The 52,816-nt window shown below is 41.7% G+C and overlaps 4 protein-coding genes across 4 annotated transcripts; 1 reads left to right on the forward strand and 3 right to left on the reverse strand.

Moving 5' to 3' along the window:
• Positions 1-2,050: 2,050 nt before the first annotated feature.
• On the reverse strand, positions 2,051-12,171 carry eno1a (enolase 1a, (alpha)). Its single transcript, XM_080533920.1, has 12 exons — positions 12,153-12,171; positions 10,079-10,173; positions 7,346-7,441; positions 6,718-6,776; positions 6,299-6,368; positions 6,057-6,190; positions 5,739-5,961; positions 4,724-4,921; positions 3,853-4,054; positions 3,653-3,761; positions 3,078-3,136; positions 2,051-2,625 (listed from the first exon to the last, which is right to left on the reverse strand). The coding sequence occupies exons 2-12, from the start codon at positions 10,161-10,163 to the stop codon at positions 2,562-2,564; spliced, it is 1,299 nt and encodes a 432-aa protein (XP_080390046.1). The 5' UTR covers positions 10,164-10,173; positions 12,153-12,171; the 3' UTR covers positions 2,051-2,561.
• Positions 12,172-15,020: 2,849 nt separating this feature from the next.
• Positions 15,021-21,444, forward strand: ca6 (carbonic anhydrase VI). The gene is made up of 10 exons (XM_080534547.1): positions 15,021-15,158; positions 15,782-15,961; positions 17,370-17,518; positions 17,700-17,795; positions 18,460-18,526; positions 18,657-18,814; positions 19,976-20,102; positions 20,286-20,369; positions 20,491-20,523; positions 20,701-21,444. Exons 1-10 carry the CDS (start codon positions 15,074-15,076, stop codon positions 21,318-21,320), a joined length of 1,599 nt encoding a protein of 532 aa, XP_080390673.1. The 5' UTR covers positions 15,021-15,073; the 3' UTR covers positions 21,321-21,444.
• Positions 21,445-21,915: 471 nt separating this feature from the next.
• slc2a5 (solute carrier family 2 member 5) lies at positions 21,916-25,639 on the reverse strand (the record flags this gene model as incomplete). The annotated part of the gene is made up of 12 exons (XM_080534548.1): positions 21,916-22,104; positions 22,494-22,621; positions 22,849-22,924; positions 23,173-23,274; positions 23,447-23,557; positions 23,755-23,942; positions 24,112-24,237; positions 24,403-24,555; positions 24,663-24,787; positions 24,912-25,072; positions 25,173-25,271; positions 25,595-25,639. 12 exons carry the CDS (start codon positions 25,637-25,639, stop codon positions 21,916-21,918), a joined length of 1,503 nt encoding a protein of 500 aa, XP_080390674.1.
• Positions 25,640-32,033: 6,394 nt separating this feature from the next.
• gpr157 (G protein-coupled receptor 157) lies at positions 32,034-35,919 on the reverse strand (the record flags this gene model as incomplete). Its single annotated transcript, XM_080534549.1, has 4 exons — positions 32,034-32,237; positions 32,392-32,586; positions 32,713-32,926; positions 35,555-35,919. The coding sequence occupies 4 exons, from the start codon at positions 35,917-35,919 to the stop codon at positions 32,034-32,036; spliced, it is 978 nt and encodes a 325-aa protein (XP_080390675.1).
• Between the last annotated feature and the right edge of the window lie 16,897 nt (positions 35,920-52,816).

Raw genomic sequence — 52,816 nt, forward strand, 5'->3', positions numbered from 1 at the left:
GACACAGTTCATCAGGGAGGCCAGAGAGAACAACCTGTCAGTGTTGTGGCTTGACCTGGCCAACGCACACAAGCTGGTGCAGCTCACATTGATCAAACATCATATCCCCAGCAGAATCGCTGATTACTACAGCAACTTCAGGATGAGGGTCTCTTCAGGAGCAACAACATCAAGCTGGCACAAGGTGGAGATCGGCATCATTACAGGGTGCACAATCTCTGTGACACTGTTTTCCGTAGCCATGAACATGCTCACTAAGTCTGCTGAACCGGAGTGCAGGGGGCCCAGAACGAAGTCCGCCCAAGGGCAACCATCCATCAGGGCATTCATGGATGACCTCACAGTCACCACAGAATCAGTCCCAGGCTGCCGGTGGATTCTACAAGGGCTCGAAAAGCTGGTGGAGTGGGCCCAGATGTGTTTCAAACCAGCTAAATCAAGATCTATGGTGCTGAGGAGAGGGAAGGTGGAGAACGTTCCGGTTTAACATCGCAGGCACAGCCATCCTAACCATCACAGAGAAGCCAGTCAAGAGCTTAGGCAAGGTTTTTGACAGCTATCTGAGGGACACAATATCCATCCAGTCGACATTGAAAGGAAGCTCTCCAAGTATGCAGGACTGGTCAGGTCGCAGCCCATTCTTTAATCAGAGCCTTCAGTAATTTGGGCATCGAGGGAGAGAGGAAGAGGAGAGCTATCCGCAGTAGTACCATCGATGAGGCAGAGATAGCCTCAAGATGGCTGTGGCTCAAAAGAGGAGAGCCATGGAGTCATAGGTAGTTAGCCAACTGGACACAAGCTGGGGTCTGATCAGCCCCGGCTGGGTGATGTTGAAAGACCAGAAACATCCGATGATTTATTTTTACTCTCTTACACTTGTGTAATGTGACGTAACAATAAACTTGAAACTTGATTCCAGGAACATCACTGAAGATGTTTTCAGAGGCATCAGCAGATATACACAGTTTCCTAATAAAGTGTTGTGACTGTACGTGTGAGTGTAAAGTGAGTGTATGTGTGTAGTACTCAATCAAGGGAGGGGTTACTTATAGATTTGTACGATTTCTAACGATAAAGATAATTTAGATATTCCACACCTCACTTTTTTGTCTCTGAATCAAATCTTATTAAAAAAGAAACTTTATGAAAGACATGAATTACTGCTACTACATGACTATGATAATTGTGTAATAGGCTTACTATACTTTATTTTATTATCAGTACAATACAGAATTTTATTGTTGACTGTGTGGGTTTACCTTTAGATTTACATATCAATAACTTACAACAAAGAATAATTGAGAAGAACTAAACAATGGAGGCTGGTCAAAACAGCCAACATTGCACAGAATCAGCTGGCAAACCTGTTAGGCTGGTGATTGGTGAACACATCCATCTTAGCAAGCCTCAGTACAGCAAAACTCACATGCTCATTCAGGCAGGGCTGGATCCTTTTACCTTGGGGGTCAGAAATGGCATCCCCTCTCCACAGCTCATGTTACTGCCTCCCAGTGGCACTCACATACTTCAGACCCAAGTAGTTTATGTGTAGGTCTATCCTGCAGTCATTATTCTGTCAGTCTGTACCCCTCCTTTCCTCAATAAGATCTCACTGAATTCCATAAATAATAAAACTGCATTTCGTTGTCTAGTACTTGTACTCTGCAATGACAATAAAGTTGAATCTAATCTAATCAAATCTAATAAGGAGATTCGCTGTAATGAGATGTCACAACATGTGTGATTAGTGCTAAGCATAAAGACTGTGATTTATTATGAAGAGTTTGACTGTAGTACATTTATGCTTACATTATTCTTCTAGCTATTAAAGTACCTTTAATGAGTAAGATGATGATATTTATGACAGACTTCTAGTAATTGCTATTCATTCAATCAGAAGTGTTTGCTTCACAGGAAGTTATTTGGTTACCTGCACTGTTAAAGTGCTGTATGCCCTGTAGCAAAATCAGTGGTCATTGTTGGCTGCCACTAGATGGGAAGTGATTTTCTCACTAATGAAAACCATTATTATTTAGAAAGTTCAGGATAATACCTATACAAAAACTAGATTAAATGACAATCATGAGAGGGAAAGCACAACTGAGAGAATGATAAGTCTTGTCCATTTCAAAGGAGATTGTTTATTTCTTATTCTGCCAACGCTTACAGCAACACTAGAACTTGTCAGAGGCGACACATTGCACATATAGTACTCTAGTCACTGCCCAATGCAGCCCAGTACTTAACTTACAGTAGCTCTTCACTAAAATACTCAGGAGATGGCCAGAATCACTACAACTCACAAGAAGCAAAACAAAGATCTCTCAACACAGTACACAGACACAAAGAACCAACATTATTTGGGAGCCAAAGCGTAGTAGGTGATTGGTGCACTGTGGTGCTCGTGTAGACAGGTTTCCGTGCCATAGACCATAGACGTCAATTGAGCCTTGGATTTCAATGCTGTTCCATCTTCCCTCTGGACAGGGCAAGTGACCTAGTGTGGCTTATGTGTGGGGATTTATGCACGATGAGAAATAGGCCCAAAGAGAGCAACCACTTCAGATTGGGTGCCGGAAGTTCTGGCCTGCAAAGCGAGCCTTGTCTCCAAGCTCTTCTTCAATCCTGGGGAGGAATGTCAAACAGTTAGTTTGTCTGGATTTTTCAAAAGTTAGAACTAAAAATACAAATTAAATTATATACATTGTGTACATGAAGACTATTTACAATATATTTATTTGGGTCTCATGTTGTAAAGAGCATTTTAATACATGCAGATATATGCAGTAAGAAGCTCGGAAAATCATCAGCTAATTAATATTGTACACATGATATTACTAGAGACGTAATTTTACAGTACATTACCGGTCAAAAGTTTTAGAACACCTAATTTTTTCCATTGAATTTATTGCTTTTGGTAACCATAACTTTTTCTTTAAGCTCTGGCAATTTGTTCTGCTTACCCTTGTTCCATTTCAGGTCATTCACTGAGCTGCTTACATTACAATAAAAACTGGAAAAATAGAGGTGTTCTAAAACTTTTGACCGGTAGTGTAAGTGTTTAAGACTCGGCTTACCTAAGCAGCTGGTTATATTTGGCCAGTCGCTCAGATCGGCAAGGTGCACCAGTCTTAATCTGGAGAGAGAAACACAAAACATACAAGAGCATATCAATCATCATAACACTCAATTAATCAATATCTCAGTTTCAGTGAGGCTGAGGTTGTAACACATAAACAAGGAATACTGATAGAAACAATTCTGATAAGTGCTCTTATTACAGGGCTCTTATTACATTGTCAGCTATGGCAAGTATGTATAATAATAATAATAATATATATTTTTAAATAATAATAGCAATAATAATAGATTTGATTTAAAAGCGACTTTCTCAAACTCAAGGACACTGTACAGAAAAAAAAGGAAAAAAAGAAAATAATATATGCGTCTACTGGGCACTACTGCTACATCCTGTTTCCTCTATCACTGATGCTAGCCAGGAGATGCTAAACATTGCTAAACAACTACCCAATGTATATGTCTGGAAGAACTGATAATGGAAAAGTCACGAAGTAGGATGCAACCCTCTCCTTACAGTAAGTGTTTGGCAACACCAGTAGTACTATCTACTTAATTAACTGAAAAGGTTTACCTGTCCAGTGCAGAGCCCAACCACCAGGTCAGCAATGAAGGTGTCCTCTGTCTCCCCAGAGCGATGGCTGACCATCACTCCCCAGCCATTAGACTGGGCCATCTTGCAGCTGAAGAAGTTCAAATTAATTAACTATTCTAACACATACATACAGAGTATGGTCATAGCATTGACGGCAAAATAGCTGTCTGGACACTCACGCCTGAAGGGACTCTGTGACGGTGCCGATCTGGTTGACCTTGAGCAACAGACAGTTGCAGGCCTTGTCGTCCACGGCCTTGGAGATGCGCTTGGGGTTGGTCACTGTCAGGTCGTCACCCACTACCTGGATGCTGGTGCTGGCTGTGAAGTTGGACCATGCCGCCCAGTCATCCTGGTCGAAGGGGTCCTCTATGGAGACCACTGTGGAGGGACAGAAGAGCAAGGGGAGAGATGATGATCATGGTGAACAGCTTTGAGCTCCTGTGAATCCCACACTGACTTGACTGTGGGGTGTGAGGAAGAGGAACACCATGCATTCACATTGGATAGCTTTCGTGTGAGTTAGCCTGGATTAGCAGATCTCAGATGAGGGGCTTCAGAGGGTTAATTTGTGAAAGCATTCATTCGCCTCTGTGCTGGGCTGTACCCCGACCATGACCACACATGAAGACACTGTGTTCTTGCACCACAATATTTCTGTGACAGATGTTTCAATATATTGCATGGTTTTGTAAATGTGTTATTAATCATTCATTACTGGAATCATAATCCATTACTGTTCAAGAGCCATTTAATTAAATCTGAATCAGCCTAATTGATTAGCAATCAATGCTAGTCAATCCTAGTTGAAATAAGCATCTGATGACAAAGATGCAGTGTAAATGCAAGGTGTGTATTGTGTAATTAATCTAAAAAAAGCTCCCATACATCAGATCCAAAGCCTCTTAAACACCCTTGCTTGCGGATGGACATGCAGCTCCACTTAGAGATCCCCAAGGTATCTTAGAGGATTTGCAGTCGGAAAAGTCGGCCTAACAGAAACAAACTCTCAAAACAGTGATGAGGATGAGTGGGAGCTGTGAATCAGACCTGGGTAATCCTTGACAAAGCCCTTGTAGAGGTCGGCCAGCTGGTCTGGGCTGATGTAACGGCTGGGGTCGTCAGGTGACTTGAAGTCCAGGTCGTACTTTCCACCCTTGTAGAACTCGGAGGCAGCCACGTCCATACCGATCACTATCTTGTCGGTGTAGCCAGCTTTAGCAATGGCGGTCTTCAGCAGCTCCAGAGCTGAGGAGAGTACAGAAATGAAGTTATGTTATGCTAATGTATTGTTTACTAATGTATTATATCTGCTGCAAATCATGCTAACTTTTATTATAGATCTTCAAAGACATAACATTTCGAATAATACTGCATTTTGTATGCTATAACATTTCATTCGAGTGAGTCAAGTGACTCAGTGCAATATACAAACCATGACAACATACTGTATTGATGCAGGATAGGGTGTTTTATGTGGTATTTACATGGCAACAATACTGGCTAGAAAATCAATCATCATAACTTGCTGACAATTTGGGCGACCTTATTCATCCTCGGCACTAAATGAGTTAAAGAGGGTTCGAGTGAAGCTTGCTCAAAAAAACAAATGCTTGAGCCATTACACAAGCAGTTAACTTTTAACTGTTAACTGTACATGGACTATCCCACTGGAGCATTTGCCATATCAGCACCCTGACCTGCAACTGAGCCCAGTGCAGTGGATTCAGTGGCTGTGAGTCAATGTTCTATTCAGTATTGGGCTGAGGCCTTCATTTGGAAACCATCTGTCTCCACAGGAGCAACATTCCTGGGCAGGGGGCTCCACCAGCAGGCCTAGGCCAATGGCACTGGGGTCTTAGGTGAGAACACAGGGGGGTTTAACTCAGTCGACTGTCCCACTCTGCTATAAGCAGTCCTTGTGTAGGAACCCCTCCTTCATCACCCAACTTTTTAAGTTAAAGAGGCCAAGTATGGCCAAGTCATCACTCAGCCATCAAGCCTTAAATTCAGCACAACCTGTGCCATACAGATTCTGTAATAATTGTCCTCTCTCTGTCCCCACCTTCCTTGTTCTCCAGGATGTTGGGGGCGAAGCCGCCCTCGTCTCCCACGTTGGTGGCGTCCTGGCCGTACTTCTGCTTGATGACGTTCTTCAAGTTGTGGTAGACCTCTGCACCGATTTGCATGGCCTCCTTGAAGGTGCTGGCGCCCACGGGCAGGATCATGAATTCCTGCATGGCCAGCTTGTTGCCAGCATGGGAGCCGCCATTGATGACATTGAAAGCCTTGAGGTAGACAAGACGTTTCCCAATCAAACCAAAATGAAGATGACTATAGGATCTGACTAGGTCTGCATGTTGATACGCGAACACAGGCTTACAGGGACTGGGAGGATGACTTCTGGGTTTCCGGCAAGGTCAGCAATGTGACGGTAGAGGGGGACGCCCTTCTCTGCTGCACCAGCCTTGCACACAGCCAGGGAGACTCCCAGGATGGCATTGGCACCAAACTTAGCTGTGGGAGAATTTCAATAGCATTACTACATTCATAAGTTCTCAACTGAAATCAGATTAGAATCACTACTGATGCAAACGATTAAACCAATTTAAAGAAGCAGCCTACACTTGTTCTCTGTGCCGTCCATGTCCAGCATGAGCTGGTCAACTTTTTCCTGCTCCACGACGCTCACACTCTGAATGGGAAATAGAGGACAACCATTTCAGTTGAAAACATGACAACAAACCCAGCCATTAGTTCAAAGAGGTTAGTGAAAAACACCATGCTCAAATTAGATCGAAGTGCATCCTAAAAGCTCCTAGACTAGTATGGTGATAGACCTCTCTTATCAAACATAACATTCCTGGCAAAGTCAATATGATAGAAAGTCACAGAGAATAAACACTGTATAAACACTGCTGGCATACGTAGATAACTGGGTGTCTTACCCTTTGACTTAACTGTCCCATGAGAGGATTGTGCTTAACAATCGACCACAAGATTGGCACACATTGACATGTTAGTCAAACAATAAATGTTCCTACCTGCTTAACCAGTGCAGGTGCAATTGTTTTATTGATATGCTCAACAGCTTTTGAGACACCTGCAAGGACAAGTATACCATCACTGACCCAGGGAAAAGAAGACCATGCAGAGCAAGCACTACCAGACGATCACAGAGCAAGTGGCAAGCAGCCACTTGGCAATTGAACTGTTTGATTATCTACTATCGGAATTGGAGAAATAACTGATTAGGAATCTGTGATCATCTGGTAATGCCTGCATAGGTTAGGTTAGTTGTCAAAGCAAACTCACTCTTCATGCTGTTTAAAACTCCAGTTTGTTTCTGTGTTGTTCTGTTTCACCTGTTATTCCACACTCGTAATTACCTGATTACACAAAGCTGGAGCCAAGAACTCATTAACATATTTAACAGCTCTTTTCACCCCTGACAGAGGAGGAGAAAAATTAAGTGTCACGGAGGAGGAATGATTGAATGTCTTGCAAAGAATGGAAAGTGTTTGGAACACTTTAGAACATAGTACAGTAAAGGCTAGAGGGTGTTACATGGACATTGGAAATAGTCAGCATAATATTATACCACTTGTATGGTGCTAATGCATTCATAATATCATTTGGCTGGTGACTTGCTAGCCAATCAGGTGGTCGTACCTTTGCCAAGGTAGCGTGTCTTGTCATTGTCACGGAGCTCTAGAGCCTCATAGATGCCAGTAGAGGCACCGCTGGGCACTGCAGCTCTGAAGAGACCTGAGGGGGAAGGAAATCACAATGACTACGCCTTTCCTGACACACTGCACGATACTGACTGCTACCAATGAACGGGTCATACAGAATCTGAATCTCATTTTTCATTGCAGCACGGAGAATACTGGTTGGTATTCATTCCAGTAGAGAACGCAAGTGAACACAACAGAAAATAATCTAATCAATGACAATTGCTATGCATTTCCTGATACACTGCAGGATACTGATTTTTACCAATGAATGAGTCATTCAGTATCTGAATCAATTTTTTCATTGCAGCACAGAGAATACTGGTTGGTATTCATAACAGTAGAGAACGCAAGTGAACACAACAGAAAATCATCTAATTAATGACAAATGACAATTGCTATGCATTTCCTGACACACTGCAGGATACTGACTACTACCAATGAACGGGCCATACAATCTAAATCTAATTTGTCATTACAGCACAGTGAATACTAGTATTCATTCCAGTGGAAAAAGCAAGTGAACGCAACAGATAAATCATCCATTTGGAGAGAGAGAGGTATCCCCTCAAGACTGTATTACTTTTGTACCTTAATGTATTACCCTAATCATTATTCACTTTTTTCATTTAGAGAACGAGGGTCACCCATGCTAAGCACTGCAGACTGCTGTGCTGTGTGACGTAACAGGGATAGAGAATCTGTTGACTGAGCATGTGCAGAATTTCTTAGTTTCAAAGTCAACCATTTTGGATGAGGAAGAAAAATCAGGATGAGCCCATTTGATTCAGAGTGCTCGTTGGACTGAAAACTATGGTAAACCCGATTTTAGCCATGAGTGCAGGCTTACCAAATCATCTGCACTAAGAAATCAGATAGTTGCACTGGGATGCTTGCCTATCAATGGTTTTCAAGTAACTATAACATTACAATGCAACAAATGTCAAGCATGCCAATAATATCAGTACATATTGGATATTTGTATGATACACATTTTTCTGAACTTGGCCACCAATAGTACAAAACACATTTTTCTGAACTTGGCCACCAATAGTACAAAATAAAATCACACTATCACATTTGATATTACCTCACACCAAATATTTCAGCAGACTACAATGTATAATTCCTCTACCTAAAATTCACCATTCAAATTGTGTCAGTCACTCTAGTTTCACAGGATTACTACTGGATCTGAAAATAGACATGGCAAAAACGATCCATCTTGCTCTTGTAGTACCGAATGTGAGGCAAGTATGTAATGTCTGTGAGACATTCTGGGTGATCTGCCACTGGATGCTCACCTCTAACAATTCCTTTTTATGTCACATAAAACAATGCCAAAATAGACTTGGCAGACTGCGAAACTGTGAAGCTGCTATTAACAGTAACTCCAGTACCTAGCAACATCTCCACAACTAGCTAAAAGGTAGCACAACAAATGAATAATGCACTCCCTTTCTTGAGCTAAGTCAAGGTCGATTGACCATGTTAGATTCAATATGGCTTCTTCAACAACCCAGTTTTATTCAGTGTGCTTCATTAACATTCTGGGCATCCATTAAGTTTGACTACTGCTTTGTTTTAGCTCAGGGAGCGTCAAAGAGAACGAGGAACCAGGGCAGCCAAACCCTGATTACATTGTCGACATTCACAGTTAGTTTGTTGCATGACTAAATCTTAGTGCGGCCCTTACGAATCAACAAGTGACATGGGTGAAACCTTCTGTGCCTGCCAGATTGTCCGTAGTAGGCCTACTGTATATCAAATGGCTTCTTCAAGATCTCCTACTATACAGTATCATGGCAACAAACCCATGACTTCACCCTCTTCTACTGTCTATGTGGGAACTGTGTTACATAGTAGGAACCATTACAGTAACACAACACTGTTCAAGCAGTGTACAATTACAGGAGCTATTTTCATTTATCCACCATCTGATATCCTGTCTCCAATCAACAGTACTGTGGATCAGACACAAGCAGAGGGGAACAGACAGACCTAGCCATGTTTGAGGAGAACCGCAACTGGTTTTCACTATCTGGGCTTTGTAAAGTGTTTAACAGTAAATGTTTTGTTCACGACAAGCTTGTAGAAACCCTAAACCTAAACATGATTAGGCCTAGCAGCTCTGAGAACTAAAATGTAGGCTACATTAAAAAGTACAAAATCAAAATGGATTTTAGTTGTTTTAAGTATTAAACAAGTGAAGTGGAATAAGGAACTCCACCTTAGTATTGAATTACATTATGCCGTTTTTTGTTGCAGCAATTACAGCGTTACTATACAATAGGTATAAGAACATAACATTTTACCAGAATGTTATCTCTAACATTTAACCTCTGGAAATGAGCTAAATAACCACCCCGCACCACCACCCCACTCCCTCACAGTGAGCTCTCACTTTCATTCATGTTTGATCGGCTGAAGGCGGGCTTGGCAGGAGTCTTGTTTTGTTTAATGTACTGAAAGAGTGTAATCATTCTTCAGTGAACCATTAATTAACCCGTTATGTAATCCTAAACATTATTTATTCTTTACAAAGTCTGCAATAATAAGCTCATACAATGATGTCTTCATAAATAGCTAAATGATGATTTTTGCATTGTCTATGCTATGCTGACTGTCTGCATTCCATAATAAACAGCTGATAGTCCTGCTGAAGCCATACCTTTTTTGGTGTACAGGTCAACCTCCACTGTGGGGTTCCCACGGGAGTCAAAGATCTCACGAGCGTGTATCTTCAGGATGGACATGGTGCTGGATCTACAGAGGATAGAACAAGGGAACTGTTAATAAATCAGCATCGATCGCATTGACAATTCACACTTCCCTAGCTACTTCATTATTCAATGTTGCTTTGCACTAGGCCTGTGGCAACTGGCAAGGACAATGACTTGGCATTCTCAAAGACAGGCTGCAATAATCAACAAATGTGTGTAGTATCTGGTGGGAAAGGTCAAGAATATCCAATAATAATAGAATGCCCTCAAACATGCACTGTATATAAGGCTTTATGAAATGGATGCAGTCTTCAGACTGCAGTATTGATGCAGTCTGGATGGCAAAGGTGTGTCACACAGCTAGTAGGGTGTGGCTCATCATGCATCTTAGACATTGAGTAAAATAGCTAACTAGTTAAAACATGTAATATAGTATATACAATTCAAATTACACAATCACATTCGCAATTAGGCTACTGTTTCAGTCCGACCACTAGTAGTTATTCAAATGATATAGGCAAGATACTGTATAGCCAAAGATATCATAAGATGTTTGGTTCATAGTTTTGTCTCGCTTTTTTGCTTGCCTAAGCATTATTCTATTCAGTCTATGTTATCTCTTCAAATTCCAAGCATGAGTTAAGGAAAGATTTTGAGCCAGACTGGATAGGGCCCTGGCCTGCACACTTAGGCTAACTTTGTTCCCCAGGATAGGAAACCTGTGATGGATTTTCCTACTGTTTAATCTGTTTTATCTGATTTGCCTCAAGTTGCCTGTCTCCCCACTACCCCCCATACACAACGCATGAATAAACTCAGGCCCATCCAGTCACCAAAGCCAGGCACTGCGACTGCATTAACTAGCTGGACCAATGGAAAATCCTGTGGCCTTAAATGTCCGTGTGGAAAAGTGCCTCTGGCTCCAAAGCAGAGGGGCCAGACTAGTGCACCCGACATGGCCTTTCAAAACACTGTTCATGGATTGTTGCATTCAGTTGTATCACAGCATTTGTCAATACCACCAATAGTGATCTATGCCTTTATAAAAAAAACATGAGGTCTTCTAAATGTATAATAAATGCTATAGCATGTTATTCTGTCTTTGCTGTTAATAAACTAAGGACAGAGCAAAACACTCAGATAACCTGCTGATACATAGCATTAAAATGGCTACCGCAAAATGAAATAAATAATCCAGGCCTGACATAGTATTCAGTTGTAGAGAATATAAAATACGTGTAGTTTTTGTCGTTATTATTAAGTTGCTGCTGTTTATTTCCCCTATGTTAATGATGATTCAAAATAAATAGATAGATTTTAGGGTTAGGGTTAGCTCAATTTAGCTCAGTAAGTCTGGCAATAGGGTTTAGTTTTGTGTTTGTTTGTTTGTATGTGCATTTTATTTTAAACTATTAAATCGAATTGTTTTCTGAACAATACTGAATAGCACGGAAAAAAACACAGCATCTGCAACAGCTGGCTAGATTAACTATTCTGAACACATCCCCACATTCTCTACTGGTAAGCAACTGGTAGTTAAACACTGCAATGTCCGGGAAAAGCAACAGTGCACATTAATACTCTAATTTAAAAGATAAGGATAGATGAACAGGATATTTTAGTTTGATTTCAACCATGGGAAAGGCACTCTTTTCTATCTGGCTTGCAACTTGACGCCCCTTTCCTCTGCACTGGACACACTGCCGTCCTAAATGGAGAGACATCTCGCCAGCTGACATGGGTGTTAAAAATAGACTAACCAAGCAAGCCTCCACCATCATGAATTGCATTCCCAAAAATACAAGCTTCAAATCGAAAGAATACAAAGAGGATAACGATTGAGAGCTCAGGGTATGTCAAGGATGCTAAAGAAGGGACATCATTTACAATTCCACCTGACCAAATAGTGCAACAATGAGAGACTGATTTTTTTTATTATTATATTTTTTTTTAAATAATGACATATAGAGATATTAATTCGAAAAACAATGCAGCAAATACAAATAGAAAGCTTGAGCTTACCTGATCTGGCCTAACTGTGTGCAAGGGGTAGTGTGTCTCTCTCTGTGTGCAAGCAAGCAGAGAAGGCGTTCGTGACAGTTCGCTTCAGGAAGAAGTAGGAGCGAGGCTTTCCTTGCAATGTGATTGGTTAGAATACTCAGGAGCGAGGCTTTCCTTGCAATGTGATTGGTTAGAATACTCAGGAGCGAGGCTTTCTTTGCAATGTGATTGGTTAGAATACTCACGCGGCAGCAGAGTGCGAGGAAGACTGCACGTCCACCAGCATCACGACTACGCCTAAAGGAAGGATACAGACAGCAGCATCACTTTGAAACATAAGGGTTTTAATGAAAATTCAACAAACCTACATTATCCATCATACACTTTGTCCAAAAGTTATTGAATTTGTTCATTTTATTGCAAGCTTGGCAATGAATGGGCAAGCATCATCATGACGCTGCGGAAATTGACGCATAATTGAGTACGTGCAGAATGTCACGTAGGGGTCGATCTTGTAGACTGCGTGTGATTAGTCATGTAACCACGTTTTGAATAAAAAATAATGTACGTTTATAGAGCTACTTGCATTTATAGAGCTGCTTGCATTCATGAACACACTTAGTCTAACTACTGCTTCATAAATGTGTTATTATTCTCTCAGAAACAGAACACATCTCTCAGAAATGTACAATGTTGTACCAGAATACACCTAGGAATTAAATGATGTGGCCTCAAGTACTAGATCATCTTCAATGGGCCAATTTAGGCGCAACATTTCTTAGACATGTCTTTAGATAGTTACTGTTTGCATGTCGGGGGGCCATAGGAAATGCTACGTAATGTATTAAAGGCTTTTGGGAATAGTGTGTTTGTGTTTCCCCTGGGACATTTCTCACTCAATTATGTATTTCATGCAGCTGCGCAGAGTAGGCCGCTAGTGCATCCATCGGCCATGACTTCTTTGGCGCAGTGACCTTGAGACACAGAGATCCAACTGCGCCATCTGCTGGTGTATCCTTGCTAGTGAAAATGGCAACAAGTATTTCTGATTGAGTTGTCTAAATTCACCACTGCTGTACTTTGTTTAGCCTATTGTAAGATAACCATAAATGAGTTAATCACATGGTGAAAACATTTATGTTGTAATCTTAATATCTGTTAAAGGCATACTCTGGGCTTCTTCAGAATTGCACACAGTTTTCAAATAATGCAAGGGCGGTTAAAAGAGTTTATGGACCACATTGTGGCAGCATCTGTATGTATGACGTAGAGACAATGTAACACTTTTTGTTAGTTAATGTTTAAATTACTAGATGGCTGTTGGCTGGTTTGGTGACATCATTCATCCCTCAAATACCTTAAAGACCACTGTCTCAGTCTAGAGTATAGTAAACTTTGTTATTTCATCTGGAGGGAAACACAGCTGTTATACGGTGCAGAGAGCTGGACTTGTATTTGTAAATTTAAACCCAGGGGGATTACAAATTACACAAAACCACCCTCTTGAATTGCTCAGACATTACGCGCTGACAAAACATCACCTCATCACTTCAACCATCCAACTCTAGACTATGTAAACAAACGGGCTTGTTTAAATTACAGAGCTGTATCGTAGGCAGTGGTACATATTATAAGAAAACACAATTATGTATTTGTACTATGTATTACACCGACTACTAAGTAATAGATGGTTACTCACAAGTGACTAAATTAATTAATTCATAAAGTCAAATATTAAGAATTAAAAATGTCAAACCACACACACACATACACACACACACACACACACACACACACACACACACACACACACACACACACACACACACACACACACACATAAACACAGACAGCGTTGTGGTTCTGGTATGTCCCTTTGAAGTAGGGAATGGGACGTGTTCTAACAGGTGCTGAATATGCAGGTGATACCTGTTATCCCAGTCTGACTCTGTATTCCTTCCCATCTAAAGTTTGTTTTAATTCAATCATGTGTGATGGGTTCATCCTAACACCTCTGTTGCTTGAGACTCCTTTTACAGGGCAACTTCCCCTCTAGCACATGTATAGTGACAGATGACAAGACTGCACTTGCAACAGGTTTCTATGAAAGGAAAGAGAAGTTGCTTGGAATTCATGATCGCCAGTAAATTATAATTTCCTTTTCAATTTGGGGAAGTTGATGAATGCATTATGGCTTCATGAACATGCCCCAAGATACTTGTGAAGGTCAGGTAAGTCTCACAGTTCTTGGTGAGACTGATTCCATGGGTGAATGACTTGGGCGAAATATTCAACATCACGCTGTGTCTACAAAGCTGAAATGAAAGGATTGTTTCATAGGAACAACATTCATGAATGATGTAGCCTGTTAACGCACCAAACCAAAACGTTTTGCACCCTTTTAAACAGCTTCTTACAGTTTTCATTTTTAACAGTAACACTGTCATGAATTAATATTTGATTAAAAACGGATATACTCTTAATACCAACACTTAATCAATAACCTACACGTAATAAATAAACTGGCCTGTTTGGAATCAGGATAAAATGTTGATGACATGTGCTTACACAATCACTCGGTGAAGATACACCATGACGCATAACTAGCCTATCCCTTAATCCTAACTCTAAACAAACCGAACTATATTATTTACACAATAAGTGGCCCTAAAACCAACAAGAATACCCAATTGGACAAGAGCGTCGAATATTTAACGCTGAAATTTCCACTGCAATGGCCATTGTCATTTCGCGCGTTTTAAAAGCATTTGATACTTAAGCTCAAGTAATGAATACTTAATTAGAGGTCTTGTTTTACATATTGGGCAACAGGGGAGAGCTTGGCCCGAGGGCGTTTCACAGCTTCAATACCTCCTTTCACTTACAGTTGGTGTTATAGCCTGTGAGAGGTGTGAGCCGTGCGCGCGAGGACTTCCATTGAAATGGAGTGTTTCTGTGTTCTTATCCTTTTCGCTTTAATCTGTGTTTCCTATGCTGGAATAGATGGAATACATTGGACATACACAGGTAAGTACATATTCATAACCGCACGTATGTACATTTAGTCAGCTATAAAAGACCCCCAAAGTATCTTAACAATTATTGGTCAGATTAAAAAGTAGAAAGTAGAAAGGTGATTAGAAAGGTGTTCGTTTATTTTACTTGTTTAAAGTGTAGTTTATAAATATGAAATGAAAAAAAAGAATTATTTTTTAAAATAATGACACATAACGAAAGTTTGTTTTTTGGTATGGTAATTATCTGTGCGCGCACACCGCACACCAGTGATAGACGCAGATCATGATTTCATCACTATTGTTATGGTTAGGGAAGATGATTTGTGTTCATTATCGTGGTTTAGTGTCTATTCAGCCATTCAATTCCAGACAAATGTAGGGTTTACATAGTTCAGACAACCACTGGTCAGACCATGGTTACATCAAGGTGTTGTGAAGCTACATGGAGAACAGTAGAACATTATTAGAGTGCAGAATAAGTTTATTTTTGGTTCTCTCTTCCTGAACAAACTAAATAATCGCCTCTATGAGAATATCTGCTAGCGTAGAGACGTGGGCAGTAAGGTTTTACACCAAGTTTGCATTGTTCATCATCTTTGTTTATCCTCTGGTCATTTCGTTCCCCGGCGTAAGAGGGGGCCCTGGACCAGGTGCACTGGCCGGAGAAGTACCCCGCGTGCGGCGGCCGCAGACAGTCCCCCATTGACATCCAGCGGCGGAGTGTGCGACACAACCCCCGCATGTTGCAGTTGGAGCTCAGCGGATATGATTCGCAGAGAGGGAATTTTCTAATGACTAACAACGGGCACACAGGTAATAATGTGTAAAGGTACTAGTCACCAGAACGACATAATGTTATATTATGTCTATAAATATTAATATAACTGCATATTCTCATAATTTCAACAATAGGGCCTAAAATGTCCATCTGGGCAATAGTACTGTAACAAACCTGTATGTGGCCCGTTAGCAGCTCCACCGAGGGAGTTAACTCTCTTGGGGTTGCCGGTTGGTATGCGGGAGATCGGGATCGGTTCGAGACCCGCATGGGGCGAGTTACTCTCCCAGTCCCTTTCGCTACTTTGGTGTCAGGAGCGGGATGGGACAAGGCCATCGCACAGCCGTGTCCACGTGAGGGACTTGGTATAGGGAAGTGTGAGGGCACGCTCTCCTGAATGGTGGGGATAGTGTAACGAACCTGTATGTGGCAGCAGCTCCACCAAGGCGGTTAACTCTCTTGGGGTTGTGGTTAGTGCAGCTGGTTGGTATGCGGGAGATCGGGGTTCGAGACCCGCATGGGGCTAGTTACTCTCCCAGTCCCATTCGTTAAAGTACTGTGTCTCTACAGTTTCCACCTAGGTGCCTACTTCCCACTGGGGAGATATCCTGAGAGCAATCACTATCACAATTCAGATGGTAATACACACCGGTTCAGTCCATCTCTGGACCTAGGCCTTATTCAATAGAATATAAACATGCCACTCCAGTCAATGGAACACCCATCAACTCACCATAGGTGAAGACGAGTTATCAGATTATTTGAGGCATGCATGGGGCCACATACTGTACATATATGTCTAGTTACTCTCCCAGTCCCGTTCGCTACATTGGTGTCAGAAGTGGGATGGGACAAGGCCATCGCAGAGCCGTGTCCACGTGAGGGACTTGGTATAGTGAAGCGTGAGGGCACGCTCTCCTGAACTGTGGGGATAGTGTAACGAACCTGGATGTGGCCTCATGCATGCCTAAACGTGTATGTGGCCTCATGCTAATGTCTCAACACCCGGGCAGTTGGCCTGAGACAACAATGAATGGTAAACATGGTCACATGACTAAAAGTGTGTCGAAGGTAACACCAACAGCGTTCATTAGAGCCCCATTGTGCTGGTGCTTATGGTGTGTCTACATGATCCATGCTCTGCTGCTGCTTTTACATCAAATAAAGATTGCTTATTTTATCAAGATCAGACATGGACTATTTTCCTTATGTGAAAGCAATGGAGCCTCAATTGGCCTACCTGTTGATTTCCTTTGAAAAAGTTAAACAATCAAATAAAACATGTTATTGACTTTGTTTCATCAAGGCCAAATTAATTCCTAACAATACCAACTGTGTATCTTTCTATAGTTGTTGTACTGGTCCTTTGGGAAGACTTGGTTACATCAGTATGAACTGTATACAATAAAGATACTTCAAATGAGTATCCCCCCTTTTGGGCAGTTCAAATCGACCTGCCCCCGAGCATGGTGATAATCAAGGGGCTCCCTGGCCGCTACACAGCTGTCCAGATGCACCTGCACTGGGGAGGCTGGGACCTGGAGGCCAGCGGGGCGGAGCATACATTGGATGGCATCCGTTACATGGCAGAGGTATGTAAAAAATAAACGCAAAGACAGCACTTTCCTGTGGACTGTCCACTGTGTTTGGATGCTTACTTTTTTGTAAATGTTACTATTCCTAAATAGTAGGGACTAGTCCAGCAGAGAATATTTCAGCAACTCACTTTTGATAATGAACATGACTTTTTTTGTCCTAATGCATCCGTTTCAGCTCCATGTTGTCCATTACAATTCCGACAAGTACAAGAGCTTTTCTGAGGCCAAAGATAAACCAGATGGACTTGCAGTTCTTGCCTTTTTCTATGAGGTGAGATAATAAACCCTAGGGTGTTCTGTTTCAAAAATATATATATTTTAAATCATTCTTCCTGCATGAACTGGTGTGATATTTGGCTTGTCTGTTCAACTTTAACTAGGGAGAAGGAAGGCCTGTTTCTTCAATTCCACCATTTATACGTGTCCAATAACTGTTCATGAGTGTATGTGGTGCATAGCATTGTATGAAATGACAGCTGACACAAGAAGATTTGTGGGGAAACTGGACCATTCACGAAATGACCCAATGCCCTTTCTCATATATTTGATAGTGTAATCGTCTCTGGCATCCTGTAAATGGGTAAATGGATCTATTGATTGGACGATTGCGTGTTGGCACATTGAGTGAGAGTTTGGTTCTAGAGGAATGCCTTAAGGTCATGGGCACTCAGTGGCACTTCCTGATTTCTGAGGTCATCGCTGTAGCAACGCTGCCACAGGCATCCATCTCAGCTGCCTAATGTGCTGTAGCTGGATATCTGCTGGTGTACTACTGCCCTGGTGTTTACTGAGCCAGTGTTTCTGGGTCACTATGACAACATCTGAAGATTTCTCTTGTCCAATACTTTCATCTAGTTCATTTGCCACTATTAGTTTAGCCAGTGTTGTTTGATCTGTTTTTTTCCTTCTTAAAAAAAACCCAAACATGATTGTAGGATGGACATTTTGAGAACACCTACTACAGCGATTTCATCTCCAACTTGGGAAAAGTCAAGTATGCAGGTGATTTTTTATATATTTTTGTTAAATTGTCAAAATATTTTGATTGTTACTTATTTTTCAGTCACCTTGATAGCAACACCCACTTTAACTCAGTGTCCCTTTACTCTATTGTATTATCTTTTTTTTACAGGGCAGTCCATGAACATATCCACCCTTGATGTGCGCTCTATGCTGCCAGAGAACTTGAACCACTTCTTCAGATATCAGGGCTCACTGACTACTCCCCCTTGCTATGAGAGCATCCTGTGGACTGTGTTTGACACACCAATTACTCTCTCTCATAATCAGGTATGCTGCTCCCAAGCCTGCTGTTGAAATGATTATGATTCAATTATGAACCACAAGTCATCAACATAGGTGTTTTCATGCTGCATCACATTTCTTACTTGTGTACAGTCTGGCCCTTAGCCTTCATAAGAAGTTGGAGTAGTCATGTGATAGATTATTTCATCATTGAATTATGTAACATGACCATTCAAGTCATTCAAACGTTTTCTTTAAAATACATAATGCAGAACAATCAAGTACTGGTTGTTTCCCTCAACACCACTTGGAAGAGAATATTTAGGGCATGGTAACACATAACACTAACTGAGTCTAGTAGATCAAATATAAGTTTGATAATAATATTGCAACTAACTACTTGGGTAAGAGCATTGCCGTAACAAGGAAATGTTCTAAGTATGTAACATCAAACACTCTGAACCAAGTGATTCAAGCTTTAGTTGTGTCACACCTTGAGTACTGTCCAGTCATTTGGTCATCTGCAGCTAAGAAAGATCTGAGAAAACTCAAAATCGCTCAAACCAAAGCTGCTAGATTAGCTCTCCACTGTACAATGTGCACAAATGTTTTGGAAATGCGTAGAAATCGTGCATGGCTTCCTGTAGAAAATATTTACAATCCAGTCTTCTGATCTTCTTCAGGAATGTCATAAATTACAAGTAACCACTTTTCTGACCAAGTAGTGTACATCTGATATCTAAAAAAATAAAAAATAAAAATAATATCAGAAATTAAAAGAACTATCTGACCAGACAGGCCATTTCAGGATATCTCTTACCACCTAGACCTAGGACAAATCTACTCAAATCTACTGTAATTTACAGAGCCATTAGAGGATGGAATTCCTTACCCAAGCATGTTAGAAAAACTAATTCTAGAGGCACTTTCAAGAAAACAATAAAAGAGCACTTAATACAATTAACTCAGAATGAACAGTAGATGATTTATCTTGTTTGCTGATCTGCTATTTCATAAAAATAAAAAGTGTATTCCTTTTTTTTATTATTATGATGTATGTATGTATGTATACAATGTTTACAATTGTCCAAATATGATTTTATGTCGGACCCCAGGAAGACTAGCTAATGTCATGGCATTAGCTATTGGGGATCCTAATAAACAAACAAACAAAATATAAGTTAATGCTTCTCTCTCCCCATTCAGATCAGAAAGTTGGAGAGCACACTGATGGATCTTGAAAATAAGACGCTGTGGAATGACTACCGCATGGCCCAGCCTCTGAACGACCGTGTGGTGGAGTCCTCCTTCCTGCCGCGTCTGGGAAAAGGCTGTATGTAGCTCTGGAATTAATCAACTGGAAAATACTGTAGACTGAATTCTATAGCTATATTGCCTGTGCATCCATTAAAGTAGATGTCAAATAATCCATAATATATTTGTCAATCATATCCATGTGAGAGGAATTTAAGTCAATGCCTTTCTTTGACCATCTTCCTTCTTTCTCTTTATTCAGCATTTTGTCGCCAGGAAGAAATTGAATCTAAGCTCCTGAAGATCGAGGGTCTGATTACGTCTCTTGGAAAACACATATATTCAAGTAAGCTACATGACATTGACATCTATTTCCGTTACCTTTAACAGTGTAGCAATAAGTATCGGTGATCTAGCAGTTGTTGTTGGTTTTCATTCTGTTTGTGTTAACTCTTCATTCTACTTAGGTGCAATTGGGGATTTAAGACCTTCTAAAAAAGGTGAGTATTTAGTTGTTTGCTACTTTAAAAAAAACGGTGTTAAAAAAACGGTGGTGATTTATCCCACACATATTTAATACAATATACTGTATGTATGTTGCTGAAGAATGCTGCATGCTCCAGCACTGGATAATTGTGGCTGTTGTATGTGGCTAACTGAAGCCCTCCTATCTACAGAGCCCCGAGCTCTATCTCCACTGGTGCTCCACTTTCCAGAGAGGAATGCTGGGAGCTACGCCCTGGCCCACCTAGGACATTCCATGGACCTGCACTCCTTCACAGCCTGCATGCACATCTCCACACGCCCTGGCGGGGTGCACACCGTCCTGTCCTACTCCAGCGCCGGCAACGACAATGAGCTGATGATCACAATGGGCTACGAGGTGGGCCTGTGGATCGGCAATGAGTTTGTCAACCTCCCGCACAATGTCCACTCGCGGGACTGGGCTAACTACTGCATCACCTGGTCCTCCCACTCTGGGGGGGCAGAACTGTGGATCAACGGCATGGTGGTGGGGGAGGAGCAGTATCTGCGGGGTGGGTACACGGTCAGCCCCGGGGGCGTGTTCATCCTGGGAAAAGACCAGGATGGCTTCTTGGGCATCTCAGACTCAGATGCCTTTGTTGGTCAAATGACGGACGTGAACGTGTGGGACTACGTGCTGAGCATGGCGGAGATCCGGGAGCAGATGTCGTGTGAGAACTCCACACTGAGGGGCAACGCCTTCAGCTGGGGGGTCACCCACCTCAGCCTTTATGGTGGGGTACAGCTGGAGACCGACCACAGGTGCCCTTGAGTGAATGACCACACAGTTTTGTCTCACAGAGTCCAACTCACTATCAACATAATCTAGTATTGTTTGGTCTGAGGTGTGAATATAAGAGGCAGTAGTAGTAGTAGTAGTAGTAGTAGTAGTAGTAGTAGTACTCCACCAACCACTGTAATATAGCAACATATCAATCTTTTAATGCTGATGACAATTGCATATAAAATGCACATGTAGGATACCAAATGTGTCTGAGACAAGCTATCAGGTGCAGCATGTCAGTATAATTAATGTACTATACAACAGCTGTGTAACAGAAGAGCTGAGCCCATGTTAGCTCATCACTTGTATTCATATCTTTGTATCCTCAATAAACATCTATCACACAAGTATACATTTGATAAGGTCTGACTTAAAATTGCACTGATAACATTCAAATGAGTACAAACACACAATGATGGATGCAAAGCTTCTTACCCACTGAACCAGAAAAAAGACACACTGACTACATTATTATTATTATTATACGTTATTTATACAAGAAACATCACAAACTGATTGAGTTGAATAAATAGACATTACACCAGCTGTTTCCAGTCCATCACCTTCAAAAAAAGGCTTTTCCTCAGAAGGCGGTGACCTTCACTGCGTCTCCATCCCCCACCTTGATCTCCACCTGGTTCTTCTTAGCAAACAGTTGGCTGATCTCCAGGAAGGTCTTATTCTTAGTCTCTGGGACCACCAGCCAGATGTAGACCAGAGTAGCCAAGCAGATGATGGAGAAGATGATGAAACTGTTTGGGCCCAGCCCACTCTGTGGACAGAGACAGAGGAAAACATATAGGAAATACATCCAAAACGTTCCTTGGTTATTCTGCTATTGTACTGTTTTGGCATCTATTTTTAAATATATATACTATATACCTACTATTTTAAAAAAAATCATTTAGCAGATGCTTTTATCCAAAGCGATTTACATGTGAGTGCACACATTTTGTATATATACGGTCCCAGTGGGAATCAAACCCACAATCTTGCACCATGCTCTATCAACTGAGCCACACAGCACACAGCCACTCACATGGCCCTAAAAATAAAGTCTTGACATCACAGTCATCACATATCAAGTTAGAACCCAGTGTAGCTAGTCTTCCTACTGTACTTAATGAGAGAAGGCTGCCGCGACGCTGAGCTGACACTAACCTCCATGAATGGAAACACTAGTCCCACAGTGAAGTTGGACAGCCAGTGCACAGAGCCTGCCACCATGAACGCTGCTGGCCTAGATGACTGCCGGAACATCTCTGTGGTCACCACATATGGAATAGGACCTGGAAACACATGAGGTCAACTGACATCACTTCTTGACGTCTTTTGACATCATTAGGCTTCAAAATGCTATGTCACATAAGTGTCCATTTCAAACATGAATAGTCTTGATTGTTTGTGATACGTCATCACATATGCAGTCTCATGCATTGGGAATTTTAAACAACACTAACTAATGAAGTAACCAACCAAAACCACAGTGTCTAAAAGACGCATGAGACAGGCTTACTGGGTCCGATGGCATGTCCGATGACATAGACAATGACACAGGCAATGCTGACATAGGGCATCCAGCCCACGCTCTCCTGTCAACAGAGAAGAACAGCTGGCGTTGTTATGACATGGTAGACTAGCTATGTTTATAGCACGACCAAACATGCATCCCCAGCAGATTCACAGCTCCCAAGTCACAACTATGGATATTAGTTGTTTTATGACGCTATAATACTCAGGTTACCCAGTACTTCATTGCAAGTATGATAAAGGCTAACACATGGAGTGTTTAGGGTGTATTGACTGTGGGCTGGTGTTGTTGATGCCGTAGCTGGAATACCTGGAAGGTGAGAGCCACGGTGAGAAGGGCACAAGCCACACAGCAGATGCCAAACCCAATGAGGAGGAGCAGCCTCCGCCCCGAGGCCTCCACTATGAAGACCTGTTGAAGTCATGTTTGCTATTATGATGCCAAATCACACTGGCATCAAAGAGTTTGGATCATGATCTACAGTATTTGTCAACAACTTTGCAACAGGGCACATGGTACATCTTGCTATCGATGGGTTTAGCTGCCTCTAAATCACAAATGTACGATATTATAGGAGACTTACCGCAGCAATCGTCATGAAGACATTTACAGCTCCAGTTCCAACTGTCACATACTGGATGTCACTCTCCTTCACTCCTGCTGAGCCATAAATGATGTCTGCGTAGTAGTAGATCTGAGGAGAGACATGGTTCTATCTTTAGATAAGGGTAACCCTAACCCTAACCCCAACCCTAACCCATAATCAAAATAGGAAAATCCAAAGATAAGTATTGGCGCATCGGTGGGCCCCAGTGTAGTCTCGCTGTTCTCAGGGTTCATGGGATCGACCATGTGTAAGACAGTGTGGTTGTGGAAAAAGCCATGCCTCACCGCATTGACCCCTGACAGCTGCTGGCCCATATTCATGGCGATGATGGAGATAAGCTGCCAGCGCAACGAACGCTGGGACAGGAGGGTAAAGACGGACAGGCGGCCCTCTGTTTGCTCCGACTGCTCCTCCAGACGCATCTCAGCCAGCTCCCCGTCCACGTCCTTCCAGCCTCTCAGTCGCTGCAGGGCTGAGGGGGAGTTGTAGGAGGATATGTACATAAAGAACAGGCAGCATACACACAGCCTTCATGTCAGCAGATCAAGGTTTTGTGGATTATCTGTAGTTCAAGTATCAAGCAAGCTTTCTCTATGGTGATCTTACAAGGAATGTGGGGGGATTTGTGTTTGTGTTTTTACCTCTCCGGGCAGTTTTCTCATCCCCTTTCTGGATGAGCATGTATCTGGGGCTCTCTGGAAAGAAGGGTAAGAGCAGCAGCTCTATGACAGCAGGGATACCTGTCAGACCCAGCATGAGTGGCCAGCCTGGGGAGAGGACAGACAGACAGACAGACAGACAGACAGACAGACAGACAGACAGACACACACACACACACAAACACACACACACACACACACACACACGGAGCGGAGGTGAACCAACCAGGTAACCATTGGCTGAGGAGCCTGTAGTGAAAGTTGTGGCATCACCTGTAGTGTTTCCCAGGATGTTCCTGATGCCCAACACCTGGGCACTGAGGATGCCAATGGTGATGAAGAGCTGGGGCACAATGCCAATGGCGCCCCGCAGGTTCTTTGGTGAGAGTTCTCCTAAATACATGGGCACCACATTGGACGACAGGCCTAATAGAGGGGGAGAGATAGACTGCATTTGAACTTTACTGCACACAAGCTGTTACAAATCCTGTTTGATTGAATAGTTTGATAGATGGACAAATAGTTTTGCTGACCTGCGCAGATACCCACTAGAATCCGAGCAACAATAATTATCTCGTACGATTTTGCGATCTCACTCACTCCCATCATCACAGCAGGAACAATAGAGAAGATGTTGTTGAAGAGGAGGGTGCCCTTCCTGTCATGCAATTGCATCTATCTTTAAAATTAATCATCATTATTGTTAGCAAATTATATCAAATGGATGTACTGTACTGTGTACATGCTTATGGAACATGGATGTGAATACTGTACATATTTACCTTCCTAGTTTGTTGACCAGTGGGGCCACCATCAGAGAGCCAAAGAACCCCCCCATGGGGTACATGGACACAGACAAGGACCACAGCAGGGTTAGGAAGTTGTCCTCCATTGGGCTGCCATAGCGCTCCAGGTAGGTGGAGTTATAAAACTGCTGCATAAACTGGCAAAAGCATGACAAATGGGAGATGGGAGATTAAGAGTTGTTTCAGTGCACCATGTGGCTACTTTATATAACTACTATACCATGTTGTTTAAGTTACCGGTGATGGTGAGTTCACCACAGCCACATTGTAGCCATACTGGAAGGAAGATCCAAAGGCAGATATGAGGGTTGCCAAGGCTAGGACACCAGTGAGCCTCTGTCAATGACATCAGGACAATGTGAGTAACGTAACATGAATCCACATGCTAACCATAACATGATCATACATTTTATAAGAATACAATGTACACTACGTTAGAGACAGCAATCAACATACTTAGCCTGAGGGCTCTCTGTGATTATTCGGGCTACAACACACTGATTTGATTTAATTTAATTTAATTACATACCACCCATATGGAAAGTGCAATTATGCAGTTAAAATGCAGTTGTCTTTTAGGATTACACAACACATGATAATACAACACAGTCATATGCTCATTGTGGTCCTCACACTCTACAGTGACATCACTCACTCACCCCACTCCTTTCCACAGGTTTCTCCCAAATCTTCTCTTCTCCCATAGCTGTGAAGGGCTCAGTTGCCACCTCTCTCAGTGGTAATGACAGCAAACTAGTGTAGCTCTGTACCAGTGGATTCCAAATGCCCTTTGGACATTGGATCATGCAAGACAGCAGGGTTTACAACCCCATTTCTTTTTGCAGTATTTTGTTGTTGCCTATCATCATGTTTGGTTACTGTATTTAGTATTAATATGTATTAAGTTAGTCAAATGCATCTTCATGTTGTTTTGGAATGTGCCTTATAGTGTGTCTTACTGTACCCTGCTGTGTAAGGACGTTTTGCTTTTATCTGGCACATAGCAATGAAAAGCAATATATAGTCTTATATGAGTATAAGAGACTTCAATTCACAACACAAATATAGGCAGATAAATGTTTTATTTGTAATGCATTTCAAAGGTTTGGCCAAATAAAGGTTTGAGATTATCAATAACACACATATCTGTATTGAATTAAATGAACTGACTTATATAGCGCCTATTCCAAAGCGCTTTACAATGGCCTCTCATTCACCCATTCACACACATATTCACACACCAATGGCAGCAAGCTACCATGCAAGGCACAGACCCACTCATTGGGAGCAATTTGGGGTTCAGTGTCTTGCCTCAGGACACCTCTACAGCCGGGGATCTGCCAACCTTGCTATCATTAGATGCCGGCTCTACCTCCTGCGCCACAGCTGCCCCTTTATTATCTACAAAACTGATCCAGGAACTTTATTGCTCATCCTTTAAAAGGGAGATTACATAACAGTTTTGTTTATAAATGAAGAGGAAGAAAGTGGATACTGAGACCGGAAGGTTAGGGCTTTGATCCCCTGCCTCGTGACACCAAAGACAACATGTTGAATCAATGCCTGTCTGCTTGGCAGACCAGCGTCCGGTCCAGGGGGTGTACTTGTACATCAAGTTACCTCACACTACAAAAGCAGGAGATAGGCTCCTGCCCTATGGGACATTCTGGATTATGTGTTCTTGTGTGTAATGCAAGATAAGAAATTGGATAGGCCTATCTGTGTTGTAAATCTGTAATACACTGTATTGCACAGTCTGTTAGAACATGTAGTAATTGCTTTGTGATTGTGTAGTATTGGAGTTGAACAGTTTGTATTGCTACACAAGTGGAAGGAATGTTTGCCACTTGAGCAATAACACAAACTGCTCAACTCCATATGTGACACAGTTACCAAATTACTATGTAAACTGTTCACTTTAGTAGTACAGAATTAAAATAAAAGTCAGCCCTGTTAAAAAATATTTATCCAACAAGCACAGGCAAAACAAGGCTATTATGGATTAGAAACATTAGTGGAATTTGTAAGGGAACATTCCAACAAAATACAGTACAGTATGTCATACATAGAGCTTTGTCACCCCCTACAGGTTGTATGCCTATATAGATAGAATTGTAATCGAATAAAACTACATGGAATGACAGTATTCATTAAGATAAGTACGCTACTGTAGATCGACAGTATATGATGCATGCATAGTGGAAGTTGCTTCCCCTGTACAACCCTGTACAACTTCTCTATATCTACAGAGACACTACAGTGTGGCGATGCACTTTTCCTGAAGATGGAGTCATCTACCTGCATCTGTCTACAGTACCTGCACTAGAAGTGTTGAAGTCTAAGGTGTTGTGTACATTGTAGTGCATATCAAAGCACAATGCAATTAGATTGAATACTGGCATATGGGCTGCCATGACTTACCCCTCCAGCAAATTAGCATCTTATTAAAATGCATCCCATTGATCACTTCACCTGTAGCTCAATTCTAGGCACCCTTTCTTGATCACCAAGCTTATCTCCACTACCTTTCTCACTAATAGCATTGGCATTGTGCCAGCCTGGTGCAGCACTCAATGCAATACTGAGGATGCATAATTGAACAATTACTCAATGACTGAAGCTAATGATTTTCAGGAGTCCCCTGCTTCAGGATGGAAAGGTATTGTCCTCTTAGTCCTCGTTAATGTTTGGGGTAAACATCACTCAGTCACTCTCATCCCTCACTAATTAAGAAGTGACAAGTTGCATGTTTTGAACCATCCCCTTTTTTTCAAGCTTGAGAGGGTAATGCATTTTGGCATTGGTTCAAAGAGCCATCGTCACTGTGTAATGAATGCTCACTGTTGTGAATAAAGCCCCTGCTTTATAACATTGGTTTGGTTGGTAAATGGTCACTCTTTAGGTCCACCAGTCACAAGTTAATGAATTAAGTGGGCAGATAGCCAACAAGAGAGAAGAGATAAAAAACGGCATCCTTAAGGGTCTCCGCAGGGTAAAGCCATTACAAGGTCAGCCAAATCTGCCCACTCCCAAATAAATACAATGGATTAACTCTGAGAGAAAATGCTCTCCACCCCAGTCTCCGGTGTCCTCAAGGACAACAAACTGATTACTGCCTTCAGGTCTTGACTTCCTCCACCCGACAATGTGACTGCTTATAGGAAGGTCACCTACTCCGCAGCAGGAAAAGCAATGTATCTGTCATTGACATCAAGAGATAAAACAGACGTAACCTCAAATGATCATTCACGCAGATATAGGTCTGGGTCAATCTTTAGGCTTTTGTTTTTGTAACAATGATCCATTGTTTGAACCCTTAAACCACTGGGCTCTAAACCAAATCACAGCAGCACAATGTAGCAACTGCCCTACCTTATGTTGTCACAGCATCAATGTGAGGTCAGCAGAAATGTGTGGTCAATTGGCTAGTCCATATACAGTACCGGTAAATGACACCACACAGGACACTTCAATGTCATGAACTCACTGTATTTCTGTGGCACCTAATGAGGGCAAGTTCTGCTTTAACAGGACAAATGTAAAGTCTAATCTATCAAAATTAGAGACCAAATGAAAATCAATAAATACATTTACAAGCGCTCCAATCTAACTTCTGAAATGACCACTTGACTTGCAGAGGTCATCTGAACAATAATAACTCAAGAGTAATTCCCTCCTGAGTAGCAGCACTAAATTATTTATTGTCTAACTCTTCCTGCATCTATTCTATCTTACTAATTAATCTTATTGATTGTGCCTCATCAACTTCAAGACAGGATCATTAGACATTTCATGGGATCTTGGGACAAGACTTAAATGAGTCAATGGGAGTCAATGAGTCTAGGAAAAACCCTCCTCTAACATTGAGTCAGGAGTGTGGTATAGAAAAAGTGGTCAATATAGTACAGTGGGTTCACTGAGTACATTCCAACTGGTCTGAGAGGAGCTGTAGCTAAGTTAGGATAGGTCACAGTCAACAGCCTGCAGGGTCAAAGGAGGTCAAATGAGATGGCTCAGTCTCAGGTTTCAAAATGGACGGACACATGTGGCGACCCTTCATTGAATGAATGAATGAATGAATGGTCTTTATTGTCATTGCTATAGTACAGGTACCAAACAACGAAATTTGGGAGGGGTGGCTCCCCTGGTGCTAGGAAAAACAAAAAACAAAACAAAAAACAAGAAGGGAAAGGAGCTGGTTTACATAAATAAAGGCTATGTACACTATCCACTATACTATACTGTACAGATAAGACGACTAGGGTTGTCATATTGCACATAGTGTTATTGCACATTCATTTAAAGTGTCGCAGTTTGCAGGCTTGAAATGTACACATTTGTGCCTCAGCACTACACCTGATTTTTCAATCCAGCAGCTGCCATCAATCCGTCCAGACTGTCCAGGGCCCAGAACCTAGGTCTTTGCTGTGTTCAGGGCCTGGATGGCCCTGGGGTAGAAGCTGAGCTTCAGTCTGTTAGTCCTTGCGGCCATGGTCCTGTACCGCCTTTTCGAGGGCAGCCGGGCAAAGTGTTCGTACCCAGGGTGGGATGGGTCTCTGGAGATCTTGGAGGCCTTCCTGAGGCAGCGTGTGTTGTACAGCTCTTCCAGAGAAGGGAGGGGGGCGCCGGTGATCTTCTGGGCTGTTCTCACGACTCTCTGTAGCGCATTTCTCTCTGCGGCTGTGCAGCTGGAGAACCAGTTGCAGATGCAGTAGGTGAGGATGCTTTCCACTGCGCAGCGGTAGAAGGCCACCAGTATCTCCTGCTTGTTGTGGTCCTTCCTGAGGACTCTCAGGAAGTAGAGCCGCTGTTGTGCCTTCTTGATGATGGCATCATTACAGAGAATATAATTTCTAAATGTGAGTGTAAGTCTGTGGTAATGCTGGATCCAAGTTAGGTAAAAGGTGAAATGTTGAATCTTAAACATCACAACACTTGTACAAATCCACAATCAATTAGGAATACAGAAATAAATCAGTTAGGTCCCTCCCAAAAGGGTTAGAGTTAGGTATTTTGTGTATTTATTAAGGTTAATTTCACAATTTAAAGATGAAGCATGTTGTTTTGTGCTTTGCTGCCCTGTTTGGCCACACTGAAATTAAATATGCTATGTTTTCTAATAGCAGCAAATATGTGCATATCCTTAAATATGTGCATAAACCTAACTTAAAACAGGTAGATAAAAATAGACAGCTTTCATGACAGTCACTATTTTACTACACTGAAAAACATATCAATGCAACACTTTTATTTTTGCTCCAGTTTTTCAAAGATCTAAGACTTTTTCTATGTACACAAAAGGCTTTCTCTAAAATGATGTTCACAAATTTGTTTAAATCTGTGTTATGAGCACTTCTCCTTTGCCAAAATAATCTATCCACCTGACAGGTGTGGCATATCCAGATGCTGATTAGACAGCATGATTATTGCACAGGTGTGGCATAGGCTGGACACAATAAAAGGCCACTCTAAAATGTGCAGTTTTATCAAAATTGTCAAAAGTGTTGCGTTCATATTTTTGTTCAGTGTATTTTCTCTACTGATCTTTGTTCAGTGAATCTCAACTATCTTTGGTTCTGGCCAACTTGCTAGAGTATACATTAATATACAGTACTTTTTTGTAAATCGTAGGAGTGATAGTATGCTACTTCAAAAATATTTAATTGTATTTACATAGGCATGTCGTTAATGTTAATTAAACATGACACAGTATTAAAGTACAACATTAAAATGTGTCATTTTGGTTGCTCTGATAAACCAGAGGAAAGTGAGGAACTTGAGTATACACCTCGTTCCAAATTATTATGCAAATTGCATTTAAGTGTCATAAACATTTAATTTTTTGTTTTTCAATTAAACTCATGGATGGTATTGTGTCTCAGGGCTCTTTGGATCATTGAAATCAATCTCAGACACCTGTGATAATTAGTTTGCCAGGTGAGCCCAATCAAAGGAAAACTACTTAAGGAGGACGTTCCACATTATTAAGCAGGCCACAGGTTTCAAGCAATATGGGAAAGAAAAAGGATCTCTCTGCTGCCGAAAAGCATCAAATAGTGCAATACCTTGGACAAAACATTAGATATTTCACGAAAACTTAAGCGTGATCATCGTACTGTGAAGAGATTTGTGGCTGAATCAGAGCACAGGCGGGTTCGTGCAGATAAAGGCATAAAGAGGAAGGTTTCTGCCAGACAAATTCATCGGATTAGGAGAGCAGCCTCTAAAATGCCATTACAAAGCGGCAAACAGGTATTTGAAGCCGCTGGTGCCTCTGGAGTCCCGCGAACCTCAAGGTGTAGGATCCTCCAGAGGTTTGCAGTTGTGCGTAAACCTACTATTCGGCCACCCCTAACCAATGCTCACAAGCAAGTTCAATGGATGCAAGAATTGTGAAGGTGATATCAAAGAAGGGGTCCTATGTTAACATGTAACTTGGCCTGTTAAGATGTTTTTGTAGCTTTTGATTTAAGTAAATATGACCTCCTTGCAAATTCATCAAATTACAATTTTTAGTTCTTTACAACCTATAAAAAATGTTGAAACTCTGTTGTGCATAATCATTTGGAACAGTGCATTTTGAGTTTTTTTTTTTTTTTTTAAACATTTTTAAATACTGTTATCATTGGGAGGTTTGTTAAATAAAATTTGAATTATACTCTAACGGTTGATGACTTGAAAATGATACTGATTGTCATTTGCATCGACTATTTAGGAAAATCAGAAAAAATATCATTTGCATAATAATTTGGAACGTGGTGTAGACATTTGAACTTTCAGGTACATTAAGGTAATTGTTTTCACATTCAATGTACAACTGACCTTACAATCACCCTCCAGATAGATTATCCAGTATTGGCCGGTACAGTTCTTGCTCACTCTCTTACAAAATGATAGACATTCTCGATTATCTTCATTAACTAAAGTGCATGTGTGTTGTGTGTCCAGTGAGGTTGTTGTGCATGCGCCTGCAGAAAATTCGACACTTGGTTGTGGGGCACTTGTGGTAATGAGGAGGCTGCAGAATGGTGGAGGCTACATCCCCCTCTCAATGTCTCAGAGAGCCAGGTTGGGGGTCCTATCTGTCCATCTTCAGTGTCAGCACTCCCGGGAAGTAGCGTTCTCTGTTTGGGAGGGGGTGTCTGTTCCATTCAGACTGGCCTGCGAAGGGGGGTTTGAGGCCCCAGCTTTGCAGGAACAGCAGCACCAGCACAGCAGGGTGGAGAGTCGTGAGCGCACAGGCTGGGTGAACAGCACAAACATGATGCAGTTGGCAGCACCCTGGAAAGTGTTCCCAATCCCCTGGTGAAACAAACAAACGCACTGAAATTAATGAGTTAAAGCATTTTTGCCCATTAATTACACAATTAATAATGACGCCATTAATAGTGTACATATCTTGAGATAAATGAAAATTAAATGTAAATTTTCTCATGACAACACATCCCAAACTCACATGTAGAGTCACCAGTAGGGGGTTATGCCTGGCAGGAGAATCCGCCAGCATCAGTAGGAGGCGTACAGTGCTCCACATGCGCAGGGCGATGAAGACGATGGGGATGAGGGTGAGTTTCCTGTCTGCCATGGAGGAGAAGGACTGGGACTGAGGGCTGCTAGCCAGGATGGGCCTGTACTCAGACAGCGCAGCATGCTAGATAAAACAGAGACATTGAACATTGAGTGTGCTAGGGGCTTGACATGAGTTCCGTGTAAGAGTTCCACTTGATAAGAGATTAAATAGGTGGAGATTCAGGATGAGATTGATAGAGATCCCCACCGCTCTGTGGATGTGCGTCTTGATCAGAATGTACAGGATGGGGAGGGTGAGGTATGCCAGGAACTCCCAGATCTTGCCTGTCAGTAACATCCACAGCACATGGTCAGGAGCCTCTATCCTGACCCAGCACCAGCCTACAGACACTTCGGATGCATCATAGCCTATCCTGTGCAAGCTCAGGGCTGCAACAGTGATGCATAGGGGAACGCCCCAGCTGGACCAAAACAGAGAGGAGGAGAGATGGCATTATTAATGAATTATTAATAAATTACTCACACAGGTCGTTTCCTCCTGGACACATAATAAGACAAATCCGAGACTAAATCACACTTTTTATTTGAATAATCCCCATTGAAGATTCTAGTTTAGTGTTTCTAGTCTCAGCTTTGGTGGTGCCAGCTATTTGATTTACTGTCTATCTAGTATCTGTTTAAAAGTGGCTGAGATCACAGCAGCACAATGAGGCTCCACAATGTGGCTCTTCCAGTGTGAATGGTGGTCACGCAATACCCCCCTCTCTCCAGCCCGAGATCATACCTGTCAACATTGGGATTTGAAAATAAGGGATATTTTCCAGCACCCCGTCCTGGGCCATTTACACCCCTACCTCTGTCCATATAGGATACCCCTTACATTTACACCCCTACCTCTGTCCATATAGGCCCCCCCCTTACATTTACACCCCTACCTCTGTCCATATAAGATACCCCTTACATTTACACCCCTACCTCTGTCCATATAGGCCACCCCTTACATTTACACCCCTACCTCTGTCCATATAAGATACCCCTTACATTTACACCCCTACCTCTGTCCATATAGGCCCCCCCCTTACATTTACACCCCTACCTCTGTCCATATAAGATACCCCTTACATTTACACCCCTACCTCTGTCCATATAGGCCACCCTTTACATTTACACCCCTACCTCTGTCCATATAGGCCACCCCTTACATTTACACCCCTACCTCTGTCCATATAGGCCACCCCTTACATTTACACCCCTACCTCTGTCCATATAAGATACCCCTTACATTTACACCCCTACCTCTGTCCATATAGGCCACCCTTTACATTTAGACAAGGGTACAGACAGTCTATCACCCCCTACATACGGCCACCTATTTTACAGAAGGGAATTTTTTAAGCAGTGTAGCCGCTTGTGTGTGTGTGCATGAGACCAATCAGGAGTTGCCTGTGCATCACATGCCCGGCTATTGAACCTGCACTGCTTACTTGTACAACTGCTTATTGTGATTTTTAAAATAGCCTGTAGGAAAGGTTAAAAATAAGGGAGATTTACGGGAAAATATTTAAAGTGGATCACAGCGGGAAAGAAGGGTAAAATACGGGAGAATCCCGGGAAAACAGGAGGGTTGACACTGACAGGTATGCCCGGGATACCTATTAACAGTTGAATGAGCTTGCCTGGTGGAAGAAATCGCACCTTGTCTGATGTCAGTTCCTTTGCTATTGTAATGTACTGTATAGTATAGTATATTGGCTCTCAAACCTATGTTCTATTATTGGGGTGGTATTTAAGGACAAGGACAGACAGATTGTCCTTGGGTTTCTCAGATTAGGCCTATGGGCACCGGTCTCCTGTGTTGTCCTTGACACACATACTGTAGTGATAAACGTATGGTTACTTCCATTTGTTTGCTACAGTTATGTTACTTTGATTTTACTTTGTTAAATAAATTAATTTATTGATACTCTATTCTTATTCTTCCTATGTGCATTAATGTGATGTTATGCATTAGATAAAGGTTCTGTTAAAACAGCACAACATAAATGTGACCAGGTTCTACCATTAATGTCTAATGTTCACATTAGAGTTGAGTCATTGGCTTCAGGTATTGGGTTAAGCGTAAACTCCCCGCGATTCACTATAACTTGAGAGCATAGTAAAATAGGTTATTCTTAATGGAATCTAGATTGAATAAATGTATGTCTTATTCTTCAGTGTTTTTATTTCTAATTCTTCACTAGGAGTAGGATTAATCTGTATTTTGTGCAGTCATGCTAATACTAGGCTGCAGATATAGGGAATAATTGGTAGGGCTAGAGAGTGCAACACCAATAGTGTCATGCCAACCTGCATCTCACAGTAGCATAAAGATCCAATATGAGATTATTGACTCTGAACATGACTTCAGCATTTTTGGAAGAGCATCATACATGGTTAGATTATTATCAATTGGACAATTATATGTTGTATAATTAAACATGCAAGTCAATTAATTCAAGTCATATACAATATAATGTTGCACATTAGGAGTGGGAAATACTCCTAAACCACATCACTATTCATAACAAATTCACAGCTTAAATATTATTATTTTTTGTATTTTGAAGAAAGAAAAAAAAAGCTTGTAATGTTCTACTGAATTCGATATATCTGTTGAAGAATTGCTGTGGTGTATGCTACGGTATACAATAGGTGCAGGTGCAGCAGCCAGGTGCAGCTCGAGCTACCAGGATTCTCCAAGCTTCTAAATTGTTCCTCTTTTTTTCCCTCGCAAGTTTATTCAGTATCAGGAGTTTGTATGCTTAGCAGACCTGACAGGTGTGATGATGTAACATGTTACATGATGGATTAATGTAGTGCAAAATTAGCTGATCCTGGAAGCTCATTAACTCCTTATGAATATTCATTAACGCGTCATGTAAACAGAAACAAAATCAGCTGACTCTTGGCTTCTCCCAACCCCCATCCCAAACTCGTGAACCAAATGAATCATAATAAATCTATTTCAAACAAATGGTATAATAACTTCTCATAATAATACAATAATGTTTCATCAGTCTATATAATAACTCGTGCGCGCGTGCACCCACCTGATTATGTGAAACCACAACACCAAGCTGTCTGCAAGTCTTTGATTCGACTTGACTATGAAAATATACAGATAAATAGCGATTGCCACAGTCCAGAAAAACGAGCTTGTGTTGGCGAAAGTGGATATTGCTCCTTGTACAACGCAGTCCAAGGAGTCCGAATCAAAAACACGCCAAACTCCGTATGCGTACGAGGTCGCAGACAAAAAGTCAGCGACTGACAGAAAGACAAGAAGTTTTCGCGCAGTTGTTCTCAAATCTGGCCATATTTTGTATGTACAAATAATAAGTAAAGACCCCAAAAAAGACAGGGCACAGGAAATCAAAATAACTATCTGTTCAGAAATGTACACAACAGCGGCCATAATTTGCCACCGTGATATTGCTCGTTACCAAATTAACCTACAAGTAACAACTGTCTGCATTAAAAAAAATACAGTTGGTTAAAGCACCCGTTCCCATAGTGTTGCATTACTTCCAAACTCCGCCTGTTTAAATGCAAGTTGCTGAAATGTCTAAAGTCATATATGGGCCACTATAATCTATCCAACAACTAATCAAGTCACCGTCTAACTTCCAAATAAACATTCAGTAGGCTACCAGCAGGCTAAAACTGTCGATTCCATGGAAGAGGAAACTTTCTCCACGCGTAACCACTCCCTGCCTCTCCTTATTGGAAACATTCACCCGGAACACAATCTCAGAACCAACCAAGCCAGTCAGCTGATCATGTCATAGACCTAATGTATTATACCTCTGGCTCTACTACCATTTTTAATTACACTTGAATTACCTCTGGTCTTGGATCAGTTTTGAGTGTGCACTTATGCTTACGGTGGAACATTCCCTTAAATCTCCCCTCCATCTCATGAGTTTCAATCCAGCTCCCAAATTAGATCACATTGAGTTCCCAAATAGAAGTGTCGCTGTTCCAATTATTTATTTTTGCTTATCATGTCAACACTAATCTGCACGTGACTATGCAATACTATACTATGTAATTAATTTGCTATAACCAGATACTGCAAGTGAGCTGACTAGGAAAACAATCTCATGTAACTGTTGCCCTCCATTAATTATCACTTGTCTCACAATGTCTCTTTAGTCAAAGTAAATAATCACATTGAAAATGAGAAATACTTTTAGAGATTAGAGATTAATTAATACATATATATCGACAGAGATGTTGTAAAAAACACTTTTATTACAATGACCTAGGACAAGGGTTTGATTAAATAATTTACAAGTAAAACAGTAAAACAAATCTAATTTCCACATATTCTAGCACTGAACATGTTCACAAACTAAAAAACATTATTATTATTATTATTATTGTTATAACAATATCAAATTGACCTCACCTTTTTCAAATATAAAAATATAAGATTGGCCTAGTTCAGGTCATGACACCCTGTTGTTACTGATGGCAGAGTAATTTATGATGTACCAATGTGGAGAATTGCTCTTGTAAGGCAACTGATGCCCAAATTAGCTCTCTTATGTTAATTTTCCAAACACTAGATGGCGCTACAAAATATCAGATAGTGGAAAAATAGGCAAGACAAGAGCATCAGATAAACTACATATTAATTTAACCAGTGCTTTGTTTCACATAGAATATCATGCATTCAAGTAGTACACATGCTGATAACAACACAAAAAATGCATGCCACTCTTTTCCTTTCTCTCCCTCACTCTGTCTCTGTCTCTCTCTCTCTCGTGTGCACAATGGGTGAGCGCTCAGAGCCTGGAAAGGGCCTCACAGTGCGAAGAGTTTCTGCGGCAGTATACTTGCTGATTGCTTCGTTCTCACTCCTCACAACAACCAGCTAAGACACTGCCAAAGAAACACTCACAGCAGCCAGCTCCAGCAGCTTCTCTCCTTCCGACTCCTCATGTCAGATTCCTGGTGCCTCCCTTGCTTTGTCTCCAGCAGTGAGCCTCACACACGGTCCTGTTCATCACACACACAGTAGTGTTGTTCAGGTCCAACCTGGTGTCTTCTTAGTGATGTGTCTGAAGAATGTCTGCAATAGGTTGGTTAGCTGTCGTTTTTTAACCTTGTCCCCAGGCTATTGCGCACAGCGGGGGAAGTGTCTGGGAACAAGACTAGCTGTAGGTAGGCCACGATTTCCACTGTAAGGACCAGAGGTGCTGTAGTCTTACTCCAAGGGTCTGTTATTCTGGAAGAGATAGTAGATCATGTTCAAATAACAGGCCATCCACTGGACCAACATTTCCGATGACTAGACTAACACCAATGGGTTAGAACTATGCCACTAAACAGTTAAATACAATTAATTCCTCTATGTGTGAATATGTTTATTTATTTTTATTCAGTGCAAAATGTCAGGTTATGAATATTGTAGACTAGATTTCAGTTAATATTGAGTTTCTTAAGACTGTCATTCTAAGGCATAATGTTAAGACAAAGAAATGTGTTACCCTCTCTACCTCCTGTTTTTAGCAGAAGATGAACATATTTGCATGTAGTGTAACAGCAAGGCTGTGCCTGAAAACAACAGGTTTTACAGGGAATTGAATGGAGTTTCAAGATTGAACCTTATTGAGAAACAACCTGTTCCCAAACACATTGTTGATACTACTGTAGTCACCATACAAAGAACAGAGGAGAAGCTCTGCCTCTTTTATAGCATCACTGTACACAACATGAACCATAAACACTCCCTGAACCAAGAATAAACTTTGCATGACTCATACTCATGCAAGAAAAAGCTTAGTTATATATTCTTATTTTCATCCGTGACAGTATATGCATGCATGCTTGTGTGTGTGTGTGTGTGTGTGTGTGTGTGTGTGTGTGTGTGTGTGTGTTTTATTGGGCAGATATAACCATAGTTGCCACACAGAGACATGGCTGCCTGTCAAGCAGGCAGGCAGGCAGCCCATTCAGTACAGTACAACTCCCCGTGGAACATGGGTTGCTGCCAGGACAGTATAGATATGGTAGAGCCTTCTGTGCCTGCATGTGATTGAGGAGGACTCCAAAAATGAACAGGAGCTGGGTTAGGAGAGGGTCCAGGACATAAGCAGGAGTAGGTGACAAAATAATCCTGTGAGGGAACATGGATAGTACAGGGAGAATGGCCCTCACATCATCACAGATCAAATCCAAATCTATCCCTTTCAGTTCCTGTAAGCCACATGAGCATGTGATGTGACTCTGGAATTAGACAAAGGAGCCCATGTTGGCAACAGCAGGGAATTTGTTGTATACTTGCATAATTTGATAGCAGGTGGTGATTAACTAGTGTACAGTTTATTAGCATTCTCATCTAGGGGTAAGTTACAAAGAAAATTATTCAAAATGTAACGACCACATGTGATTTTATCTTGTCTCCTGTTAAAAGAAAAAAGCCTAAGGGGTTTGCACACACACACACACACACACACACACACACACACACACACACACACACACACACACACACCCCTCGTGACCTGCTTTCTGCTGCAGTTGCTAAATGACTGTGCCGTGTCCCAGTGTCTTTTTGCCTGGTGAGCCAGACATTGGCTGCCGTGACCACATGATGACAGGAATTCCTTCCTTGATGTAATCACTAATACAGGATTTCTGAGGGCCAGAGAAAAAACACCCTGCTGCCTGCTGACTGACTAGCTGGCTGGCTAAGGCACAGCGCCAACACCTAGCAGCACGAGCCTGCAGTAAGACCCCCGTGTCAGACACACTCCACTACACTTAACACTTTTGGGGGGAAAGATTACAGTTAGGCAGTATGAGTATTTGCCATTTCATGTTGCCCTGGAATCCGGGCCTCCTGGTGGGATTTTAGATTATTCTCTATGGTTAACCGAGTTGAGAAATGTGGTTACAAATATCAGTAGATTTGTTGATGGGTCATATCAAACATTCTAGAAGCTTTTGGTGGGTCATAGCGCAAACATATTTGGGGAACATAGTTATACAAAGGGGAGGATATCATTTGTCTCAGCAAACACAGGTCAGTTCTCTGTGATTTCTTGTCACTAGGAGTGACATTTGTTTACATAACTATGCACTGTGCTGTACCAACACCCCTTACTGTATATAACGAAGGAAGAAACCTGCAGTATAACAATAACAGTCTTTAGCAAACAAAGAAAATAACTTCTTGCAATAGGAGAACAAGAAGAGGACAATCTTACACACACACACACACACACACACACACACACACACACACACACACAGCGATGGACTCACCTTTGTTGCCTCGATGTGCTGGATCTGTCTTCCTCTTTGAGCGATCACTGGTTACAAGCTGAGGAGGAAACACATAGCTATGATAAGCCAATCCTGTACACTTCACTTCAGCTCCTCTCTCTCTCTCTCTCTCTCTCTCTCTCTCTCTCTCTCTCTCTCTCTCTCTCTGCATGTCTGAGTTGTTACTCTGTCAGCTAACAACAGTCTGGCAGTCATGCTCCCATGCTCCACTTCCATTCCACAGGCTTAATCATCTTACACTGAACAATGTCAACCAGCACAGGCCCATTTTTGTAGACTTAACTCTACATGACACATAGTCTGATGTTATCCTTGCTTCAGATGCAGTTTTCATAACATATTTTCCTCATACAAACTAAAGTTCTTATATTTCTGTTACAGTTGGATGTATTTGATTGCTCATGGTCAGAACAGAGGGAGTGGATACTGTACAACTACTGGAATATGTTCCAAAGGGGGGAAAGGACCGTGAATGAGAGAGGAAGGGGAAACATGACAAGATCATTTGTGTAAAAAAACAAGTTATACTTTACACTTACAGGATTACTATTTCTACTCTTTTCTGACTTTGTAACCAATCCTTCATCCACAATATACCCATGCCATTGCTATCTGTCTCTCTATGTGTCTACAGATACTATGTGTGGACTACTGTATGGGGCTTTCTGCGAAATAGAAATAGAAAGTGTGAAAATCGCATCAGTTTTCAGTTTTCAGCATTGTATGTCCAACTGCCTCGTGTTAATTATTCAAACACACACATGAGCTGTTCTGTTACTGTAGCTACTCACACTGTAACCACAAAACATTGTTGCCCCAGTAACTATCCGCCTGCTTAAGAGTAAGAATAGGTCAAGTCTACAAATATTACAACACACACACACACACACACACACATACGCGCGCACATGCGCATGCGCAAGCACGCACACACACTTATTGTTACAGAAGTTAGATAATCTACAGGTCAGTGGTTGTGTGTGTTGCCTATCCAGTTCCAATAGCAGTATTTCAACCAGCTCACAAGACAAGATCTCAAATGCTGTTGTATCCCACCATGTATTCCACTCAACATACTTGTACATGTGCACTGCCTAGGATATGTACCTTCATAATGGTGATCCTGGAACTTAGTTAATTAGCTTCTTCATACAAAGCTCTACCCAGACTTGAATTTGTCTACTATTGTTTTTCTGTTTGTGGAAAAAAATTGAATTAAAAAAGAAAACTCCATCCCTGAGCACTCCTATTCTACTTTTCATGTTGCAATACTATTACCAAACTTTCAACTCTTACCCAGTGTTTACTGGGTCCCAATTCTTCAGGAAGCTGAGGATGCTTGCAAATTCGGCAAATTCTATTTTTTTCTGGGTGGAGGATAAAAGACAAAAAGGGAATGGATGTGAGTGTGTCATCTGTACATAGACTGTGACTGTGTGAGTCAAGAATTTGCAAACAAAACAAGATCTCCTAACATAATGCTGTTATATATATACATACTGGACTCTTTTGAATAAAAGTTAGTGTGAACCAGAGATTACAGAGGGTTTCGAGTAGTAACAAAATGATAACTGGATGAAAGTCTTACCAGTAGAGCAGGGTTGCTGTAGAGCTATGCTTCCAGGGTCCTGTGGTTCCAGTGTGAACACTAACAGTGTCCACGAGCAGTGTTGTGTCTCAGTGTTGCTGGGCTCTCTCTGTGGGTCAGTTCACACTGGCATGACGAAGCTGATTGTTGACCATAAGCCTCTAGTCTGCTCCTTCTCATAGGCGAGCCGGTACAAGTCAAGGCATGTTCTAACATGCTGGCCACCGTCTGAGAGAGTGGGTCTACTCACGGGCCACAGGGGGAGGAGCACATAGGGGAAAACACAGGGGACAAAACATGACATTCATACAAGAGGTAGGTCTTTAATACTTCAATCATGCAACTATTTTTATAATATATATTACGTATTGTAAACAGAGACATAACCACACATACATACAATACTGTTTGAGAACATAATATTGTGAACATGCAGAGGTTACCACAGAAAAAAACAAATCATCAAAATAGTAGGACGAACGGACATGTATGATTAATATATGACATAATAAAGTGTATGATATATAGATCATAAAATTGATTTACAGTTTCCCTTCAGAGACTTTTCACTTCATCCGTCTGCCACCCCCTGGTGGTAGACTCATTTGTGCAGCAAACTCCATCATTTTGATGTTATCAGTATCAGTCTAATCCTAATCTCCTTCATATTAACCTTACTTAATACCAATAGTTGATATACATTAAATTGATAATAAAATTGTTCACTTAATGTTTTAGTTGAAATTCATCCATATGAATGATAGGGTTAGGGTTAGGCTTCAAATCAGTAAGTACCCTTCATAAAGATGCAGCATTCTAATATCGTATATATGCTGACCAGGAGTAAACATGTTTAATGTATGATTACACTTCACAGTAAATGTATGTCTATCAATCATTACCTACAGAGGAATATGTAGGCAATGGAAAGGATAAACCCTTTGTGTACTACGCAGCCTTAATTGTTTATCATTATTCTTCTCTATAATTGGTATTGTGAAGCCAACCTACAGTATCTTTGAAAAGTAATAAAAAAGAATGTTCTTCCAAATTATCTAAACACTGAAAACATTGAAGTCCTACTAGATCCTTATTTCTCAATTTGTTATTTCTGGAAAATATTCATTTCAGAATCCCTATATCAAAATAGGAATCCCAATATCAAAATAGGAATCCCAATATCTATGTAAAGAAAATATTGATAACAATGTGATTCAGCTCTTCAATGACCAACACAATGCAGTACGAGGCAATAAGAATTGAAATAGTGTGCAAGATCATCATCAATGCATTCATAAAAGCTAATTATTCATAGCCTCTTTGGAGGGAGATTTGAGCTTTACTCGAGGCTAATGTGAGTTTATCACTGCTGTAGCGGAAGTTGATCACTAGGCAGAATTCCGGTGCAGCAGCAGAGACCAGCTCAGCAAAAGTAAAACTGCTACAGGATGGCTCCCGTCGACTGTCAGAGCAGCACTGCACTGTACATTACGGTAACTAGCTGCTCTCCATTGCATCATCACACTGCTATGGCACACAGACTGATGACCTTATCAATAAAAGCAGCAAAGTCACCACAGCACTACAGTCCAGAAACAATTCAAACCTCTCTGTAGTATGTGTATGGGTCTGTGTGTTGCAGCTGACACAGAGAAAAATGTGTCAATGTTTTAAAGGTTGCAGTAAAACATTTGTCCCACTGCAGATAGTTTACTTCATTTATTGGAAATGTGGATGCGGCACTGGCCGTTGTTGAAAGATTGCCAGCAGAGTTCCATGCAGTAGTTTCATTAACTGAGTCTATCTAGGACTACGGTTTTATTTATCAAGTCTAAAATCCCCTTTAAATGCTTAACTTCAGTTGCATAGTTAGCTTTGACATAATGTGGTGTCAGTTTAAATTAAATGATGAACAGTTCATAAACCTGCTTTGTAAGAATACTGGTTAGTTTTTCTGTGGGAATGTGGGAAAAAATCTGTAAAACTGTACTGCTGTACCAAAATTGTCTTGTTCTCTAATAGTCTCATCAGTATCATCCTACTGTATACCAGCTTAGCACACACATTTCTGGTCATCCATGAAGGCCCCACACATCCATCTCAAAGGGTTAAATGTTTGTGGGGGAGAAGGAAGGAATCCTTACCCCAGCAAGTTCAAAGCTTGCTGCATTGATTACATCATCGGAACTGGAGCGCCGGAATGGGACAATGCACCATTAGGAGGGGGGACAAGCAGCTAATCTCACCACTGCCTCCCTCTGGGGGCTCCCCTACAAACGCAGAGGGCATAGTACATAGTACATTATCTCCCCCTTGCTCACTCCCCTAAACTCAACTCCCCCCTGATCCAGAGACAGACGGCCCCTGCCCTGTGGGTTCCTTTCCCTCCATCCTGCTCACTCACTCACTCACATACTCATACACTCATACTACACCACGTGACTGCCTGACTGAGTGTGCCACGATAGACCAGCACTGCAGGAACTCAGCTGCTGCAGGACACTGCAGGATTGTTGCTCCGCTCTGCTCCACTGCTGGCTCACCGGCTAGCCCCCCACCACCCCCCATCCCCCCTCCCCCCTTACTCAGGCAAATTGCTGAAGGAGGATGGTGGGAACATGTGCTGCATCCTTTTTAGGGAAGTGGGAGGGATAGGGGGAGAGGGGGGGGGGGGGGGGGGGCTGAATTACAGAGGTGCAGAGCATGCTGGTGAGACACTGTGCAGGACAAATTGAACTCCACAGAGAGTGAGAGAGAGAGAGAGAGAGAGAGAGAGAGAGAGAAAGAGAGAGAGAGGAGACTACTGTAAAGAGGGGGAGGAGAAGAGGAGAAGGAGGGGGATTGAGGTGCAAGAAACATCAGGTGAGTGCGGCAATTTGCTTGTTGGCAGTACAGCACCCCCCTCAGTAAAAGTGCGAGTTGAAAACTGCAGATGTTCAGGATGATGTCAGGCCCCAGATCTGGCACGGGCGAGTGTACGTACTGTACACTCTCATTGTCCTGCAACACCAGAGATCTATATCTGCAGTGTTGAGATCCTCACTGAACTGTGGAGATGCTCATCTTTCTCACAGAGAGGCAGATGACGGTGCACAGCCATTTTTTTTCAAGGTCTTAGCACAGTAACCTGACGTGAACTCATAACCAGGACACTATCAATGCGACCTGGTTTCCAAATGGACAGGCAGATAGGGGTGCATGTGGGCCCCCAATTTACCCTTGTACTGAAACTTTAATTGAAGGAACCATAGAAAATCACCCCAGTATTTGATGAGAGACTTAGCCATCAGTGCACATACTAGCATAGCCTCGCATATCTAAGGGATATGAGAGTGGCAAAGAGACTTGGTGCAAGCGCAAGAGACATATGTCTACAAGTGAGACAGAGAGTTCTGTCAGCACAGGGAGAATTATGAGCTTATTTCTCCTCTTCCACTCTCTGTCTAAAACACACTCCACAAACACAGTACATATACAGGCACACATAGACACATGTTAAACACAGACACGCACACTTATAGATGCACTTATATAAATGATTTACAATTATTTGCAATCCATGTCTCATTGAACAGATAGTTTTCTCTCTCTCTGTCTGTCACAGAATTTCTCATAAAAAAACGTCAAGAACCGGCACTGTCGCAGACTCCTCTGATTGGGCATAAAAAAGCCTACTTTACTGTTGCACAACTTCATGACTGCATTGTGGCCTTCATGTCCCTTTCTAACCCCAGTCTCAGAGTTAATTCTGAACTCTTTATCAGACATCTGCAGACAGAACTCATCTGTTAGGGGCCACTAAGGGACTTGAAGCATCTCACCTCAAGTCAAATAACCTCTGCAATGACATATACTTAGAAAAGATAGTACTGCAAAGTTAGAGAGCTGTGACCAACACACTTTACCAAAAGCAAAGTAAGTAAAGATGGGATGTATGTATGTACAGTATATACGAATTCTGTAGCCAGTTATATGGTGTTCCTATGTCATGTCTAAGTGTAACTCCAATGACAAGACCCTTCCACCGGCTGCTATCTGACACGCTCCTGCTATTTAAAGCCCATGCCATGTGTTAAACATGGATGAAAGAGCAGTTGAGCCGACAACAAACTGGTTGGTGCAAGGACTATGACACTGACTCCACTGTATCAGCTGAGCTCAGACTGCAGGCATGCATTAGCTCAGGCTCCTTTAAGAATTACAGCATCACCGCCACAGAGGGGCAGACATAGATACATCATAATACCATGAGAGGAAAATAAAACTTTACATCTTTCCAATCTTTCCACCTCCTTAGGAAAAATTATGAATATAGCGCCATAAGAAGAGCCTAAAGTACTAAAAGCAATGCACAGAGAGACAGAAAAGAGAGAAACTTCTGCATACTCACTCTGAGGCACCACTTCAGGATGGGAGGATGCTTGAAATCATGTTGTGCGTTCATGGCGCGGCAAAGTTGACTGCAGCATTGCCTCCTGAACAGAATGACATTGTTTGCACTCCCTCTCTCTATCCCTCTCTCCTCCTCCTCCTCCTCCTCCTCCTCCTCCTCTTCTGTGCTCTCGCTCCCCCTCCTCCTTGCACGCTCGCTGGCAGCACAAACTGCACAGCTCAGCAGTGTTCCCCCACTGCCGCAGCAGATCCTGCATGAGCTCTGCGTATCTGAGTGGGACGGGACTTTTAAAGGGGAACACAACCTCCAGGGTCGGTGTGTGTGTGTGTGTGTGTGTGTGTGTGTGTCTGTGTGTGTGTGTGTGTGAGTGTGTGTGTGTGTCTGTCTGTCTGTCACACACTCTTACAGCCCACCCCTGCTCCTCCCCCTTCCCCTCCCCCCTTTACCATCCTCCCCAAGGATCAGGGGTAACAGACTCTTCACGAGAGGGTCCCCCCTCCCCTCTCCTCCTTATTCATTCCTAGTACAGCAAAACCATCCTTTCAAAATGGTATTGTGCTGATCTCAGTGGCCAACACTCCTTTTAAGAGTTGCCATCTCTAATTCTCTAATAAAACACTTCCATCATTCTGTCGCTGCATTCTCTTTTCATCTAAAAGTCCCTCTGATATCTCTCTCTCAGGTATTAGCAAAGAATATAGGCCAAAGAGTTATGTATTACAAACAAAAAGATAAGACACTTCACTTACTGTACAGCCGTGTTTCCAGTTGCCTCTTGTAGACATCAGAGCAGCAGAGCCCCACTGCTTCTAATTGAAACTTTTATCACCAGATACTGTAGAAGAAAGATCTATTACTGTCGTTTCTAGATGTACAGACCTTGTTCTTCCATGAATCAGAATGGGATGTCACCATTTAAGATCAGCACTTCTTGCATCTTGTCTTCCAACTCTACTACCCGGAACCATTTCCCTAAACAGAAAGACATTCCTGCGATTCCTCTCTCATACCTCTCACTACCTACCATGCACCATTTTATCCATTCCATTCTGCAGTGTGCTGAAACACAGAATCAGTCTGACCAACCAGTTTTTCCCCTACATCTACGTAATCATGAGGAAAAGACTACTCATCATTTAGTCAGTCAATGAGGTTATCTATCCATTGTTTTATCGCCTTGGCTTCACCTTTAAATGCACTTGAAAGTGCTTACACATGTTTTCATAATGAAATATATTCAGATATATTCTTTATGTGCATATAACGGTGGGTCGATCCATTTGATTTCCTATGTGTTTGAGCCAACAGCGCCTTGGCTGCTCTCTGCAGCAGTCCTGTCCTGCGCCATGGGCTCGCTGCAGAAGCAGGGCTTTTTCACATGACTTTGTTCTCCTGGGCCCCTGATGAACCTTGTGAACCACTCCGCTGGGCTGCTGAAGCACCAGTGAGCTGCGTCTTATGTTAGCATTAACTCCACAACCAGGGCTATTAGCTTACCTGGACCAGCAAACCACATCAATGGGTCATAGGAAGCTCATGCTGTACATTGACTCTCTTGCTTAGCACCTAGATGCCAGAAGAATGTGTTGCACTCTAGGAAAACCTGCACTTGCACTGTTCACTGAAACAGAACGGCTTGGACAATGGCTGTCTGTTGTACTGCAATGACTGTTGGAGGTCAGCTGTATGGTATTGTTTGTACAGGACTTAGAATGCATTGTGCGAACACAGTAATAACTAACTAAGTTCATTGCTTACACCAAACATAATTGAGAGGAGGAAGGACATTTCTCTGTATGCTATCCCTCTTTCAGGGAGTGATGATGATCTGCTTGCAGCAGTGCGACAGTCTCATTCACAGCGCCTGGTTGTCCTCTGCACATTGAGGCTCCAGTGAAAATGCCCCCTCAGGCAGATCCCTCGCAGGCCCAACTCTTCAGTAATGGCATCCCCTTTGATAAATAAGCCATGAGGAGGGGCCCTTTTACATGTCCTATCATATTACTCTTTGCTTTACCTGACACGCAGTCACAACGGCCTCTTGCTTTGCTCTCGTTCAAATACTCTGAGATGTCTGCCCAAGGGCAAAATGTAACAAACACACTAATGCCAATGAATAGAGCAATATGTGAGATGTATACAAAGTTATTGTGTGATGTGTTATCATTCTGATATTACAAGTGATGCACTTTACATCTCATGGAATTGGTGAATAGAAAACATGGATATCCAAACTTAGAGTGCATCCCATTCACTGTGTTTCCCATTGTTGATTTATTATAATAACAGTCCACCTACACAAAGACTCAATATGTTAGCATCATACGCTTAGAAATGGATAGTAAAATTAAAAGGGTTATCTATCAAGTGGGGACAGTCCTGACATGTTCAGATAGCAGATTTCAACTAACCAGCTGATGGCTGCAGTGTAGCTTATACTATCCTGGCCTATATCTGCACTCTATTGATCTGCCCAGAAAAGATAATAGAAGCATTGATTAACTCCTTCAGCAACTTGCTTCGTTTACATATCAGATCAGGGATAGCTAATTCTCAACAGTATTCCCTCATGGTGTAAATGTGTGTAGACTGACTCCTGCGCCCTATAAGTTTGTATATTTGTTTACAACACAATATAGGCTGATTATCAACTGTATTTGTTATCTGAAGGTAGGAGTAGGAGGTAGTTAGTAGGAGCAGTGCAGTACTTCACTGCGCCAATGCTTCTTTGCTGACCTCATTTTGTGAAGCTGGGCAGATTTCTCCCAAGGCCAAGCAGGATGAAAAAAAATAGACACAGTCAAATGAGGTCATTCACACAGAAAGTGTAGATGATTATAATCACTAACATGTCATAACATTTGAATCCACAATGTAAGGATGCTCCAACCCCATATGTTGGTGTTCACTTACACAAATTGACTGTAATGATGTCCCTAGACACTTGCAGATAATTTTGCAGTGTTCTTGGCTTGCTCAGAGTCTTGATGTACATTACAAGCATACTTTTCACATATTATTCCTTGCTACATTTTAGCAAATGTTATTGCTCATATGTAATAACAATACTCTATCATTATATTAACTCTATTAAATAACTTACGTGTGGAGAGATTGTACTGGCACTTAAGTGATGTGTGCTGTGAAAAAAATGTTTTCATTCGGCATTAGAGAGATTGAGCCATATGATGGATTGCATTATATTCATACTGGCAAACGAGCTCTGACTTGTCAACTGTCAGAACCAGCAACATTTATACTATAGTGTTGTGGCACAGCATAATGTGCATATCAGACATAACTCAGGGTGACAGAAGGAGTAGAGAGACCTTTAGTCAAAGTATAAAAACTCTAAGCACTAGTGTTTATCAGTTGAAATGCTAAAATGTAGTTTCCAGGCTTGTTGAAAAATGTAATTCAAAGGGAACTCCCACAACCCATCACTGTAATTATTTTTATATGATAACTAATCATATTAATGATGGAGAACATATCAACAGAATATGCCTTTGGTTGTAACTTCAATGACATCAATGAAGAATGAATCAAGTATATTGGCTACCCTGTTGTTTTTGCTACTAACTGTACATCTGACTAATGTAATATATAGGACTTTGTATGTATGGCTATTCATTATGAAGCTTTGAGGTTTCTGGATCAGTTTGAGCCTTTTCTCTGTATGTCTTGTTATTTGTTGTTATGTATGTTGATGTTTTCTCCTTTGTTATATGTTCTGTGATGTTATGTTGATGTAATTCTTCTTTGTTATATGTGTTTATGATTATTCCTTGTATATGTTCTGTGTGGACCCCAGGAAGAGTAGCTAATGCTTTGCATCAGCTAACGGGAATCCTAATAAATAAAATAAAATACATTCTTGTTTCAGGTTCTTGGAGGTGAGCTGGACATTCTACACAATAACCCCTGTCACCTGCAATTATGTGAAGACTCCTGGCCTACATTAAGCTCCATCATTTGTTACCTTCAGAAACATGTAAGGCAGAGAGGGACAAAGATAACTTATGGCTTCCCAGATCTGGCGTTGAATGCTGACGTTTGTTTTATGATGTACATTGTATATCTCTTTTTATAGCTTTTCAGCAGCAGGTCTTCATGAAGAACCCTGACATTCTAAAAACACTACTGCTTGACAACAGGTAGACTGGTAGGATGGGATGATCAGAGGTACTGTATTATGTAGTGATTATGTCAGTATATATGAGATTGTATTATGTATTGATTATGTCAGTATATATGAGATTGTATTATGTAGTGATTATGTCAGTATATATGAGATTGTATTATGTAGTGATTATGTCAGTATATATGAGATTGTGCAACACTAGAATGTTTATGGTTGTCAACAATGTTATGGTCAGTTTGTGGTAAGTTACCCGTTTGTGGCTTGCACAATCTAAACAAATTACAATAAACTCACATTAGAGACAATTAAGAATAAACATAAAATAATTTGCACCTAAACTGTAATTACACTGTACCTACCTGCATATAGAATATCAATTCAATGTATAATTGCTGTCATTGAAAGGTGTACCAAACTCACATTGTGGCTTTATCAATGAAATCACCTCTTTCAACGGGTTGGTAATCATTGACTGGTTACAACACATACTGTACATTAAAGAGAATCCTCAGATCATGGCCTACCCAGGCCGAGTTTATCAGACAACAGTAGTATCAGTATTTCACTTCACTTACTGTACATCATTTGCATTCATGTTAGAATTCCCTTTCCCTTAAATGTATAGGAAGATATTACTATTGAAAACCACCAGCCTGGACATGTCTTATTCTGAGCTGGTGGACAGACACTGGCATTATGGAGGGAGCCAGGAGAGTCTGAACCATATTAGGGCTAGGATCCAGTACCTGCCTAACTGTTGTGTGACAGATGACAGAGGACAGTTGGTGTCCTGGATGCTGTCTGATGAGCTGTGTGATGTCCTACACCTTACAGTACTCACAGTATTAGCAAGCTGGTCAGATGACAAGGATGTTTTTGCGCCATGGGCCTCCCGTCTACTGTCATGTCAGTGAGCAGAACCTGTCCACCATGAACACGATGACAACACTGGGCTGCCCCACCATGGAGCAGACGTCATGGTTGCTGATATGCAAGGCTAAAGACAAGTGCAGTCCTTTCAAACTAAAAAAATAACATAACATTTAAATTAAAATTAAATAAAAGACTGTACGATGATTATGATGATACTAGTATGAGTATTTTTGTTCTATTGCTGAGACATATGAGGTGGATAGCACTCCAAGTTTACTTACTTTCTCAATTCCACATCTTGAGCACAACATTGCACGACAATGCAATACTGAGTCAATAAAGTTGAAAAAAAATATCTGCATAGCAAAGAATAAATGGTTATATCATTTTAACAATAAAACAATGTTTTACCCACGACCAACATCAAACAAAATTCAAACGTGTTTTCCATTCAATTGGTGTTGTCTTTCACCATCAGACAAATCTATTTCCCAGCCCCACCTGGCACTAACCAGGCGGTTTTAGCCCGAAGTCTGGATCACCCAAGGAGACTGCATCACTGCATCAGTCACCTGGGAACCACATGGAGTTTTGCAGTTTCAGAGCTTATTGCTCCTCTGTTTTAGCAGCAATGCACCACTCAAGTCTGCAGGCAACTTGACAAATGAGCAGCGATCTGAGCAGAGGGACGCTAGCAGTACTGCACCACCCATCCCATCCCATCCCATCCATCCCGCAGTGGTCCACCTTTGTGCCTCAACTCTGGTGCTCCTCCCCCACTCGCTCTTCTGCTCACCCAGGAATACACCCCCCCCAATACCCTCTAGTAGTATGAAGCACTCCAGTATCTCGAGTCATGAAGCATTAATACTATGTATCTTTCATAAACTCTCTAGCAGACCAGAGCACATATATTGAGTGTGGTGACGTCTTCGAGTTCGGGCCATCATGAGTTACATTTTGGGTCAATATTTAAGGAGGTAAGAAAGTAGTGCTGAAAATACTGTACCCTATGGATAAGGCATGGGGCAAGAAGGCTAATAGCTTAATACTCATCTTCTGCTCCTGGTAGGAAAACATTGATATGAATACTTCTAATGTTAAAGTATAATCTGGAAGTAAATATTAAATCTCAATTATGATTCTGATGATTTATCTCCATTGTCTGTAACATGGCCCATCCAAATTAACATAGATGACATGAAGATAACACTTTAATCCAACCAATGGCGCAGATTACTCACTGCAAACATTTTTTTTAAAAGCTCTTGCACAGAGAAGTGATTCCACCTTAAAGTAGACTATTTGAGAGCTGAAATACCACAACAATCTAAAAGGTGTGGGAGGGATTCACACAAGATGCCAAAATAAAAACCGTAGACTAACATTTGAGAGTAGGAAGGGTGCTTTAGGGATGCACCGGATATGAGTCAGACATTAACACTGTACTATTTTCATGTCTGTTTAACTGTTGAACCATAATTGGGAGAACATACATGACATAGTTTGAGTTGTACCTGCTACACTACCCATTGACTGGTTTTGTCCTACATGAAGGGCCACCTGGGGACTGTATCCACCCACTGGCTTTACTACAAAACTGCACCTTGGAATAAGTAAGAGCTTGCTGTCTGACGCAGCATGCGATCATTCACCTTGGCTTTGTGGTGCTTTGACTTGTCTAGTTGCTGCCGGCCACACGTGCTCTCCAATAGAGGCAGAGCACTCTGGAGCGGCTGAGTGGGACGTTGTATCGATCCTGCTGAAATGATGTTTTTTAAAAGGCAGGCAGTAAGCATGTCTGTGCTCCCCCCACAGTGTGGGCTCGGCATGGCCGGGGCGAGAGATATCACTACCCTCAGCACATTGCACCATCGCCGCACAGGAAAATGGGATTTTCACCTCGAGACAGCTGAGTAGAGGGTAATTCAAGTCAGTAGATATGTTCTCCAGCAGAGCAGGGATGTAAAATGAGCTGTATTACCTTCAGACGCCTCCCACTTTGCACAATGAACAAA

This window comes from Nansenia antarctica, assembly GCF_963989245.1.
Source record: "Nansenia antarctica genome assembly, chromosome: 6".
NCBI classification, from domain to species: Eukaryota; Metazoa; Chordata; class Actinopteri; order Argentiniformes; family Microstomatidae; genus Nansenia; species Nansenia antarctica.

What these genes read in the sequence shown, in the direction of transcription:
- eno1a (XM_080533920.1), bottom strand. Translation starts at nt 10,163, where the DNA reads ATGTCCATCCTGAAGATACACGCTCGTGAGATCTTTGACTCCCGTGGG. An exon ending in GGACGGCACAGAGAACAAGT is followed by an intron (nt 6,191 to 6,298) that starts GTAGGCTGCTTC and finishes ATTCTCCCACAG; the next exon opens with CTAAGTTTGGTGCCAATGCC. An exon ending in AAATATAACCAGCTGCTTAG is followed by an intron (nt 2,626 to 3,077) that starts GTAAGCCGAGTC and finishes ATTCCTCCCCAG; the next exon opens with GATTGAAGAAGAGCTTGGAG.
- ca6 (XM_080534547.1), top strand. Translation starts at nt 15,074, where the DNA reads ATGGAGTGTTTCTGTGTTCTTATCCTTTTCGCTTTAATCTGTGTTTCC. An exon ending in AATACATTGGACATACACAG is followed by an intron (nt 15,159 to 15,781) that starts GTAAGTACATAT and finishes CCCCGGCGTAAG; the next exon opens with AGGGGGCCCTGGACCAGGTG. An exon ending in GACTAACAACGGGCACACAG is followed by an intron (nt 15,962 to 17,369) that starts GTAATAATGTGT and finishes CCTTTTGGGCAG; the next exon opens with TTCAAATCGACCTGCCCCCG.